At 37.2% G+C, this 72089-nt stretch overlaps 1 protein-coding gene and 1 long non-coding RNA gene across 3 annotated transcripts; both read left to right on the top strand.

Moving 5' to 3' along the window:
- Positions 1 to 27684: 27684 nt before the first annotated feature.
- Positions 27685 to 47564, top strand: LOC125236066. Its single transcript, XM_048142753.1, has 3 exons — positions 27685 to 27841; positions 44912 to 45038; positions 47262 to 47564. Exons 1-3 carry the CDS (start codon positions 27751 to 27753, stop codon positions 47416 to 47418), a joined length of 375 nt encoding a protein of 124 aa, XP_047998710.1. The 5' UTR covers positions 27685 to 27750; the 3' UTR covers positions 47419 to 47564.
- A 1477-nt stretch (positions 47565 to 49041) lies between these two features.
- LOC125236127 lies at positions 49042 to 59639 on the top strand. 2 transcript variants are annotated; one of them, XR_007178169.1, is made up of 4 exons: positions 49042 to 49094; positions 49224 to 49383; positions 50341 to 51030; positions 59353 to 59639. It is a non-coding gene; the product is annotated as an uncharacterized LOC125236127 (long non-coding RNA). The 2 variants fall into 2 exon arrangements; XR_007178168.1 differs by having other exon boundaries at positions 49073 to 49383.
- Positions 59640 to 72089: the final 12450 nt, after the last annotated feature.

Here is a 72089-nt window from a genome sequence, read left to right as displayed (position 1 = left end):
GGCTTTCGCTGCAAAACGGAATGACGAATTGACGTGATTTTTTAAAGTAGAAATAGTTGAAAGGATGGAGAGTGACATCATAATCAATCATTTAAGAGTTGGACTCTTGTCGGTGGAGCAACTTCCATGCGTGCCGGTCTTCTGCCTTCCTTTTGACTTCCTGATACGACACAACGTTGATTTTTTTCTTTATTTAGAGAGTGACATAGGCTACTTTTTTTCTCTTTCTAACCCCACTTTTCCCTAAAATAGGGGGTGGAAGTTTACATGGCGCATTTCGCAATTTTCGAATTCAACGCGAGCGAAGCCGCGGGCAAAAGCTAGTATATAGTTATTTAAACTACGCTGACACGCTTAGCAACTGAGCCGTTGTTAATAAAGAATATTTCGACAATATTCTGCCGACAGAGTGCAATACTATCACTATCATACATAAATAGTATAAACCATCATCATCCTCCTTGCGTTATCCCGGCATTTGCTACGGCTCATGGGAGCCTGGGGTCCGCGTTGACAACTAATCCCAAGATTTGGCGTAAGCACTAGTTTTTACGAAAGCGACAGACCTTCAAACCCTTAGGGTAAACTAGACCTTACTGGAATTAGTCCGGTTTCCTCACGATGTTTTCCTTCACCGAAAAGCGACTGGCATCAAATGACATTTCACACATAAATTCCGAAAAACTTATTGGTGCGAACCCGCGACCTACGGAACGAAAGTCGCACGTACTTACCGCTAGGCTACCAGCGCTTTGTAAACCATGTATACCATGGAGGAACTTATTCATTATGCTTTTTTGATAGTGTTCACTTATTTTTTTTGGGCCTACTGGGTCATTTTCATCATCATTTTAATTTTCATTAGCTTAAAAATTCAATGAATTATTTTTCATTGAAATATTATTTTTTGATTAATGTAGAAAAGTTATGAACTCGGTGTTGGAAACAAAGTATAATAACAGGCGTAAGATTATTGCAATTCTTTAACTTATATTCCTATTTTGAAGCCGGAATTGTAAACAAAGGTGTGGCCGGTGCTATAAAATATTTTCACCATTCGAGGTATTAAAATTGCCGATATTTTACAAGTTTATAAAAAATCTTTACATATTCCATTACACAAATAATGACTCACCCATTGACCAAGAACGGTATAAAGGACTTTAAAAATCTAGATGTGTGAATCCATATACAATATGTTTCTATTGCCAAATATAGCGCTAAGCGAAAACAATATTTTGTGCAATACAGTTAAAAAGAAACACTGTACAAAGAGCACACAATACAGTCCCACAGCGAAGCGAGTGCACATTGTTATTTTTTAACCACAATCACTTGAAGGAATTAAAGTTTGCACATTCGGCGGGTCAGCGCTTAATGAACAAACTTCGAGATCTTGTTCAAGAGCGATTCGGAACAACCGGCGTTGTCCGGATTACGTGTCGACATAGCAATTAAATCCAAGTGGCGCAAAGACTGGCTACAGTCACCGTCAATAATATCGTACAAAAGGGAGACTGCATAAATATCTGACACGCTTTTCATCAGCATCATCCTCCTTGCGTTATCCCGGCATTCGCCGCGACTCATAGGAGCCTGGGGTCCGTTTTGACAACTAATCCCAAGAATTGTACGTAGACAGTAATTTTACGAAAGCGACTGCCATTTGACCTTCCAAGCCGAAGGGTAACTAGGACTTATTGGAATTACTCCGGTTTACTGACGATGTTTTCAATATCTGGCCCCGTAGCCGAATGGCATTTCTCCGACGCCAAACGAAAGCGATACGCCGCTGGCTCTGTCGCGCCAATACGCAAGCGCGATAGAGATAGATATCTACTAGCGCTTCGTTTCGTGAGCGTTTCGTGAGCGATTGTGCCATTCGGCTAGCCACCCTGTTACGCTCATATTATTAAATTAAAACGGGACTTAGGGCCACTTGCACGGAACAAGGGGTTAACTAAATAAATAGTGGGTTAATAAACCCGGGGTTAACTCGTTAAAATTTTAACCCCGATCTTTTGTTGCACCATTGAAAACTAACTTAGGGTTAGCTAACCCGACAGTTTTTTTATTTTAAGCAGGCAACATTATTACTTTTTCAATCCGTTCTATAAACCAGCCAAATATTAAAGAACGAATGATGAATGGAAATGTATGTCTATCTCTTTTACGCCACAACATGGGGCGTAATACTATCTTTCTTTAAAGCAACACGGCATGATATTTCGTCTAGGCGTATTATATTTGTGTCATGAGATGCCGCTGTGTACTGTTTACTGTTTTTATCAGCTCTGATGACGAACGGTTGCACTCCTGCCTGTTTTCACAGTTTTGCCCTTCATTTTGATTGAAATTACCTTTCAACTGAACGTCTTTACTATAGCAGGAAAGTACGTGAAGCGATTGAAATCAGGAAACATCGTAATTTCAATCAAAATGAAGGGCAAGGGATTTCATCTTCGTGGAATCCAGTGATTAGCAAGTGTAAACGTGAGAAAACTTCCCGTCTCATATCATCGGATGTCGTGAGTGTTGTATGTAGGCAGAGTGGCAACCCTAGCGTAAAAGTGACTGATGACAATCAAGTGCGGGTAGTTCGAAAAACTCGTACAGCTAGAAGATGTTGATACAACTCCCAGCCAGTCTACCCGTGACCACGGACGTAATGTCATGTCCGAAACGTCGGGTTAAATATAAAACGTAAGTTTTACGCGATTAAGTCCCGTTTTAATTTAATAATATGAGTGAAAATCGTGTTAGTTTAAATCAATATATCTGTTACGCTCTTACGGCTCAGCCACGACATTGGTCTAAGCGCGACAGCGGTGAGCGGCGGCCATACATTGGAGCGAGACACAGCGATGGGACTTTTCATTCGCACGTATGGCTGCCGCTCACCGCTGTCGCGCTTAGACCAATGTCGTGGCTGGGCCGTTATGGCTGTAGAAATAAAAGTGTATAGAACAGTTTTGCGGCCTTATTTTGTGCGTTGTCATTGCCGGTGACCATACTAGGCTTCGTAACGTATTGTAGATAGCTCATATCGTTCTTTTGTAGTGGCGCGACAGAGCCAGACTGCGGTTAGATCGCCACCTAGCGTCTAGGATTGTCACTTCGTCAAGAGTACAATCGCTAACGCTCCGGGGCATTAATATTGTTGTCTCTTTCTATCGCTCTTCCGTATCAGCGTTACAGAGTCAGTTGCAAATAGTTCACTATAGTGTGTCAACGATTTTACTCTCATCTACAGGCTATAATTTATTTATAGTGTTTTCGCTACAATGTGCTACGCAATGTAGTGAGCGCCTTTTTTCATCAATTTAAACATTCGCTCGTGGTACTGTATCAAATAATATGTGTAATATTTAATGGCAATACGTACTTCATTATGTAAATAAATAAATAATTATTATAGAACATTCTTACACAGATTGTCTGAGTCCCACGTTGCTCAAGAACGTGGGACTCAGACAATCTGTGTAAGAATGTTCTATAATATTTATGTGTGTGGGTAGCCAAGTTGTGCTTGTATTGTGGGTACTCAGACAACGATATATATAATATACAAATACTTATATACATACTATTATGATTACATAGAAAACACCCATGACTCAGGAACAAATCCCTTATCGTATGGAGAGGTGGTTTATCTGCATTCAATCACTACTACGTTGTCTACGTGATCAACGTGTAGGAATGTCTACTAGCCTATCACACCTCCCCTGAAAAGGTAAGGGGTTCGGTCGGTGTCACAAAGTCCACGGTCGCCATGAAATAGGCTGAGAGTCTGGGAGTTGGTTGATGGAAACACTAGTTAGTTCTGGTGTATAGATGTAATGTCTTTAACCTATCTCCTAACTCTCTCCAGCCTAACTCTCCTCCAATACTAAAGTACATTATCTTATATATACTTAATCTACGTGACAGAGGCAATCCCTTATCGTATGGAGAGGTGGTTTATCTGCATTCAATCACTACTACGTTGTCTACGTGATCAACGTGTAGGAATGTCTACTAGCCTATCACAATCTGTGCTCAGCACACAAATAAATACCCTTACCGGGATTTGAACCCGGGACCTCGGCTTAGCAGGCTGGGTCACTACCCGCTAGGCCAGACCGGTCGTCATGTGGTCATGTTCATTTTTTTCCTTTATGATAATCCTACCGACTGTGCCAGTTAAATAAATAAATTATTAAATATTATAGAAACATTCTTACCTTAATTGACTAAATCCAACGGTAAGCTCATGAAGGCTTGTGTTGTGAGTGACCTGGATACCAATTTATAATATACACACACTGCGTTTATGATTGGATTGGTGTAAATTAAGCTAAGTTATTGAAAAGTTCCGCTTGAGACGCTGTTCAAATTTCCATACAAAACAAGTAGAATAATATGTACAAGAGCCAAAAGAGCCTGAATTTGATCTTCATATCATAAAACTATTTTTTGGACGCCTGTGGACGGACGCCATATTAGCTGTTGGACACGTATTTTTTTTAGTTTTCGATGGTAACTTAAAATGTTCACAAAGAATTGTAAATATTTGGTTAAGTACATAATAAATTCTGCACGCGCGTTATTTATTCATAACAATATTACGAGTATTATCAATTGACAAGCAAAATATGTCAACATTGTCAACAACCGTAACTAAGTAGGTAATAAGTATGAGGAGGTTTGATAGTTAGTGTAAGACAGCTGTCTTTTTGAAAAGAGAAGAGTCTTAAGCCCGAAACACACTATTAACAGTATTAACACGCAACGCAACCCGTCGAATCAATTTGTAGTATTTTCTATGACCAGAATCACATTACGAACATCCGACGTGACGCCATGCTCTATACAAACTGACGTTATAACACGTGGCGTCGCGTCGCGTTTTATAGTGTGTCGGCGCCTTTATAATGTTTGCGGCTGTGTACATACATTACGTGACTTCTCTCTCCACACAGTTTTTATAAAAACAGGAAAACTTTGTGTCCAACGGCTAGTATGGTGTCCGTTCACAATGGGCATTTTTCGAATTACGACTTTAATTAACGCTATCGCTATGGCCATGACACGAATTAAGTCAGTTGTAAGTTCCATAAACTCATTTGGGCATAGGCATCGCAATGTGAAATTACTGGACGCCTTGAACAAAACAACTGACCGATTTTAGCCTTTATCGCTTAGCAATAAGGGTTACGATTAGTTAAGATGAAAAACGATGGTCGCTTCTTCATACAAACGTAGTTCATTCTATTTATTTACGAGAAAAAAAATGTTTAAAAATAATTTTAGGTTTATTTTTTAGTAACGAAAGGGCCATACATTATTTTGTTATATAAGAATTATAGCCAGTGAGGTGACGGGATAAGAATTCACCACCCACGCTGTCCTCCCGTGGGTGTCCTAGAAGTCGACTGTAGGACATGGGTTCAATGGCGGCGCACGAGTAGGCGAGAGGCTGGCATCCTGTCATTGCAATATCACAAATTCGTTTTCTTTCAATACTGTAATTGCTAGAGAGTGGCACTGAAGCTTAGGATTGTCAAAAATCAAATAATTATTCTATGTGACAGCACACGCAAAGGGACGTCAAGTACTACGAACCCTTATAATTGCTACGTAGCAATGCTAGCCGAACAGAGCTGGAATTGCCCAAACTAGGCAATATTAGACCATCAGTCTAATTGGTGAACAAGATTCATTTTCGATAGGGTATTTATATATATGATAGCTTTTGGGTAAACATGTATATAAGGTCCTAATTTATTAGTTGCAGATATTTTAACACGTGATACTTTACATTAAAATAATTAACTTTAAATATAAATTAAGAAATCTTTTCATGTAACTTTTTTGATTTCATTTTCCTAACAAAAAAATTAATTATAATTTCGTCTAAAAAAATCATCATGTGCATTATCACATGTCACAATAACACTGTCTGTCATTATGTCAACAATTGTTTGTTGTAAATGTCGTAAAGGTTCGGCGGGAAAACTGCACATGTCATTGAAGTGGCCAGTTACAGTTAAGTGGTACGTAAAAGAGGTACTAGAATCTGTTCAATGAGTTTTCATCAGGGTGTTTTTACGTAGCAAATTTATTTTTCCGTTTTCTCCAAAAAAACATCGTAAAAGCTATAATGTTTCACGGTTTAATATACTCCAGAGACCGAGTACTATCAGCTGTAAAAATATCTGCATCTAATAAATTAGGACCTTATATATACATATATAGGATGGAGACTGCATCGGCACTTTCCAATCTCACCTGGCTACGTAGCCAAATGGCACAAACGCTCACGAAACGAAACGCTCGTAGATATCTATTTCTATCGCTCTTGCGTATTGACGCGACAGAACCAGACTACCTTTCGCGGCGTTTCGTTTTCGTTTTGCGTCGGAGAAATGACATTCGGCTACGGGGCCAGATAAGGGAGTGTGATTCAATACTTTCATCATCATCATCATCATTTCACTCTCATCCTCCTTGCGTTATCTCGGCATTTGCCACGGCTCATGGGAGCCTGGGGTCCGCTTTGACAACTAATCCCAAGATTTGGCGTAGGCACTAGTTTTACGAAAGCGACTGCCATCTGACCTTCCAACCCGAAGGGTAAACTAGACCTTATTGGAATTAGTCCGGTTTCCTCACGATGTTTTCCTTCACCGAAAAGCGTCTGGCAAATATCAAATGAAATTTCGCACATAAGTTCCGAAAAACTCATTGGTGCGAGCCGGGGTTCGAACCCGCGACCTCCGGAACGAAAGTCGCACGCACTTACCGCACTCATCATTTCACTCTAAGACCAAATTAAATTATTTCATAGGAAATAAGGGGGCGCCTTAGCCTTCGATAATTGTGTCATATACTTGAAAATTTCGACCCTTGCCGCCGTGACTGGTTGGCCGAGTGGTTTGAGGCATCCGTGGCTATAACGGAGTACGCTGGTTCGAAACCAGCATCGGACACTTGGAGGCCTTGGTCATTTTTTTCTTTGTATATGACATTTATTTCAGATCATCATTTCAGCCATTAATCGCTCACTGCTGAGCATAGGCCTCCCTTCCTGTACGCCACTTATCCCGGTCCTGGGCTAATCTCGTCCAGAAGTGCCCCGCAGTTTTTCGAATGTCGTCCACCCAACGAGCCAACGGATGCCAGGCGCTTCTGCACTTTACCGGTCTGTTTCTATTTTTTTTTAAATCATGCAAAATAAGTAGGTAAGTACCTAAAGCCTAACCAGAAATATTTGATTATTGTCAGGAGGGCGCTGTTATTCTGATGTATGGGATGACAGTTCAGATTAATATTCATGAAGAAAATAGTTGCAATGAAATTCCGCAACGTGGCGCGATTGGCGCGTATTCATATATTTCTGGTCAGGTATAATAGGAGTAAACGCAGTTTCTGAGCACTTTCAGTCGTGACGATCAACTCGGATTAGCGTTGTTTATTTAATAACGAACTTAAATCAGGGTAATGTTTCCTTTTAGTAGGATTAGAAGGGGTATTAAACGTTTTAATAACGCTGCATTCCGCGAAGTGCATACGCCACAAGATATTATACCTTCACTCAGAAAGTAATCGTTAAAATGTTTTTTTTTCAGAATATTTTATCTAATGTTCAGCGGAGCAAATCTCGCCTGGGGGGCAATTGTAACTGATCCATTTTTTCCATTATTATTGGCGTACGATTACACTATGATCTTGAGTTCTACATGTATCCACTGAATACGCCTACCATATGTAACCATATATAACATGGAAAAAAAATGGACCAGTTACATTTGTCCCCCAGTCGAGATTTGCCCTGCTGTACTTTAGATACAATATTCTGAAACATCAAAAATAATATTACTTAATTACTCCTCTGACGCAAAAACCCAAGTGTACAAAAAATCCGTAACTTCAAAAATTTAATGAGATGAGCGTTTCTTTTTTCTAGCAATTTTTTTAAATATTAAATAATATTTTTAGTAATATTTAATATATTTTTAGTATATTTTTTTATTTTTAATAATATTTTTAGGCTGGCAACCTGTCACTGCAATGTCACAGTTTCGTTTTCTTTCAACCCCTTATTTGCCAAGAGTGGCACTGAAGCTTTAGTAGTTTCATGTGTTCTGCCTACCCCTTTATGGGATACAGGCGTGATTGTATGTATGTATGTATGTATGTATTTTTAGGGAATTTTAGGTCAATTGTGCTCATAATCTCGAGCACTTTCTATATCAATAGTAGACAAAAAGTGTCCCAGATTTTCCACACACTTTTGTTATTTTCCTCTTTTCTTACCTCATACAAACTTGATGGAAAATGGTAACAAAATAAGTAAAATTCGTATGGGACATTTTTTTACCTATTGGGATTGAAATACTGATTCTGAATAGCAAATAACATAAAATATCACATTAAAAATGGTGGCAAAAAAGAAACGCTCAGTTCTTTGTCTTCTTATTTTAGCACTTAACCCTTTTTTAAATCCCAAGCTAATTTAAAGCCCCACCCATCTGATAAGCCCTAAACCATGTTTTAAACCTTTTTAAGCATTACACAAGCACATATTAGTATGTTGGCAGCACTGACGCCCCCAAAACGGAAACGGAAGACATAAAGAGCGTACTCGGGAGCGATAGCGTGGTAATGCGATGAAATGATGGCTAGATGGCGGTACTGTGTGCAGCTTTACGTATGAAGTGAGCTGTTTGGTAGTATTTGACCTAGTTATACTTTGTGAACAAAAATAAACTTATTTTTAGTCAAATATTTTGATGTTTGTCAAATTTTTAAGCCTCAGTATATATTGCCATAGTTTAACGTTTAAAAGTTTTGGCATGGCACAAAAAATGCCTTGTTGCCATCGATTATTTGTAGATTGGCGTTAAGTGTCAATTTCGAGCCATAAATGCCACTTAACGCCATCTACAAGTAAAATCGAAAGCTACAAGCTACAAGCCGCCTGATGGGAAGCTGTCATCGCCGCCCATGGACATAAGCAACATCAGGGGAGCCACGTATGCGTTGCCGACCTTTGAGAACCCTAAATACCTACCTGCTTCTTGAACCCCATATCATAGCGCAAAGGAAACACCTCCCAAACAATCTATGCTGATACATAATTATTGTGCATTATATACCGGGTGACCCTAAAACCAACGCCAAAATGGAAAAGGGTTATAGGACATCTCATTAGCTACCGCATGAAGCGAATTTGACTCAATGAAAATGTCATGTTGAGATATTGAGAGACAAAGAGTACACAAATCGTCTTGATCAACGATTTCATAAGCCTTCAGCGCTGGTAGCCTAGCGGTAAGTACGTATACGTGCGACTTTCGTTCCGGAGGTCGCGGGTTCGAACCCCGGCTCGTACCAATGAGTCATTTGATATTTGCCAGTCGCTTTTCGGTGAAGGAAAACATCGTGAGGAAACCGGACTAATTCCAATAAGGTCTAAGAAATCGAAACTGTGATATTACCTAAACACACGGGGAGAAAGGTAAATTTTTTATCACGCCTTTAATTAGACTTATATTGACCGGGATGGGTCCATATTGGCTCATATAAATTAATTTCTCAAACTTTTGGTAATACCGATTTGTGATTCGAATGATCATTAGTCATAATTTTATTTCTCATAATGTTACATATTTTTAAATTAAAGGAAAAATAATCAGATAATCTCATAATGTTGTTCCGTTATTATTTTTACTACTACTGTCAGTGTTCATAATAATCTTTAGTCTGAATTTTATTATTAATAATGTTAAAGACATATGTAAATCCGTATAAACGGAAGAAAAAAATGTACCTCAAAGCCTTAGAGAAAAAGGTACGGTGGCCTAGAAGGCGTTACACCTTTGGGGGACGCTCGGCTATATCGCGTTAATATCAATATTTGATATTTTAACACATATCTAGCTAAGAATATGGGCCAAATTGTCAAAAATGAGGTTCAAAAGTTTGAAGCCTGTGTCGAAAGGTGGCAGTCTATGCACTGTGATTAAGTACATATTTTACTTTGACAGTAACTCTCTATAATACTCGATCCTCTTTGATAATGTCGATGCAAATTTTTGATCAATATTCATAATCTTGAATTAGGAAAATTATTCGACTAAAATTATTAAATTATTTCTGAGGATACGTAGTAATTATGCGTTCATTTATTGTTCATTTATTGATAATACTATTGCGTTGTGCTTTAATTTAATCGAACGTAACCCACTTTTCTGGTAGCAGTTGGATTAAGCAAAGATCACAGTTCAACACTAACCTAACCTTTTTTTTCTGGATGGGAAAATGCTACACTAACCTTTTTTTGTTTACCCAGGGGGAAGCCGTTATGGATCCCACTGGCACGGGAGAGCCAAGTGGGTATGTCCGACTCCCACGGACTAAACCCCCTGGGGTGTTCCGACGCTCGCCTTGGGCGGGGTTTCGGGAACACGGTTGTAGACCACCGTTGCCCCGCCAGCGTTGCCCTTGCGGGCCCGGCTCTTGTGGTTGGTCATGCAGCCTACTCCGCTGAAGGCACTATTGGAACACTTCAGGGCCTTCCAGCACAGAAACTCTTCAGGCGGGTGATGTAGCTCCCGATCCATCACCCGCAAGTTATGCTAAACTTTTTTTTTTGTTTAGGGGGAAAATGCGTTCCGCATACCACTAGGGTGCGAGGGGGGACCCTAGTGGTTATGTGGCACTCCCGTATTGGCTAATGAGGCCACGGTATACCCACTAAAAACCCCCCCACATGCCACCTCGCCGCTTTGTTGGCGGGGTTACCGGAACACTTGCGCTCACAACGGCGACCCCGCCGGCGGCAGCCGCCCACGTGCAGCTTCTCCGCGGATGCCCAAAGGCCCTCCACAGTGAGTGCGCCGGATGACAGGGCGCACCTTCCTCCTCAGCCGCTTATAGGTACAGTGACGGACCCCCTCGAGTCCGCCACAAAGAGGCCATGGGCGCCAGAATGTTCCGGCGCCCAGCGGTGGAAATGGTCTTTGGTTCCACCGCTAACCAAGTCGGCCGCAAAGGATAGGAAGAACGGCGCACCGTAATACCGGCACTCCTCTTCCCTTGCGGCCCCACCAATGCCGCTACAGCGGAGCAGCCCCGCCAAGGTCGCAGGGGGTAGGGAGAGTGGCGCACCGTTATACCATCACGCCTCTCCCCCTGCGATCCCACCTCGGCTACCGTGGGAGGGCACAGAGCGGCATCCCATACTGCCGGATCTTCCCTCCCACCGCAGTCCTCCCAGACGCGTCTTAAGTGGACTTTACAAGCCCACTTAGAGCGACCACCTCGGGCCAGCCAGCTCCCCAAACCGGCCGGCCCTGGGTACCTCTTAGCTTCACCGTGGGTGACCAGTCCACGGTTACTAAGCCCCCCCACCACGGCAAGGTGGGCACCCTAGGGGGGGAAGTTATGCTAAACCTAACCTAACCCACTTTTCTATTGGCAGTTGGATTATGTGAAGATCGCAGTTCTAACCTAACCAAACCAACTTTTCTAGTAGCAGTCAATTTAGGTATAAAAAGTGATATTCCTAAAAAAGCTATGATGATAAACTCGCAATCATTAGGTTTAGAAAGAATATTTATTTATTTATTATTTATTATTTATTTAGAAACAAACAGTCACTTATATAATACATTAGCACAGTTGAATAATTACATTACAGACTTACAGTTTCCTCAATTAGAATATCAAACCAACAAATTTTAACAAAATACAAAAGTCGAAAACTATTTTCTAACCTTACAAAAATAAAAAAAACTACTTTTATTTTCATTACACATAAACAAATATTCTTAAATATTCTAACAAATTTTAGTTAAGTTTTATAAATTTTAACTCTCTGAATGAAGTTCATTAATACACTTCAAGGTCTGCAGTTTGAAGCTACTACATGTTTCTTTAAAAATGTCTACACTTTGAAATTTATCATTATATACTCTGCAAGCTCTTCTGATGAAACCGTTTCTCGCGTACGAAGTTCGACTTCGAGGAATATGAAAGAGGTTCTTTTTTCTACAAGCCCTCTCACAACGACGTGACACTCTAAATGAAAGGGATTTTAATAACTCAGGGGTATCGAAGAAGTTATTAATGATTTTATACAGGATCATAACATCAATGCGTTCACGACGTAGGCTCAAAGGTGAGATATTATATTTTTTCATAGAATTTGTATAATCTTTATATTTATTCCCAGTACGATAATCAAGCGCTTTCACAAACTTTTTTTGGACTTTCTCTATTCTATCACTATGTATTTATATGAATATAAACATTAATTTAGAATAAAATAGAATTAGAATAAAATATATTTATGTTGAATGACATTATGATCATTAGTTATTCGGCGTTAAGATAGTTATCAACATAAAATTGTTATAAATAATGATCATTATGATGTAAAATTGTATGAGAAACATTTTCGGACTTCCAATAATCGAAGTTGCAATTTTATATGAACTTTGGCGCACCCGACCGGGATATAGACCGTGATTACGTTTTTATTTTTATTGAGGTCCCGATATTTTCAAAATAGTACATTACGATACAAGTGCGTAAAACAGGAAGTTCCTTTTCGCACGTGTATCGTACGACGTTTTTCAGTACAGATGAGCCTCCGAAGTTTCGACCTGGCATATAATGAACCACTTCTCGCACTAGTGCGTAAAAAAAACACCATCTGTACTGAAAAGGTAATTACGGTCTATATCCCGGTCACTAGGTATATTAAGTCTAATGAAACCGTGAACCATTTAAAACACTTTTTCACCACACCAACTGGTAAAGGCTTACTTTGCTATTCGAAAACAGATCAGATAGCAAAATTTTATCCACAAGAGTGCAAAGAAATTTCATACAATTTTTAACTTGATGTATTAAGCTGGCTGGTAGAATTGATCTATAATTGATGATTTTGAATCATAAATATTGAATAGATTGATGGATCTGATTTAGTTATAGAGTCAGTATTTTGTTCATGTTGATGTGGTGAAAAATTTTGTGTTTCACTCAAATAACTATTAATTGTAATAGGTAGGTACCAAATTGAGCAACCTTTGTTAACGTTCTCGACTCGACTAAATATAACTAAATTACATACAAATACATAATAGTACGTGTACAAGTGCCGGCCCTGAGGAATCGTATTACCAATGTCGTCCTGCGGTCTTACGTGGTCACCTTACTACTTACAAAGAGCCACAGGAGACAGTATGAAAACAGTATCGCACAGTTACGTTACCTATGTAATACTAGCTTTTGCCCGCGGCTTCGCTCGCGTTAGAAAGAAACAAAAAGTAGCCACTTAAAAAATCACGACAATTCGTCGCTCCGTTTTGCCGTGAAAGACGGACAAACAAACAGACACACACATTTTCCCAATTATAAGAAAATCCTAATTATAAGAAACAATGTACATAGTTTTAAGAATATTGCCATACCCTTCACAGAGTGCCATGTGCTCATATTAAAATAATATTATTGTAACATCCTGTACGTACCATGGTAAGCAAATAAATGATTTATGATTATGATTTAGACGTTTGACCACGATCACACCTGATGGTAAGTGATGATGCGGTCTACGGTGGAGCACGCTTACCTATGAGATACCTATATACCTAATATTAGTATGGAAGTATGGATAAGTTATGAAGCTTGTCATTCATTAGGTTACCTAGCAAACGTCACAATTGCTTATTGCGTAAGCGTATCTTAGAGCTCCCTATCGCTGTTTAGTGACGCGACAGTAAGAAGTTTAATACTCTTACGGTAGATGTCGCTACGGGTCCCATTAACCTAAGTGGTGGAAAATTTCGCTGGCTTGGTTGAAGTCTTGGTGGCTCAGTTGGCAGAGCGCTGGCGTATCGATCCAGAGGTCGTGAGTTCAAGTCTCACCCAAGGCAGACATTTTCCACTTTTAAAAATAATTCTAAAGGTGTATATCTTTGTTATTTATTAGTCAGATTTACCGTTGACCTTAAAACCAAGGTTCCAAGTCTGTGAACTACGACAGCACACAGCTCATTAGCGCGGGTCATTGTCGTCTAACGACCAGGGAAGCTCGCGTTACTGCTAATTATAAGAGCCCTGTGCCTTCCCTTTGATTTTACTCCGGAATATCTCATCATCATAATTTTAGCCTTTCACCTTTTAACCACTTTTTCACCGAGCCGTGGTGGTGTCGCAGCCGGTACCGGTAGTACAAAGTTACACGAAGATTTGTCTTAATTATCGTACGCCCTCGTGCTGGGTTTGTCTTATGAGTAGAGATGGGACGAATATTCGGTATTCGGTAAATTTTTCAATGTTCGTATTAGGTCGAATAGTTTGGTTATAATGCCGAATATACCGAATAAACAAAGTAAATAAATAACGTAAGTTGTTTCGTGATTCATCGGATAATTACATCCTATTTCAGCATTCTAAGGAACTACCAAAGGGAGTTAAAATGCATAAAAATATAAAATATCTACAATAGTTTAGCAAAAAGGTAAAGTAACGTATATTAAGAAACAAAAACCAAAATTTTCTTACGCATTAAATTATAGGAAAGGAACATTAAGAGCCTTAGTAAGATAAACCGAATATTCGTAATATTCGGCAAAGTCCATATTCGGCCCATCTCTACTTATGAGTGAATCACAAGATTTTTCACCACACCAGCACGAGGAAAATATTAACTACAAACATTAAACTAAATCAAATTTTGAACTCTTGTGGATAAAATGCAACTTCGTGATTCAGTTTTAACCCCCGACGCAAAAACGACGGGGTGTTATAAGTTTGACGTGTCTGTCTGTCGGTCTGCGTGTGTGTCTGTCTATGGCATTGTAGCTCCCGAACGGATGAACCGATTTAGATTCAGTTTTTTTTTTGTTTGATAGCTGAATTAATCAGGAGTGTTCTTAGCCATGTTTCATGAAAATCGGTCCACTATGTTACGGTAGGGAACTGTTCCAAAAATGTTTACAAACTTTTATTCAATTTTCCTTGTTAGTTTTAACCCAAACTAACATAAGTTTGGGTCAAAACGTAGCAGTTAAATTTGATCCACTTCCCGGTTTCCGATTGAGCCGAAATTCTGCACACATTGTAAATCACGTGACAATGCAATATTATGGTATCATGAAGCTGATCTGATGATGGAGCAGAAATGTGGTCATAGGAACTTTGTTATGAAACGTCGTATCCCCATACAGTAAGGAGTTTTTAGAAACATCTCGGAGATCAGTAGGCCTAGCACATGATGGCCGCGAGAGTATGTCGCCGCGAGATAGATGACACCTCTTCTTCTAACTGTATTAATGACATAAGGACGGGTAGTCTATCTCGCGGCGACATACTCTCGTGGCCATCATGTACTAGGCCTACAGATGACTGTTGATAGAAAGGTACAGTCGGCGATAAAAGCTTGTGCCAAAAATGTTTTTTTTTTATAAAACTTTTTGTTTTTAGGTTATTAAAGTATAAAGAGTGTCTTACTTTTTACCAAATGGTATGGTGAAAATAACTATTTGCAGGCCTATTAATATCGTCTTCTGTGAAATTGTGGCAAGCTTTTACGTCATACCAAAGAGGATCGAGTATTAAAGAGAGTTACTGTCAAAGTAAAATGTGTAATCACAGTGCATAGACTGCCATCTCTCGACACAGGCTTAAAACTTTTGAACCTCAGTTTTGACAATTTGGCCCATATTCTGAGCTTGATATGTTTTAAAATGTCAAATATTAATATTAGCGCCATCTAGCCGAGCGTACCCCAAAGGTGTATCGCCATCTAGCTCACCGTACCTTTTTCTGTATGGTTTTGGGGTACGTTTTTTTCTTAGACTTTATCTATCTATACGAAGTTATATAGGTCTTTGGTCATACTAAAGTTAATAGTGTAAAACATGAAAGACGTTTCGATTAGTTCAAAATTCCCGCAGTCTGGATTGCCGCTCTCAACCGCACTAGCATAAATATACCAAGGATTATTTGTATAGGATTTATAAAAATAAAAAAATAAAATAAATATTGGGGACACCTTACACAGATCAACCTAGCCCCAAACTAAGCATAGCTTGTATTATGGGTGCTAAGCGACGATATACATACTTAAATAGATAAATACATAGGAAACATCCATGACTCAGGAACAAATATCTGTGCTCATCACGCAAATAAATGCCCTTACTCGGATTCGAACCCAGGACCGCGGCGTAGCAGGCAGGGTCACTACCAACGAATAATAATTGACGACCGGTTTGGCTTACAAACCGGTCGTCAATTATTATTATATAAGAATCGTACGTCGATTTTTTAGCGCAACCTATTAATTTATTTTTTTCACAGTGTGTTCTTGTGTATTGACGTGATATCATGCTTTTAAAATAAAGAAATATGTCATTTGTTCTTATAAAAAATAAAAACACGCAAAAATATTTGGGAAAAATATGATTTTGACCACTTCCAGGCTGCGAACAGCGCCATCTAGTTTTAAGTTTAAAAGGCCCATACATTTCAGGGGTACGCTTTTTAGTATGGGCTTTGTCAGTCTAGTATTCAATCGTTCTTGCATATATTTAACTTTTTCCGTTAGAAAATCAGTAATAAATAAATCGCTAAAAAGCAAACTAATCAAACACCACCATCAATCGCCCATGTCTGCAAACCGCTTATCTATAAAAAAAAAATCTGTTAATGATTTCCGCATGATTTATCGTCTTGGGACCAAAAAATGGCGGGAAAATTAAAATGGCGGCATGGACGGCAAGTTGTCAACGCGGGGCAACTTTCGCTTGTGATTAATAACTCTTGAACTTATCGGCCATAGCACACTGCTTTGTGCAACGGGGTACCTACAGTAGGATAGGTATACGGCCCAGTTCGACCCTAATGCGTTTTCACATTATTCGATCCGATATCCCATACATTACAGGAACCATCTTGGATTTTTTCCATTGAAATCCTTCCGACATCGGATCGGATAATGTGAAAACGGACTAATTATACATACGTCAAAAATAAGCTACTTATATAGAAGTTATAAGCTTAGTTCATCTACTTGTATAGGGGAATTAGGAGAGCGTGTCACGTTTTGTACTGATAACCTGTGAATCCTGAGATAAGAAATGTCTCCGGCTTTGCATGAGTGTTCACAATTTTTGTGATAACTGACTTCTATTTATAAATCTACATATCTAGACGTTTTGACTGAGTTCGTATGGCACGCTAAGTAGATGCGTCACTTATCCCAGTTACTGGCAGCTGGCGCAGCATGTCTCTTTCTTTCATATCTGTCTATCAGACGTCATCTCATTTTCACATGCATTCGTAAGACATAAAATTGTTACGCAAACACGCATCCATCACGTTCCAACTGACATAAACTCTAACTAGTCATGGGTATACCAAATTTTACTTAAAAAGATTCAAGATAATTTTTATGAAAAAAAAAACCGCCTTCCTTTGGGGTTCTGGTGATAAATACTTTCAAATGTTGGATTATGTTATCAATTCGTCTGTAAATAATAAATAATAAAATATTTTTTTAATGTTTGTTATTCGATATTTTCGTCATTTCTGAACCAATTTTGAAATTTGGATGATTCTGAAGTACTTACAGATGAGAATGATTATCAGAACGGAACTCTAACCAGGGGCGGCTCACTCTTCATCAGCAGTTCCACTGCACCAAATGTCACTGTTCTGGACGTAAGTGCATGCTGTTCTTAAAGAAATACCAAAGTCACTATAAGTGTGCCGTTCAGATTTGAGGAGTTCCGTTCTGACCATCATCAGCAGTTCCACTGCACCAAATGTCACTGTTCTGAACGTAAGTGCATGCTGTTCTTATAAAAATACCAAAGTCACTATAAGTGCGCCGTTCAGATTTGAGGAGTTCCGTTCTGACCATCATCAGCAGTTCCACTGCACCAAATGTCACTGTTCTGGATGTAAGTGCATGCTGTTCTTATAAAAATACCAAAGTCACTATAAGTGTGCCGTTCATATTTGAGGAGTTCCATTCTGACCATCATCAGGAGTTCCACTGCACCAAATGTCACTGTTCCGTACGTAAATGCATGATGTTCCTTTAAAAACACAAAAATCACCATATGTATGCCTTTCAGATTTGAGGAGTTCCCTCGATTTCTCCAGGATCCCATCATCAGAACTGGGTTCTGAGAAAAATGGGACCAATCTGTATGCATATACATTCAATCAAAAAAAAAATATCAAAATCGGTCCAGTAACGACGGAGATATCGAGGAACAAACATTTAAAAAAAAATACAGACGAATTGAGAACCCCTTCCTTTGAGATTTGGAAGGCGGTTAAAAATAGACAATGACGCTTGTCCATGTGACGATATCACACAGAAAACCATAGAACACCTTATTAAAACTTGCCCAAGGTTTCTTTACGCAAGAACTATCCACGACAAGCATCCCATAACCATTTCTTTTCACAAGCCAAAGACCGACACACTAAACCTCTAAACCTCCGACATAATAACGACCTTGCATTGCCCACATCCAACCTCACACTATATATACCACGCAGGACCCCACACAATGTGTATAAAAATTTATAATAAAATACCACAAACAATAAAATCAATATCAAAACCCAAACTTATTGAAACCGCTTTGAATAGATATTTGTTAGATAAAAGCTATTATACAATGAAAGAATTTTTTGATGATGCCTCCTGGAAAAATAATTAAAATCACTCAATGTTACAAATGTGTATAGTTGTAGTACAGATGTCTATATGTAGGTATAGACATATCATTAGCTTATAAGAAATAATTGTAATTATAATTAGTACATAATTACAATATGTAAGTTGCTATGCCCTTATAATAATAATAATAAAGCCTTTAATATTCCCTTAAACTTAACCTAGTTACATATATACTTATTTTAAAATTAAATATAAATTACAGGGACCCCTTTTCTAGGGTATAGTCCTCCTCCAGCACCTTCCACCTCGTTCTATCTTTGGCAACTGTTAGCCAGTTTTTGCCGGTATGCTTGGTGATATCATCCGCCCATCTTTGTCGTGGATGTCCAGTTTTTCTTTTCCCAGATGGGTGAATCAACTTTTCTTTGCCATCAAAATTACATAATTAATGATGACTTAATTTTATTGATGAACGTGTAATATTTATAATATTATTAATAAAATGTCTATGTCTATGTCTATGTCTATGTCTACGCATACTTCGACTACATTTGGTCAGAAAATTTAATTTGTATTTAGTGTAATTAGTTTATACTTATTATATTAAAAACAGATATACAAGCTATGCAATATATCATGTTTTTATAGGATTTGCTATTTTATTACTTTATTTCGAGCAGTGACCCAGTGGACATAGCTGTCCCTCACTTTTGTATGAAAAAAGTGTCTCTTCCACTGGGTCACATATATATTTAATTGTAAATGTTTTTTTTTTAATTATTCCCTTAATGTAAAATAAAAATAAGGATCTTTATTCACGATGGCCAGGTTAAAACTTACAAAAGTAGAGCTAATAATAAGTATGGGCAATTCTTGCAAAAAGCAAGAAAAAGTTGATTCACCCAGATGGACCTTCCCATTTCGTGGCGGCGAGGGTCCAGCGTTGGTCGGTGCATCTTGCTACGTGACCGGCCCATCGCCATTTCAGTTTTAAGGCATGGTGTAAAGCATCTGTCAGTTTTGTTTTCTTTCTAATTGTTTCGCTTTTTACTTTCTATATTTTTCTCAAGTTTAAGATGCTTCGCTCCATAGCTCGTTGACAACTGACTATTTTGTTTTTAATGTTTTTTGTATAAGCCCCTGTCTGGCTATGCCCTTACAGGGTCTGTATTACCTGATACATTTATATGTAATGTGTAATATTACTGCAATAAAGATATTTGATATAATTAAAACACAGAGCCATTTAATTTACACGGACTTACTCAAAAAGAACAAACTCTTGAATCCTTTTTGAAGTTCACCAAAGACAATAGACAATTTAAAATCATTCAATAAATAGCCACAGTTAGTATACTACATATTAAACCAAACCTAAACAAAACGCACACTTCGTACCTATATAATGGCAATCGGCCGCCTGTACTCCTAGTGAGGACCGATTGACCCTCACCAAGCACTGAATTTCATATCATTTCTCACACAGTCAATCCACCTTTCCTTCACTTTTAGGACTGTCCCTACTGTTACTGCAACCACTACGTTCCACCCCGGAATCTGCCAGTCATTTTGTGTAGAGGTATTAAGGGAGGGATTAATTATAAAAGTAGCTACCAACCTGTGGAAGGCTAAACAAACAAGTAATTCAATTCAATTCAATTCAATCATTTATTCATAAATAATAATTTACACGTCACATCATCATATAATTTGCATTAGTAATTAGTAGCAAATAAATAATTATACATATAGGTTAAGAAGGTTAATTAAATTGAATTATGTATTCCATTAAGCGCTCGTAGCCTAGCGGTAAGTGCGTGCGACTTTCGTTCCGGAGGTCGCGGGTTCGAACCCCGGCTCGCACCAATGAGTTTTTCGGAACTTATGTGCGAAATGTCATTTGATATTTGCCAGTCGCTTTTCGGTGATGGAAAACATCGTGAGGAAACTGGACTAATTCCAATAAGGTCTAGTTACCCTTCGGGTTTGAAGGTCAGATGGCAGTCGCTTTCGTAAAACTAGTGCCTACGCCAAATCATGGGATTAGTTGTCAAAGCGGACCCCAGGCTCCAATGAGCTGTGGCAAATGCCGGGATACCGCAAGGAGGATGATGATTCCATTCAGGGTACGTACCTAAATGCACAAACGCTCACGATCATAGCTGGGCACCGTTAATCAAATAGTTAACTTCGATAATCGATAATCCGTTACTAAAAAAGTTAACTTCGTTAATCGTTAAAGCGATACATTTCGACAATTAAACGAAAGTTAAAGTTAATCGAAAGTATATGAAATAATTTTTAAGAAAAAAAAAACCGCCTTCCTTTGTGCTTCTGGTGATAAATACTTTCAAATGTTGGATTATGTTATCAATTCGTCTGTATATTTTTTAATGTTTGTTATTCGATATCTCCGTCATTTCTGAACCAATTTTGAAATTTGGATGATTCTGAAGTACTTACAGATGAGAATGATTATCAGAACGGAACTCTAACCAGGGGCGGCTCACTCTCCATCAGCAGATCCACTGCATCAAATGTCACTGTTCTGGACGTAAGTGCATGCTGTTCTTATAAAAATACCAAAGTCACTATAAGTGTGCCGTTCAGATTTGAGGAGTCCCGTTCTGACCATCATCAGCAGTTCCACTGCACCAAATGTCACTGTTCTGGACGTAAGTGCATGCTGTTCTTATAAAAATACCAAAGTCCCTATAAGTGTGCCGTTCAGATTTGAGGAGTTCCATTCTGACCATCATCAGGAGTTCCACTGCACCAAATGTTACTGTTCCGTACATAAATGCATGCTGTTCCTTTAAAAACATAAAAATCACCATATGTATGCCTTTCAGATTTGAGGAGTTCCCTCGATTTCTCCAGGATCCCATCATCAGAACTGGGTTCTGAGAAAAATGGGACCAATCTGTATGCATATACATTCAATCAAAAAAAAAATTTCAAAATCGGTTCAGTAACGACGGAGATATCGAGGAACAAACATTTAAAAAAAAAAAAAAAAAAAAATACAGACGAATTGAGAACCCCTTCCCTTGAGATTTGGATTGGAAGGCGGTTAAAAAGAGTGGAAGGGTCAGTTGGAAGTGGAAGACCTAGGCGAACTTTTCTTGTTCAAATCGGGGAAATATTGCAAAAAGGCCAGGTCAGAAGTACTCGAAACCGACGAGCGTGTATGAGAAACGTTATGAAAGTGTGTGGTTTGTCAGGATCGTAGTAAATGGAAATCCGTGATCTCTGCCTACCCCTCTGGGAAACAGGCGTGATTGTATGTATGTAAAGTTAATCGATAATCCGTTGTCGAGATAAAAAAAATTTTTAGGTTAACGTGCGTAGGTTCGTACGTAGGGGGGGAGCGTGCGTACCTACACCCTATACAGCGTCGACTTCTTCGTCGTCGAGAGGGCACCTGTATGAGCTTCAATTGTTTGACATGCACGACGCACTCTTATCTCGCTGCACGCCCAATACAGGGTGTAACAAAAATGGTGGTGATCCGTTTAAGGTATTCAGTATCTTATTCTCATCAGGAAAAAGTAGGATAAAAATTTTTTTCGCAAAAAATTTTTTATCTTTGTATGGAGATTCGACCGATTCGCGCGGCCCGGCTCATACAAAAGTGAAAATTTTTTTAGCGAAAAAAAAATTTTCTTCTACTTTTTCCTGATAAGAATACGATACTGAGTACGCCCTTAAACGGATCACCACCATTTTTGTTACACTCTGTATACCTAAGCGTAAGTATATTTAATATTTACAATTTTACACTAAAAAATGTCATTTGGATCATCATTTTGACGTCCGGTCTGGCCTAGCGCGTAGTGACCATTCCTGCTACGCCGCCGTCCCGTCCCGGGTTAATGAGCACAGATATAATTTGTTCCTGAGTCATGGATGTTTTCTATGTATAGTCATAAATTAAATATAACAAGATCATACCATCCCATACATTAAAATGCGACCGCCTACGAACGCGCTTACACTCCACCACACATAGATGGCGCCACAAAAAAAATGTCTTGTAGCTTTCGATTATACTTGTAGATGGCGTTAAGTGTCACTTTTGACATAGATTTACGGCTCGGAATTGACACTTAATGCCAATCTACAAATAATCGGTGGCAACAAGGCATTTTTTTGTGGCGCCATCTATGTGTGGTGGAGTGTAAGCGCGTTCGTAGGCGGTCGCATTTTAATGTATTATGGTATGATTTTGTTATATTTAATTTATGGTATAGTATAAGTATTTATATATTATATATATATTGTTGTTTGTGTACCCACAACACAAGCCTTCTTGAGCTTACCGTGGGACTCAGTCAATCTATGTAAGAATGTCCTATAATATTTATATTTAATATTTATAGTCCAGTAAAAGAATATGTCAGTGGCAAAGGCAAACTTGTGGTAAGGCAACACCAATCAATTTTGAGAGTTTATCATCTGTTATACCACAACTGATATTGGTACGTAACAGCATTCTAAAATAGTCCTTAAAATAATGGGAATAAACACATCAATGCGTTGTATTACGACCACATTAGCTTATCAAGCGCTTGAAGCGCCTCAAAATGCTTTATGGTTTCCGCTTCCTGAGAAATGGTGCCGCTGGACCAGGTACCTAGCCAACGTCACAATCACGTATGTTTCGTAAGCGTACAGTAGTTAGCTCTCCCTCTCTCTTCTGTAGTGGTGCGACAGAGCCAGACTGCGTTCCGGTCGCCACGTAGCGTCAGCGATTGTCCCTTTGGCTAGGCCGGCAGCAATGGACGAGTTGGATAGCGTAACGACTCCATATCATTTTGCGGTTTGAGATATTGAACCCATTAAGGGTGGTAAGCTCTGTTTTTATACTAAAATGACAGAATAAGTTAAATGTTTTATTCTAACATTTGAATATTGACGACCGGCCAACTGGCCTCGAGGGTTTACCCTTGAATCGCCGACAGACACTTGTTCGAATATTATTTCAAAGACAACGTTTCACATAATTTCATTTCATCGACAGTTCATATTGTAAAACAATCGATACGTAAGTTATTTCGTAGATAAGTTATTCCGAGTATAATTTATATCGTGGTATTTCGTTTCATGTTTTTTCATTTAATTTTGTTTTACATTAAATACAATTCATTACGCATAATATTATTTAAATTATGATTTTTTTCTAAAATTTTACAATTTGTAAACTGTTTGGTCGCAGTTCTAACTTAACCTAAACCTATTCTGTAATCCATTTATTTCTGTGTGATCACAGTTCTAACCTAACCTAAACCTACTCTGTAAACTGTTTGTTTTTGTGGGTGGGGTTCTGTGTGTGGTCACAATTCTAACCTAACCTAAACCTACTAAGTATATGTATAGACCGTTCGTTGATGTGTAGGGTAGCAGTTCTAACCTAACCTAAACCTACTCTGCAATACGTTTGCATCTGTGTAAATCACACCTAACCTAACTAACTAACCTAACCTAACCTAACCTAGCTAAACCTACTCTGTAAACTATTTGTTTTTGTTTGTGGGCACAGTTCTAACCTAACCTAAACCTACTCGGTAAGCCGTTTGTTTTTGTGTGATCACAGTTCTAACCTAACCTAAACCTATTTTGTAAGCTGGTCGTTTTGACAATTTGAAGTTTCCTGGAATAGAAACATCTAAAATGTGTAGTACGACAAATGAGAACGTTTTGTAATAATACGTCGAATAAATGATTTGCGATGTTTTGTACTTCTGCTATTTGAAGTATTTTGAAACGAATCAGCGATGAAGAAATATTAGTTGAATAGTATTTATTATAACTAAGAAAATTTCAAATAAATATTAGTTGAAACAAAATTACTCCAAACAATTTTACTCGAACTAAACTTTCGATGATTTGTTGTCGATGAAATGATATTCGATGAAAAGTTTGTCGGCGAAACAAGGGTACACCGGCCTCGACGAGAGTAACCCTGCCTATTAAGCTAGGAACATACTACGCGAACGTCCGTCGTAAATCGACCACGACCGCGACCGAACAGTGTGCACGGGCACCAAAACATCCAGCGAGCCAGATTTCGATCGGACGTCCATGCGCTCAAGGCCACGTCCACGTCCGTCGACCGATAGTTTGCACGGTTAAGTGTATATTCATTGTCGAGATCCCCGTCCGCGGTCGATTGACGACGGTGTGATACTATACAGCACGACCACGGATGATTTTACTAATTCTGTTGCGGTACAAATTCACGAAAAAAAACCGGCCAAGAGCGTGTCGGGCCACGCTCAGTGTAGGGTTCCGTAGTTTTCCGTATTTTTCTCAAAAACTACTGAACCTATCAAGTTCAAAACAATTTTCCTAGAAAGTCTTTATAAAGTTCTACTTTTGTGATTTTTTTCATATTTTTTAAACATATGGTTCAAAAGTTAGAGGGGGGGGGACGCACTTTTTTTTCCTTTAGGAGCGATTATTTCCGAAAATATTAATACTATCAAAAAACGATCTTAGTAAACCCTTATTCATTTTCAAATACCTATCCAACAATATATCACACGTTGGGGTTAGAATGAAAAAAAATATCAGCCCCCACTTTACATGTAGGGGGGGTACCCTAATAAAACATTTTTTTCCATTTTTTATTTTTGCACTTTGTTGGCGCGATTGATATACATATTGGTACCAAATTTCAGCTTTCTAGTGCTTACGGTTACTGAGATTATCCGCGGACGGACGGACGGACGGACGGACGGACGGACGGACGGACGGACGGACGGACGGACGGACGGACAGACAGACATGGCGAAACTATAAGGGTTCCTAGTTGACTACGGAACCCTAAAAATGTATTTTTTTGTACTTACGTTTAAAAAAAAATGTACCTTTATGGTTTCGGAGTTTCGACATAGGGGCCGTGGTCGTGCTAGGTAGGTACTCCCTGGCACGACCATGCGCGGATCCAGGGGGGGGGTCATGGGGGTCATGACCCCCCCCTGGAACCTAGGCTGGCCATACAAATAGACCACGTGACCCCCCCCCGGGGGGCCTGGGCCTTTACCACGTGACCCCCGCCTGGGCACGAAGCTGGATCCGCGCTTGGGCACGACCACGCTATATTTAATGATTTTTTAAATTTCTGTTGTGGTACAAATTCACGAAAAAAAATGTACTTTTCTGTACTTACCTTTTTTTAAAAAAACCCGCATGGTTTCGGAGTTTCGACATGGGTTGTGGTCGTGCTAGGATAGGTACTACCTGGCACGACCACACTAAGTTTTTGAAGTAATTTACAAAGTACAATTTCTAAACATTTGTTTAACATTCATTAGACCATCAAATTAAACATAAATATAGTGTGGTCGTGCCAGGAAGTACTTATCTAGCACGACCACAACCCATGTCAAAACTCCGAAATCATGAGGGTATTTTTTTAAAAAGTTAAGTACAAAAAAGTACATTTTTTTTCGTGAATTTGTACTGCAACAGAAATTTAAAAACTCATTAAATATTGTGTGGTCGTGCCAGGGAGAACCTACCTAGCACGACCACGGCCCCTATGTCGAAACTCCAAAACCATAACGGTACATTTTTTTTAAACGTAGGTACAAAAAAGTACATATTTTTTCGTGGATTTGTACCGCAACAGAATTAATAAGATCATCCGTGGTCGTGCTGTATAGTATCACACTGACGACGGACGTCCGCGTAGTATGTTCCTATCTCTTTAAGCCGATTGTCCTACGAAAGTTAATTATATTGATTCTGCCCTAAAAATTCAGTTTTTTTTTTCTTCGTAAGTATTAATCTACTGACCAACTGTTTAAATAATGATGGCAGCAAAAAACAAACCACTTTATAAAAGTCAGTTACAATAACAAAACTGAACGAGACAATTGAACATACTGGAACTAATTAATAAGGACTTAATTGTTACCATGATAACAAGAGTAACACGTAGGATGGAAAAGCCACAAAAATAGTAGATTTTGTCACAAGAGAACAAACAACCTGGATAAAGCGAACAGGAAAAAATAATTGAATGCTGATTCCGAAATAGAATCCAGAGCTTAGTGACGGATTCAAGTGTTATCTATCGTCACATACCAGTAATCTAGGGGTTTCTACATTTATGGGTGCCAGAACTTTAATTTGTATATATAGTCTCATATCTCACGCTGTTCCTCAAAGTTAAAACGCAGTAAGTCTATATGGATTCCATACATACTTACTACAATTTTCTTTTCATTAACAGACGAAGATACAAGTTTTTTTAAAAGTAGTGACGATATGTATAGAAAAAACTTTTTTCCATAAGTAAGTGGTACCACAGATAAAAACCGGCCAAGAGCGTGTCGGGCCACGCTCAGTGTAGGGTTCCGTAGTTTTCCGTATTTTTCTCAAAAACTACTGAACCTATCAAGTTCAAAATAATTTTCCTAGAAAGTCTTTATAAGGTTCTACTTTTGTGATTTTTTTCATAATTTTTAAACATATGGTTCAAAAGTTAGAGGGGGGGGGACGCACTTTTTTTCCTTTAGGAGCGATTATTTCCAAAAATATTAATATTATCAAAAAACAATCTTAGTAAACCCTTATTCATTTTTAAATACCTATCCAACAATATATCACACGTTGAGGTTGGTTGGAATGTAGAAAAGGGTTGACTTTTTTTAAAAAGTCTTCAACCTAGAAAATGCCCAGCTAGCACTTTACATGTCTTAGGTTGGAAAATGATTTCGTGGCGATGTTTTAGTCGTCGCGCACGGTCCCAATTTACATTATTCTTTTGCCGCAGGTGGATCGGTGACGCGATCGAATAACCATTTTTTGTCCAAACAGGTAATAAGAATCAAGATTATAATAACAAGATTTTGAACAAACAGTATAAGTCAATAAAAACTACGGGAAGGAAATTTAAACTTTACAGTTTGGCGTTAAGACCTATTTAAAATTTTTGTAGCTGAATTAATAAACCCGTGCAAATTCGGGGTATAAAAGAAGAGGATTTCTTTTGAAATTTTCTGTGTGATTTTGGCTTTGGTACTTACAACTTATCCAAAATGTTGAAGTTCGTAGCTTTCCTGGCTTTTGTGTCTGTCTCTTACGCAGCCATTGCAAGATTCCCTGCTGAAGAAAAACCAATAGACTTAGGTAAGAAATTAAAAATAATTATCTATACGACGATGATGGTGCACAATCGTGTAATGACATAATCCGTCGGTACCTTGCAACTATCAATGTGCCTGCTCTTTTTGAGCCGACTGGTACAATCAAGTATGATGGCAAGAGGCCTGACAGTTTGCCTTTGGTCTCTAGTAGTAGGGTACCCCCGTTACCAGCCCGGGTCTGGGGCCTGCTCCCAGGACCCCACCACCGCCCATCCATGGTCTTGCTAAACCTAAAAAAAAAAAAAAAAAAAAAAAAAAAAAAAAAAAAAAAGTAATAGCCCCCCATTTAGATTCATTGCGCTGGGTCCCGACGCTCTCAGAAGCCTCCTTCTAGTATTTACAGAATACGTTCTTTACACAATAAACCTTGTGCACGACGGTCACAAAAGGATTACCGACCCTTTCTATTGTTCGATCTGGACTCGGCGCTAGACCATTGTTACCCTACCCAGCTACCTAGCAGTGTCATGCACACCTTTTCCTTGTGTCTCATACTGATAGGTATTTTATAATTAATTTTTAGTATAACTTTGTAATCATATGGATTGCGATTCTAACCTAACCTAACCTAATTAAAATACCTAACTTTTCCATTCGTAACCTAATCAAATTTAATTAAAACCTACTCTTAGTTAACCTAAGTAGTCTAGACTTACCTTTATGAAACCTAACTGAGTTTCACCTACTTTTACTTTTATTTCTATAAATGTAGGTATTTATGAAATGTATTATAATTACGTTTTAACTTAAGAACTTCTGAGTTACATTTAAGTTTATCCAAATACCTAAACTTAACGATCCTATCTAGCGTATCTTTCTTTTTCTCGAATATTTATGATATCTTATACCTATTTCTATCATACATCTCTTTGTTGTATTACCAAATTTGTACATATGATTAATAAGTCAATTTTTTGATTACGTCGTAATAAAAGTTAATTTCCCATCTTATCAAACTTTCTTTTTTTACATATATTTCAATGTTTTGTATCTGAATAAACCTCGGTAATTTTGTGAAGTTGCGTTTTTGCTTAATTGCTTTATTTATTGTACCTTCTTTGAATAATTTACTTACCTATGTCTATTATTATTTTTTATGACTTGTGTATTGTTTAAGAGAATGCATACTTTCAATAAACTTGTTAAGACGTGAGAAACTGAGAACCGGTTAAAACATGTTTAAGGCTAATTCTATGTGAAAAAAATGTCTTTTGTGTATTTTTATAGATAATATATATTTATTGTTTCCGTTTATTTGAATAATTCGGGTTTTGGGTAAAGAGATCCTTCGACGAACATGTCAAGGCATGATACTTTGTATTCATATTTAACAAAGAGCATTAACTGGTGTAAACATGTTTTAGACTAACGCACCGGTAATTCTTGTGACTTGAATTTATTATTGTAACAACTTAGGTGCTTTATTATAGATGTTTATTGTATTGTAAAATGACAAAAAGTTTATTGTTTGCGTTCAGGTATAAGATGAACTGGTTGAAACAAGATTTATGGTACGTTCCCCTGCTCTCTACCATATTACGAGTATAAAAGCCAAAGAGAGTCGAGGCTGAATAAGTATTCCTGTAGAGGCAGCCTTCTGTACCAGAGCTCCTTGTATCTAGTGTGGTATATAGAGAAGAGGAGTGTGCGTTCAAAAGTGAAGTGTTTATAGACAGATCTAACAATGGACGTGAGTATGTTTTTCTTTTTAAATTACTGTAACCCATATTGCCTTTTTATAATATTGTTTCGTCTAGTGTTCTTTGTATTTAATTAATAGAATTGTTAATAGTGTTTAAAATATTGTCTTTCATTGTTTCAGTTCTCTGAAAATACTTTCAAGAACTATTACTACCCGGAAAATCAGGGTGATTCAACCGATGAGGAAGGTACAGCTGGTTTCAAAGTTAAGCAAGCCCTCGCAAAGAAACGTCCTGGAAATAATATTGACAGCTTCTTTGAACGACCTAAAAAGCAGTGTAAAACCTTGAAACGGTCTTCGAATGTAAGCAAAGGTTCGCCAGAAGGCGTGGCTAATGTATCATCTGGACAAGATGATGGGGCGTATTCATCTCACTTAATTAAAATAGAGATATATGATATGCAAACAATCAAAAACATCCCAGCCACGGAACACTGGAAGCACGCGGACGTCAGACTGAAGTATTTTGCGTTGGAAGACGACTTGGAATTACAAAATACGCGAAATATTGTATATAATATTACAAAACAATTAGCTTCTAAGGACACATGTGTAAAATATTTTATAGATAATAAGAAACAGTGATAAATATAATTTTTAACGATAGCAGTAGGATAGTGTTAAAGTGTTTCACATTTCTTATCTTTCCTTTTTATGATTTAAGTAAATTTCCTTGTAAGATATTCTTTTGCATTGTTTCACATTCCAAACAAAATAAATAAGAAATAAAATGGTGTCAAATGTCTGTAGTTTTATAAAGGTTACTATGTGAGAATTCAAAATAAAAATCATTATTACCAGTACACGTATTTTTATTTATTTCACAAAAAAGATCTTAAACATATTTCGTAATACTAGATCATTACATAAAGAATTATCAGAAAACAAGTTAAGCATATGTTTCATAGATTTTCCATGAAACTTAAAATACAAATAAACTAAACAATATTCACCACAAACAGAAGTGAAATGGTTTTGAAGTGATTTATTATTGTAAAACCACCGTCTCGTATTTCTATCTAGAAATGACTTATGATAACCGGAAGGTTTCCTGCCAAAGGAGTCAAAATATTCACCTACACCATTTACATCAATGTGTATAGCAACCCAATGGGAACCCGGTTTTGAATCAGGGTCCAAATTACTGACAATAAAGGTAGGTAGATTAACCCGAATAGGTATTTTGTTGGCAGCAAAAACATTTGAATTAAACAATGGGTTTAGTTTCCTCATACAAAATTGAATTTCTTTAGTATCCATAGTTAAGTAACATATACAAATTATTGATGATCATGCAAACAATGGTGAATTCCAAATAAAATAAATTAAAGAGAACGGGGTATTTATATGTTTCTTAACTATTGTAATCTACAGATACATCACGATTTTTATTTATTTCAATTATATTATCAAATTCTGCATACACAATACAATTAATGGTACTAGTTAGAGCGGAATCAAAACGTACTTCTATCCGAACGCTACCATGTCTAACAAGATTCCAGTGTGAAGTTGAATTAGCAGATAAATCAGGAGTTAAATCAAAACACAATAAACAATAACCTTGACCAAAATCTGTTCTGCTTATTCCATTACCCTCGTTATGGAAATGAATACCAGTTCCAGAAAATAGAGTGTGATATGCTGCTGCTATTGTACCAGAACTAAATGAAGGTTGTAATGTTTTAGAAGGAACTTCATGACCATCTACGAACAAACTAAATGAATTCATATTATAATGTTGAAAATTAAACGGATTTAATGCTAAATTACCATTAAAACCTGAATTTGATACAAATCCAATAATACATCTTTTAGGAATTTGTCCGAGAAATATATTATCTAATGTTTTACCCTGAACCCCCGTTGGTATTGTGAGAACCTTAACTTCTGCCCTCGTAATGGGGTACTTCGCAGTTGTTGTGGCTAATACTTTTTGATGGGCTAACAAAACACTAGGATTGATTCTCGTTCTCCTTACAATGAGGCTGGCATCCATTATTTGTACTTTGAATTTTTTATCTTGGTGGCAAATAAGATTGAATGATTCTTTTGAGCGAACTAACTTAATACGTAGTTCTACACCATTTATTAAGAATTTCTCTTGATTAAATATATCACCATGTAAATGACCAATCATTTCTACTTCCTTACTCTCCTTGATAAATTCCAGCCTTTTGTTAAACCCTTTGTTGTTAACGTCAACAGTATCCATATAGCCCGGCGTATCTTCATACCACAATCCACAAGTAAGATGAGTTGTTTTGGCTGCTGGTCCGTAGTTGAGAAGATTTTCCATATAAGCACGGTAGGCATATGTATTGTTTGGTGGTGATATGAGTTTTTGATTTAAATATACATCAAGTTGATTAAAAAGAGAATGTAACCAGTTATTGGTGGGTCCAACTGCAGCATCTGCTTTTAATTTAGTACCATCTTGGTTCAACACTTTAGCAGTAATGTGTATCATTGTGTGTGATAGATCTATGTAGTCATCACCTGATCCAGGTACTTGAAATTCGATTGGACCGTCATCGCTTAAAGATGAAATTGGTTTATAATGAATCCACTGTCCGCTTTCAATGCTTGTTTGAGTTGATGGAAGGGCAAATATATCTAATTCAGATTTCGCACACTCACATGAATGATTATGTAAAAATGACATTATTTAGTTTGAAAATATATCGTTATTTATATCTTTTTTATTTTTTTTACTTCCTCTTCGTCGCGATGCTTTTAGAGCAATGAGCGGTTCCCTTCTTTTATTGGACATTTTATACCCAGATCCTGACATAAGGGAGTCAATTTTTTCATCGGCCTTTCTTTTCAGGTTTGCACTTGCTTCCTTGAATCGTGATCGTATGGAACTGTCTATAGGGCGAGCATTTACCATATCAGATAAGAGTCCAACTCCTGCTCCTAAAGTTTCTTTTCCAATGGTTCTTAAACCACTAGATAATAAAGGGAGTACGGATCTAAATAGTCCTCCCAAAAAACTGCCTATACCATGTCCTCTTTGATATGGAACTCCCTTATAGACAATTCCTACACCAGAGCCGGCTTGGTGTGAATAATAATGTTCGTAAGGACAAGAGGTTGATGATCTGTTATACATCATTTTACACGTTGAAAGTGTAGTTTCACGCAAGAAGACCCAAATTGAAATGGTACTCTGACACCGGTTGTTGTTCTTATATCTATTTCAATTGTATCAAACTCTCTTCGTAAAACTGGTACATAGTGAGCAGGTGAGAAAATATGTGTTTTATAAGCTCCATAAATGAACTTAGTTGGATCTAAAGGTATTATTCTAAGTAACGATGTTATAACATCTCCAACTACTTGTGGATGAATGATATCTGTATAAACAAATATTTGAGATGGTAAACCTAAATATAAATTTGCTGGGTTTTTTCCCAATGTGATTTGTTTCAAATTTGTTCTTGGTTTAAAACCCATTTGAAGACTTAGTATTGGAGTTGTTATGATAGAAGTGATATCTTTATTTGATGTTGTTACTCCTATCATTTTTGTTAGTTCATCATAACGAAATTTAACATTATTTTTTAACTGAGGGTTTTCATTAAACGCTTGAAGAAAGTGATCTATATTATCGTAAGTAGTGGCTGGTATATGAGCTTTTATATCCACAATTTTTGAAGTCTTGTCAGCAGGTGAAAATACTTTTTTCTTTATATAAATTATGTTTTCATGCTCTTGTACATTATACATAGAACAAGGGTATTGAAATTCCACCAAACCAACTACCCATTCTCCATCCAATTTAATGGTCTTTGGTAATTTTGTTAAAAAATGTGCAGTCGTATTATCTGTGTAATAATCGGATGAACTATTACTTAACAAAGTTAAATAAAAGCTATTATCACTCATATTTTCTTTAAGCTTGATTCAGGTATCCAAGAATTAAATTTATTAGGATAACCTTGCCACTTCACTAGTATTTCCTTTCTGCCAGCAACTCGACGTGAACGTAATATTTTATCAATTTTATACTCGTTGGAGGGGAGGTAAGTTACTTTTTGTATTTCTTTTGAATAAAACGTCCCAATTATGCGTTCGCCTTCCAAATCCCTTAGTGTATAAACAATCCGAGGAGATCTTTTAATAATTGAATTAATTATAAATATTTCATCACTCCAATTACTTTCGTAACCTTTTTGAAATATATGTTTGTATTTAGTGATTCTAACATGATCTCCTACGTTTAGTTTTGCAGTTTCTGGTGAGATTTGTCTATCTGTATTGCGATCATATAAATTACACCAAACAGTCATAATATTATTAGAGTTAACATCAACTGGACACATTTTTATGCTGGAATGATAGCTGTGGTTGTAAGAATAAAGAAGATCTTGTAGAACATTTATGTAATTATATGTATTCTTATGAGTGAAGTAACGCCACATTTTCGTTTTAAGAGTTCTCTGGAACCTTTCTACTATACTTGCTTTAATATCAGGGTTATTAGTGGTATAATAATTAATATTTTTACTTTTGAAATAATCTCTTACCACCTTTGAAACGAATTCCGTACCTTTATCAGATTGGATATGACGAGGAACTGAGTTGGCTTCAGTAAATATGCTTTCAAAACATTCTTTAACTGTTGCTGAATCCTTCTTCTTCATGGCTCTTGCAAAAGCATATTTACTGAATACATCGATAACACAAAGAATATATTTGTAACCATCATTAAATTGACTATATGTACTCATGTCACTCAAATCAGCTTGCCAAAGTTCATTAAAGTTAGATAGAATGTATCTATTTCTAGTAAACCGCCTATGAACAGGTTTATGTAGTGTATACGTGTCTTGAGATTGTAACCATTTTTTTACATCTTCTTTATTCATTTGACCTTTCATTTCCTTTGTTAAATTATTTAAACTGCTATAACCAGCGGGGTGAGAGATATCATAGTAGATTCTGTTAATATCTAATAAGGAGTCCATCTTTCCCAATTTATAGTTTTTGCAGATGATTTTTGTACTCGTGTAGTAAGAGGAGTAGATGTGTTGTTTTCTTTATCTAACGAGGCTCGTGTTCTTATAGAAGTAGAGGGGGTAAAGGGCTCAATCAAAGGAGTGTCATTAATAAATGCTAAATTTGTAGGATTACCTATGCATGACTTAGGAACTTTGATATCTTTTAAAAGTAAAGCAAACACTTCCCAGCCAATTGGTTTAGGACGTTTAAGACATCTAACCGTGTCACTCACCAAATCAGTAATATTGCTATTTTGAATAGTCTGGTTGTTTATAACAACTTCACCAGTCTGCTTCCACCAAATTTTAGGTTTACTTAAAACAATGTAATCTAATAGCGTTCTAGCTTTTTTTCATAAGATTTAGGTAATATCTCTATTATTTTTGATGGACTGATCGGCATTGATTCTTGATTTATTTCACCAGGTGTCGTGTTAAACAAAGATGGTGCAGCTATCTCAGTTACATCACCTTTCGCTGATTCCTTATATTCTGTCTCCTCCTTTTTGGGTATCTTTGAATTTATGATATCATTACTTTCTTTGTTGAATTGATCGAAACCCTCCATTACTATAGGTATCTTAAACGGTTTTCGATCTGTTTCAATAAAATGTAGAAACCGCTGCAATGCTTGAGAATAAAGCATCCATTTTTCACGATCGTTCATTTTACTTTTGAGAATTTTTTGCATCTCTTCATCTAGCCGAGATGAGGAATTTTCAGGAGGGTTCTCATTGCGTTTTAACTTTTCAATAAAGTCCGATTCAACTAATAACATTTTTTTCGTGTTTTCCATTTTGTTTATTTATGATAAAGAGTTAACTAAGGCACTTAGAACTGCTCCTAAAATAATAGGTAAAAAGGCACCTCCTTTTTGAATTATAACCGTTTTTCTTAATTTATGTTTACCTTTTGAAACTAATTTCCTTAATATGTCTTTGTACTTTTTTAACTTTGTTTTTTCCTTTTTTTCTAAAGGAATTTTCCCATTGAGAACGTTATAAATGCACTCGCATATAATGTTGATCTCTTCATCATCACAAGATTTAAGTAATGCAGTACGATATTTGGGTTTAAGCAAGTGCAATGCTTCTAATAAATGTTTATATGTGTTTACTCTTGCATGCATCATGTAGAACTGACTAAAATTTGTTGATTTTTATCATATTTAAATCCTTTTTTAGGTACATACACTGTGCAATGTCCATCAAATGGAAATATTTTTGTTTTAAAACGACATATGTCATTTGTATTTTGTTTCAGATCAATCATAAGGTAACCATGAGCATCCTTTGTAGCATCTTTGTAGGCTTCATCCACGAATTTTGAATTTTCAGGACAAACTTGTCGTGACAGGTATCGTATTTGAGTTTTATCTCTAGGGTTCTTAAAAAATACAATGTAGCTTGTGTTCAGTGAAATATCACGTTGACCTCTTCCTTGATGAAATATGTTTTGTGTTATATAAAAAACACTTAAATTTCTATGATGACTTCCTTTAGTAAAAATATCAACAACTCGTCCATCTGATTCTCTCATTAAATCATCTATTATTAGAAGTTTAGGTTTTTTCCCATCGAAAATTGAAAAATCTGGTATTCCTTGACTATAATTTACATTTTCTAGATTATAAAGAGGTTGCATTTCATCATAACACCAAATAATTTCATCAAATTCTATGTTACATATCTCTTTAGTATTATTCAAAAAATTTGTAACAAATTGAGTTTTGCCACACCCACTGGGACCTGCGACAATGGTAGTGAAAGGATGATAAAAATGAATCATCTTTGAATGCTGTAATATGTTTAACAGTGTTGATATGAATGCGGATAGACATTAAATGGTGCTATTCAATAAACATATTACTATTTAAACTAAAGTAGAGTAAAAAAAAAAAAACTGATAAAAAATATGTATATTTATTCTGATATTAACACTTTTCTTTATAATCTATTGTTACATTTTATATACCCAACCACCAATTTAAATTTAAACATAAAAAACAATAAATCTATGTTTACAATATTCTTATTGCCAAAACACGAATAAATGTTAAATTAAACAATTAATTAAAATATAATTTACAATTTAATTTAAGTTAACTATTCAAATTTACATACAAAATATATATTACAAACAATAATTCGAATTTGAATGTTCTGTCATTTACATGACAAAATTTAAATTATTTTTTTATTTTACAATGTCCCCACGCAAGGGTGTCACAAGTGTTTTCTAATAAGTAACGTTTTGTATCATCATGAGATAATGATATTTTATTAATTTTTTGAGTGAATATTACATGTTTTATAGATTTAAATCTTAGCATTTGAGCACGTTGCACATTTTTGTTAAATAAACATGTTTTGAAATTATTTAGAGTAAATTTCTTTGTAACACATACATTGACTCCTTTAGCTTTTGATAAAACACCATATTTACCTTTTTTGTCATCATTCTCATCATATTTTTCAACATCTAAGGCATACATTTTAGATTTTAGACCAACGAACTCTTTTAAAATTCTACCATTATTTTCATCTTTGAAAAATCCTAATCGCTTTTTATTTATAAGTGGGAAATTATATTTATTGATAGGAGGATAGTCAGATGTATCAAAATAGAAATTAAGATCTTTTTTTATATCTGCATAAAAATTTTCAGTGAAAATTTGATAAATTAAACTATCCGTATCTGTATAAAGAAGTTTGAGTTTGTTAGGATATTTGATTTTCATGTAGTTGTAGTGAAAGTCATACATTAAAGTTTTTGATATATCTAATACACAAAACCCCAAATAAATCGGTTTATTATAAAAGACTTTAGTTTTATTCAATTGAACAGCTACTAAATTCTCTGAGAATATGGATAGACTGTGGAACTCAGGTCTAGCTATCAAAGACTGAACCCCCTGCGATTTCCCTCGATTTTCCCAGTGATTTAATAATTTGACGTTTACACGTTTTGCAACATTTTCCATTGTCTTACCGAACACTGAATTGTTCATTAGTTTAAAAAATCTTTTTCAAAATCAGATGATGCCAGCGATCTCATGTGGGTATTTAAATCTATGTAACTTTTTAACCACATAGACTGCTGAAATTTAAGAATGCGATGTATTTTACTTAATACCAAACCATTCTTCAAACACTGTTTTAGATTTCGATAATGAATTACATAATTAGTTTTTCTATTTAAATTAGGAATCAGTTTTTTTTCTTTACAATTACCCAAACAAACGTTTTCAGGACAGAATGGTAAATCTGAATGTGAGTCATGAATTTCGTTAGGGTATTCGAGGTCAACTTCTAATATGAAACCATGATCAGCGTCATCGGCTATATTGAAGTCTGTATCTACATGAACCCATTCAAATTTACCTGTAGGGAGACATTGAGACATAGCCCATCCGTAAAGGTTGTTTGCATCAAAATACATAAGATAGGACGATGGTATGTTTGAATCAAAATCATCCATAAATTTATTATTAGCTTTCGCATATCTGTTACTACACTGCGATATGCCACCTCGAATATTTTTTGCAATGAATGATATTTTATCTATATCAGTTAGGAGTTCTAATTTTATTTTTGTCGTAAATAACATTGCATCCCAACTTAATCCTGGAGCAGTATAATAATGCGCGGGATCTAAACCATACGTCTTAAGACAAAGGTTTCTAAAATTTTCAAATACGTCAGCCAGTAACAAAACATCTGTTTTTAGATATAAATCGGAATAATCGCCCATATTTTTGCAACGAAAATGGGACCAAACATCTTTTGCATGATTATAATCATCTTCTGAGATGTGACTATCAGTCAAAGAACTAAAAAAATTGTCTTTAGAGGGAAGATCAGTTAACTTTAAAGAATCGTATGATGTCATGTATTCATACGGATACACACCCTTTCGTAATAAGCGTTTAAAATCGTCCTCACAAGTGAAATTCAATTTTAATTCATGAAATTGTTTAGGGAACAAGTTTTTTGCTAGTTTATCAAGACTGCTGGGCATAAATTTAAGTGAATCTACAAACCTCAATTTGATTGTGCGATTATTTATTTGTAACTTCTTAGAAAATGAAATGTATTTTTCTTTGTTCTGTGGAATCAATTCAATGTCCCCTTCCACCAAACCAAGTCCATGTACTATGAAATGACTATCATAGTTACTCAAATTATGAAAAAATACAGGTATAAATTGAGGTGCTTTGTATTTTTCAGTACAAAATGTATGTGCTACGCCTTCGTAAAGACCAGTATGGAAATTATAGGAAATGATAGAATCACTATTTAAATTTCTATCACAAATGTAACATGTCCTACTCTGAGCAATATGTTTATTATTTTCAATGGATAAAGGCAATGGAGTTTTTCCGAAAGTATTCCTCTTACAAATGCTTTTTAAATCTTTTTCTATGTACTTCATAAATACCTGGGTGCAATCTTTACCTTTGTATGTTCTATACACAGACAATTTATCATTATAAGAACACTTAATATAATATCCAAAACTATATACCTCATGTTTTTGAATATTTGTAGTAGAAGATGTTGTAGGGTTATTTGACTGTGTTGCTATTGGGTTTAAAAAGGCTTCAAAATCAGCATAAACAACAAAAGGCACCCTTAATTTACGTTCGTAATTATCGAAGGTAACTTCATTGGTGGGAACGTTTTCATTGAACCAGTTTTTCTTTTTATCTTGTTCTGAAGGTAAATGTGTGCAAACATGGAAACAATCGTTTCTTTGATGTTTCATTAAATTTTCGTGAGTTGTGAAGTTGGATAAGCATCCATCGCAAATATGAACAGCATGCTGTGTATTTGATAATTGCTTAGATACTAATCTAGATAAGTTTTTGATAAAGCAATAATGTCCGTTACTATTTTTGGATATATACAATAAGTTCAAATGGATATCTTTTCTACACTTTGTTAAATGCAATGGTCCTACTATATCATGTTTTTTATTTTGAGAATTGTATTCAATTCCAAAAACGTTTATACTCATATTATTATTATTTTCAAATTTTGGAATATCCCCCAATTTTATTGGAAAAGTTAAATCTCTAAAATTCAATTTATTTATATGAGCAATATACGATTTAGTACAGTTTGAACGATGGTTTGTTGGGGGGTATAATCCTGACAATACTGCCCATCTAAAACATTCTTGATCACTATTTTTTACATTAATAACTGCTTTTTTATTTTGAATATCTCGTGGTAACTCAATATAAGAAGAACCGCGCAACGGATTAAATTTGTTAACATTAACATCTAGATAGTTAAATTTTACTAAACCCCACCCACTGTCTTTTCTTTCAAAGTTAGATAATTTTGTTAATATATCCTTAACCACGGACTCGAAAATTTCATCCTTGTCGCTACTAGTATCAATAATATTGTTACATAATTGGAAATCAAAAGTATTATTGATTTGTTTGCTCTCTTGTGTAAAATCGGCATTTAGAATAAAGTTAACTTTCAATGCAAAATGATTACTAAGGGAACGATCCAATAATGCAAAGATTTTATCTCTATTCTTTTGTAAAATAGTTTCAGGTGTAAAAGGTTGGTAAACTTTTTCATTAAGTAGTATTCTATAAGTGGCCACCCTATTCTTAAACGCATTCTCAATTAATTGAACATCAATCCATTCTAAGTCAGATCTTATAACATTATTTTTATGGAGATTACTGTTTAAATGATTTTTAAAATATCTTTTAGACACTAACTTTTTACATACAGAACATTCAATTTCAGCATTATTATTTGTACTTACAATGACAGAAGGGGTTGGTTTAGATGACGTTGATGATGTAGGCTCAACAGCTAGGCGACTTTTCTTAACAGATACTTCTTCTTCTGTCTCTAAAACTGTAGCCGACCTTTTCAATCCACCTCCTATTTGAGAAGATCTAAAACAACGAAAACATATACATTTATAAATACTCTGATGCGAGATATAATTAAAAATATTTAAATGTTACTTCATTTATACTAACTCAAATCTTTTCGACACTGCTGACAATAGGCTTGCATCATTAAAACACCATCAATTACATCTTCAGATACAGTTTTCTTCTTGGAATCGTTGATATAATGACCACTACATGGTGTAAAGTATGGTTTAATATCAAAATCATCCACTAATGTGGAAGGTAACTTATTTTCTGTGTACCAGAGCCTTATACTGTTATGGAAACATTTTAAAATAAATTCTTTACTTAATTGTGCAATCTTGTCACGAGGTAAAGTGGGACCAATATGATAGTAAGTAAAAACCATTTTGGAAATGAACGTCACAAATAAGTATTACAATTATTGAAGCACGGTGGTAAAACACTGAATGATAACAATCTCAGATACCCCGTTTATATATGTGGGCTCTCCCACCTCACCATCAACGTAACAATAAGATCAAGTATCGTCTCGTTAAAAAACTATCCTATTGTTCAGCAGGTAATGGAAATAATCGTTACAAGTAGAAACAAGATCCGGTCATAACAAGTTGGAACTCAACATGAAGCAGGTATTCGTTAAATGGTTTGAACATGCAGGAACATGAATATTATAAGTGAAAATAACTTACGTCTCTCCGTGACATTGGCTCACAAGTCGGGCGGCTTCATATAACTCTTCATCTAGTTCGATTACTTCACAGAGTCTTATAAGTTCCGCATCAAAAACATCACAGTTCAGAGAATCCATTGTCAAACGAGGCCGCCTCCCCACATTGAGTTTCTGCGTTCAGTAATTCAATAAAGAGTATACATTTTATAAAACAAAGAGGGTTATTACATATTAACAAATGTAATGGATCGACTTAACACTTTTCGTCATTTTTAATGTGAAACAATGCAAAAGAATATCTTACAAGGAAATTTACTTAAATCATAAAAAGGAAAGATTAGAAATGTGAAACACTTTAACACTATCCTACTGCTATCGTTAAAAATTATATTTATCACTGTTTCTTATTATCTATAAAATATTTTACACATGTGTCCTTAGAAGCTAATTGTTTTGTAATATTATATACAATATTTCGCGTATTTTGTAATTCCAAGTCGTCTTCCAACGCAAAATACTTCAGTCTGACGTCCGCGTGCTTCCAGTGTTCCGTGGCTGGGATGTTTTTGATTGTTTGCATATCATATATCTCTATTTTAATTAAGTGAGATGAATACGCCCCATCATCTTGTCCAGATGATACATTAGCCACGCCTTCTGGCGAACCTTTGCTTACATTCGAAGACCGTTTCAAGGTTTTACACTGCTTTTTAGGTCGTTCAAAGAAGCTGTCAATATTATTTCCAGGACGTTTCTTTGCGAGGGCTTGCTTAACTTTGAAACCAGCTGTACCTTCCTCATCGGTTGAATCACCCTGATTTTCCGGGTAGTAATAGTTCTTGAAAGTATTTTCAGAGAACTGAAACAATGAAAGACAATATTTTAAACACTATTAACAATTCTATTAATTAAATACAAAGAACACTAGACGAAACAATATTATAAAAAGGCAATATGGGTTACAGTAATTTAAAAAGAAAAACATACTCACGTCCATTGTTAGATCTGTCTATAAACACTTCACTTTTGAACGCACACTCCTCTTCTCTATATACCACACTAGATACAAGGAGCTCTGGTACAGAAGGCTGCCTCTACAGGAATACTTATTCAGCCTCGACTCTCTTTGGCTTTTATACTCGTAATATGGTAGAGAGCAGGGGAACGTACCATAAATCTTGTTTCAACCAGTTCATCTTATACCTGAACGCAAACAATAAACTTTTTGTCATTTTACAATACAATAAACATCTATAATAAAGCACCTAAGTTGTTACAATAATAAATTCAAGTCACAAGAATTACCGGTGCGTTAGTCTAAAACATGTTTACACCAGTTAATGCTCTTTGTTAAATATGAATACAAAGTATCATGCCTTGACATGTTCGTCGAAGGATCTCTTTACCCAAAACCCGAATTATTCAAATAAACGGAAACAATAAATATATATTATCTATAAAAATACACAAAAGACATTTTTTTTTCACATAGAATTAGCCTTAAACATGTTTTAACCGGTTCTCAGTTTCTCACGTCTTAACAAGTTTATTGAAAGTATGCATTCTCTTAAACAATACACAAGTCATAAAAAATAATAATAGACATAGGTAAGTAAATTATTCAAAGAAGGTACAATAAATAAAGCAATTAAGCAAAAACGCAACTTCACAAAATTACCGAGGTTTATTCAGATACAAAACATTGAAATATATGTAAAAAAAGAAAGTTTGATAAGATGGGAAATTAACTTTTATTACGACGTAATCAAAAAATTGACTTATTAATCATATGTACAAATTTGGTAATACAACAAAGAGATGTATGATAGAAATAGGTATAAGATATCATAAATATTCGAGAAAAAGAAAGATACGCTAGATAGGATCGTTAAGTTTAGGTATTTGGATAAACTTAAATGTAACTCAGAAGTTCTTAAGTTAAAACGTAATTATAATACATTTCATAAATACCTACATTTATAGAAATAAAAGTAAAAGTAGGTGAAACTCAGTTAGGTTTCATAAAGGTAAGTCTAGACTACTTAGGTTAACTAAGAGTAGGTTTTAATTAAATTTGATTAGGTTACGAATGGAAAAGTTAGGTATTTTAATTAGGTTAGGTTAGGTTAGAATCGCAATCCATATGATTACAAAGTTATACTAAAAATTAATTATAAAATACCTATCAGTATGAGACACAAGGAAAAGGTGTGCATGACACTGCTAGGTAGCTGGGTAGGGTAACAATGGTCTAGCGCCGAGTCCAGATCGAACAATAGAAAGGGTCGGTAATCCTTTTGTGACCGTCGTGCACAAGGTTTATTGTGTAAAGAACGTATTCTGTAAATACTAGAAGGAGGCTTCTGAGAGCGTCGGGACCCAGCGCAATGAATCTAAATGGGGGCTATTACTTTTTTTTTTTTTTTTTTTTTTTTTTTTTTTTTTTTTTTAGGTTTAGCAAGACCATGGATGGGCGGTGGTGGGGTCCTGGGAGCAGGCCCCAGACCCGGGCTGGTAACGGGGGTACCCTACTACTGTCTCTTGGATTATGGGACGAATATTAGACACTGGTCCCACCGCGAGCTCGTAAACTATGAGCTAACGGCTATAAAAACGAAAAACAGATTATCACTTCTGTGTAAATAAAAGAGACACGGCGATTTTATAGTTACTCGCCCAGCGGTGAACTATCAATATCGCCGTGTCCGTTTTATTTGTACGGCAGTGTTATCTATCGCTATATATAGTTCAACAATGACCTGGCAGACAAGTAGGGTCGCGTGATAAGTGATAAAACATCAAACACTTACAAATAGTGCGATAGGGACGGCCAGATGTTTTTATGATTTATCGCGCGACCATACTTGCCTGCCAGTTATGCTATGAAACAATCTAGCCGATCTTTCCTGTTTTGTGGATTTGGAAGTGCCATTTATTTCACTGTTTAGCATCATCAACAAAGCAAATCCAAGAAGAAGAGATAGAGCTATAGTTTTACTAAAAGAACAAACGACGAAGCGGTAGCGTATAAGTACCTACATTTAAAAAACCCCGAGTAGTTTCGAACGCGCGACATCCAGCCAGTATTTTTGGCCTATACATTCATCTTTGCTCGTTTATAAATCCGATAGCCATAGCTTACTAAATCGCGGTGGGGCCAGTGCCTTAGCACAGTATAATAAAGAGTACAGTATGGCCACTCCCGCTCCCCGTTGAAAGTGCCGCCCACCCCCTCTCGGTTACCTCACAGTTACCGCCTGTCAAAAACGCGAACAGTCGACCTGTCATATTTCACTCATATAAGCATAATACACGAGCTCTTTCATATATTTGATCACCATGCAGTTTCCGAGGTGTGGCCTTAGTGTGGGATGCTATCTGCCTCGACTCACTGGCACCGTCCCATCTCCATCGAACGATGATAAAAGCGGGTGCAGCAGCGGAAAGTGCAGAAATTTTTAAACGTAATAAATAAACGCAAGGATCTCGGCAAAAAGTACAATTTTGTACCTTTTGGCGTTAGCTAAGTCCATGGGATCCAAACGAGAAAAATATTTTTGCTGAAATCGCGAAGCGTCTGGTTGACGTATTTGACTGGTGACCGAAGAGCACTGTGATACAGCGAGGACATGTCGACAACATCAAGAATTTAGATATAAGCTAGCTATTAAGTTTTATGTTCAGTCGTAGTTTCTTATATAATAATGTAAATAATATGTATTATATGTTCATATCAATCACTATTTATGTTTTTTTTTCAGCTGGCCAAGACGGATGTTACATTTCCAAGTTAAAAAGAGTGTTGCCGTACGATGTGAAGTTTTATCCAAATATTGACTGCGCTGTGTACATTTGCAACAAATCAACCAACGAAACCCTTTATGAAACGTAAGTATGAGGAAAAGCCTGGAAAAAATAGAAATTAGCAACATCGCCACGTCTTTTTCTCACACGTACCTATTGACAAGAAAGGGATGACACGACGATGTTGCCACTTTGAAATCCTTCCTACATCCGATATCGGATCGGATAATGTGAAAACGCAGTAACGCATTCTAAAACGTCAACAACTCGTGGCAGAGGTTCGGAAGAGTAGAAAGCCAAAAATCAAAGATGGCGGCTTAAATATTTTATTTATTTTATTTTATTTCAATAACAAGTTTCCACAGATAGAAACTGGGCAAAGTACTTGCGTGCAATATATGGGATATCGGTTCTACATCCGATATCGGCTCGGATAATGTGAAAACGCACTTAAAAGCGTACAGCCTGACCACGTTTTAGTTTCTACTCTTTTTGCCAGACTGTCGGTAACAGTTTGCCTACACTGTTTACATTCTAATATCTGGGCAACCGAGCTTCGCTCGGTTCTGTTTTGTATCCTTGACATGTGTCGCCATCTAGTTCAAAAATGAATAGTACCTACATCGAGCGAAAGAATTCTCAGCCTTAACAACACAACTACTCCACACGAGATGGCGCGCATTTCGCCACAAAAACTCAAATAGTGTATTTTCTATTCGTTTTAGCCTTGACCTGTGTCGCCATCTAGTGTTTGCAATAAATAGTACTTACATCGACCGAAAGAATTCTGTCTTAACAGTACAACTACTGCACACGAGATGGCGCGCGAAGAAAAACGCATGAAAACTCGAAAATTCGCGTTTTCCGGGACCTAAGGATAAGTTAGACCGATTTTTCACCCCCAAAAACCCCCACATAACAAATTTCTGCGAAATCGTTAGAGCGGTTTCCGAGATCGTCAGTGTAAATAAATATATATATAAATAAATAAATAAATATACAAGAATTGCTCGTTTAAAAGTATTAAGATACTATGAAATTGATTTTCCATTACAGTTACGCTATCGAGTAACTCACGATAGATATCACATAAAAAATGTACTCTGCTAGAACATGTCAAGCTGAAACGGACAAAATGCATGAAACAACCATTGAACTACTATGTACTACGTACTAGAAATGACAACTCGAACATATTCTGTGCGCCGACCGGCAGCGGCGGCAGCGCGAGGCGCATGCGCGTGAAGCGAACCGTGTCATAGAGTAAGACTTGACCACCTAGACGCGACACTTTTAGTGTAGACCTTTGTTTTATACTTTGTGTGTGAAATACTAAGTAGTTTATTATTATACATTGTGTTATATTTAATTTCTACTCAGTGAAATAAAAATAAGTAATTGTTTTTTTCATAAATTTTAATTTCCTTTGAATAAAATTAGTTTTGTAAGTTTCTGTCGCTCAGAATAATAATCGCGCCATTCAACTTGTTTTACCTCCCTTAAACACCGGTTGCATTAAATACTATAATACTATTTCAGTTTTGGTGTCACTATTTTTCGTCAATAATGAGAATTATAATTCAGAAATAATTCAAAATCATGCTTATTGTATAATATTATCGACTAAAATTCGTATTAGAACCGTGTAATATTCAAAAATATAAATTGAAATAAATATTTTTATATTATATATTGAAAACAGAATATGATCACAATTATTATACCTTATTACCTACATGTCATGTCTGCGCGATTCATCTATGATTCCAGTTGTCAAAATGGCGGCCATAGCATCGCGTTTAAGGAGCCCGTCCCTTCATTATAATAATTACTTAAATTAAGTTAGATCAAAATAGCTTGTCTACTAACCGATGAAATGTGACACCGTCACTTTTATTCGATTTTCTCGTATGGCCTCAACAGTATCTTATAGCACAGGAAGGCATTTTTTCATTTTATTTGTGTGCAGTCAGAGACAACCTCCTCCCACCGCGCACAGAGACTGACTGAGGCAACATAAGTCCACTGGACTTACGTTCGTGGCGCAAACTTTTTGTTCGCCGTGTCCTCTCTAGTACATTATACCTCAATGGAAACAACCAATTTTTTGATTTCAGTGTTGGTCGCATATTAATGTTACCCAGTATTTTTTGTACTACTCGGTACTACACTACATAAACACCCTGTATGATAATTACTTGTGTAACTTAACCCAAAATTATCATTATCAATCACTATGTGCGTAGGTATACTATTTTTGTATAACAACGTTACATGGTTTTTCACCTACCGTATGTTTCTCAACAGTTGTGGAGCTAGAGCTATCCGCGATGGCTGCCGACGGACCGCCATAGACAACAGCAAGCAATACCCCGCTTGCTGCGACCAAGAAGTATGCGACGGATCCACCACAACTCCAACTCCAACCACAACTACCGAAGCAAGTCAAGAATCCTCCGCGTAATCCGCGTATGCATCAGCCCAGTCTGCTAATGACCAATTGGCTAGCCACCAAAAACTGGAGAAGACTTCTGGACCTAACGCTGAAGCTTACGCTACCGCTTCTTAAACAGTTTACACGATAGTATCAATAAAATCAATCATCCTGAAGTTTCAGTTTCATTTTTATTGTGTAAATTGCCCATGATTAGCACAAAGAACCTAAACTATTCTTTGCAATCAACCTAAATAGAACGCTCCTATTTTTTAGAGGGTGCGCCCACGGGCGACTTTTCGAAGCGACTTTTTTATCGCGACCATGGGCTAGTATGAAAGTGCGCTCACGAAGCGACGCAACTTTTCAAATACGTAAGGGCCCCCACAGACGGGAGACGCAACTGTTTTGTCTCTGTCGCTCGGTCTATGGGCTAGTATGAAGGTGCGCACACGTTGCGACGCAACTTTTTTGTCGCAGGGTTCGACGACAGGTCTGCGACGCAACTGTCTCCTTCCCTATTGGTTTCAATGCAAGTGCGCACACGGCGACAAAATAGTCGCCGGTCGGTTGTCATTTTGACAGTTATCACTGGCCTGGCTTGGGCGAACGTATGTTATTAGTCGAAATAAATATAATTCTAAATGCAGATTGTTGAAGACGACATTGATATCTGTCGTTTAATTGAAGAAGTAGAGGAAAGACCGATTTTATATGACAAGAATTTAAAAGAATATTCCGACAATATTGAGAAAAAACGATGCCGGGTTGTAAAATTCTAACCAGTTCATCAAAATTTTTAAACACTCATTCTGAAGTACCAAAAAACTATTTTCGATAGGCTCTCAATTTCATGAAAAAAGAAAGTTGAAAAGTTGCGTCCGTAGTATCCAAAGATTAGAACCCTTATTCATAAACGTACTCTAAAGTTATCAAGCCGATAAAGTTCGTTTGTCCCTTTCTGGCGTATAGGTGTGGTAGAAAAGGACAAACGAACTTTATCGGCTTGATAACTTTAGAGTACGTTTATGAATAAGGGGGTAGAACTATTAGTCTGTGGTAATATCTTCTTTTAGGCTTGCCACAGACAGTCTTAAAAATTCATAATCTTAAAAAAAAATTGTATGCAAATTGACACTGACAGATCTGTCAGTGTCAGTTTGAACTGTCAGTTTGCATACAATTTTTTTTTAAGATTATGAATTTTTAAGACTGTCTGTGGCAAGCCTTAGGCGACAAAGTTGCTCGGCGACTTTCGTATTTGTATGAAAAGTTTCGTCGCCTCGTGTGCGCACCTTCATACTAGCCCATAGACCGAGCGACGGAGACAAAACAGTTTTGTCTCCCGTCTGTGGGGGGCCTTAGTCTGTGGTTGCGTCGCTGTCGTTCCCGTGTGCGCACCTTGGAAACTGTCGCAAGGGGTGACGACAGAGACAAAAAAAGTCGCCGAGCAACTGTTGTCTCCGTGTGCGCTGGCCCAAGTCGCCGAGTAACTTTGTCGCCCGTGGGCGCGCACCCTTACTGGCAATTGACTGAGGCAGCATGGCCTATGGTCTTAGCCTGTCAGGAAGGACGAATAAAAAAATAAAAAAAAACTGACAGCTGACAGTTGCAGTTGCCTTTCTGTCAAGTTGATTGGTTAGTTTTGTTTGGATAAATTATGTTTTAACGGGTGTTCTGTGGTTTTAACTAAATGGTTTTCACAAGTAAGTTTGCTACTAAATACAAGTAAACAGTAAACTCAATGTGAAGGCCAGTCACGCTTACATTATGCAACACTTATTTGTACCGTGACATACGACGAATCTGATTTCTATTTCATAATCTCATTTCAGCTAAATGTTTCCCGAAATGCACAGTGCAGGTATACTCAACTATAAGGATGTTCACATCAACTGCTCTAGAAAGGCTAATGCACTTGTATTTGCCTATACATTCCGCTTGGACAGTTGATTGGTCTTCTTCGACAGGCACCAAGTGCCTGGAATTTAAAATGTAAGTAAAAAATGCATGCCCATTTATGGTACATATACCCGATGGTTTTCTCATAAAAGTGTTTTGTGATTCTTCTGTAATTGTAATTAAATTTGTAAGTGCCTTTAGCCAGGTCTCCTGTTGTAAGTCACGGTCCTTCCTTGCAATATCACTATGTAAATTATCAGTGGATATAGCTATTCTATCTTTATTCCTTAAACAAGGCACATATGCAACATGATCTTGAATTCTTGTGTTTTTCAAAAAATTGTAGCACCTTTGCTAGTGTAAATACCATAATCTTGCAATAAGGAGATTTTTGATTTTGACTTTCATTTCATTTCATTTATTTTGCAATGTGTGTTACAAAGGTCTTATAAGTAACTGACTAACTGTGTGACTTTTTGGCTACATCACTGTGCTGTGTAATTAAAATAATTATATTTGGCTCTGCAATGAGAAATACAGCTAACATAAGGTACTTGACAACTGCTCTGGCAGTAGTGACTGCCTCCTTAGCCCATGGTCCTGGGCTTGAATCCCGGTAAGGGCATTTATTTGTATGATGAACACATTTGTTCCTAAATCATGGATGTTTTCTATGTATATATATAAGTATTTATGTATATATATTATCACCTTTTTTTTTTAATCAATCAATATAATTTTTTTGCAAACCATGGTATTACATTAAAGATATTACAATACGAAGGAGGTTGCATGGCACCCCGGTAGGGTATGGCAATATTGGCAATTATATCTAAATTATTCCTAAATTTGTTATAGCTACACACATTATTACATTGTAACATTCTAAGTTACTACACACATTATAACATTCTAAGTTTATAAATTTAATGTATGTATTGTCACCTTGCACCCACAGTACAAGCTTTGCTTTGTTTGGGGCTAGGTAGATGTGTGTAAGGTGTCCTCAATATTTATTTATTTTCTAAACATGTTGGCTTTACTTTCCAGGGTTGCTGATGACTTCAGTGCAGATCAAGCCATGTTCAACCAAAGTAGCTGACTAAGTCAATATAGGGCAAAGTGATATACAAGAAAAGGCGTAAAACTCTGGAATGTAGGTTTAAAGAAATTAGAAGCAGACAAAAGCCTAGAAATATCAGACAGTCCGAAATGGGTATGTCATGGACAGTAATGCAAACCAATCGACAATCAGTCTATATTTGAGGAACTACACATAAAACGCCAGTTGTCAACAATGTGTCATGTGAAGTAATTAAAAGACTGGCAGACTGTAAGAAGCGTATACCAGCATGACTCTTTCCAACTGGAAACTATTTTGTAATAGGCATTCATATCTGCTATTTTCGGTTGAATTACCATTATACTAAAAAACAGGATTTAACAAAATAAGCAACAAGAAAGCCTGCCATATCTCAGCCAAGTTAAAAAATAATCTTTTAATGAAAAAAAACCTTGCCCGTAAAAGGCATAGCATAGAGTGATAATCGAAAAAGGCTAAAAAAGGAGAATGAGTCAAAACAAGAAAAAAGCTAACAACTTATGTGATCAAGATTGATACAGACAAAAGTGACAAATGAAGAATGGGATGAATTAAACAAATTGATAATGCACAATGTAGATGTCCTGGTTTGAACATTGGAGATACTGGTCGCAAGTTGATCATAATTTGGATTTTAGGTAGGTATTAAAAAAATATCTTTAAGGCCCACTTGCACCAACTACTTAACTCAGGGTTAGTTGGTGTCACTGTCAACTGTCAAATCCCATATAAAATGGTGAGTTAACCCTCCATTTTTGTTGGTGCAAGTGGCCCTAATTGTGATACCCAAAAGAGCTGTGGGCCCTACAGCAAACTCATTTTTTTTTCCAATTGAAACGGAGTTAATGGGCTACTTTCCTTTTACTTTTTTTTTAATACCACGTCAGTGTAGGTACTTTTATAATTGTACATATGTGGGTAAGATTACATTCACGTGGAATAAATCAGTCTCAGCTCGAAGCCCGTGTTTGATTCACGACTCCTAAACTAGATACCTTAACATGGCGCAGCCGGAATTTAAATAAAATGATTATCGCAGTGATTTAGTTAGTTTTGTGCGTGTAGTACATGTCAGGCAGTGATAGTGAACAGTCTTTTGATTCTGTGGACGAAATTGTGGTTTCTTTAAAAATGGAGTCGGTTTTACAACCGCCACCGCCATTCTTGTTCGAGAACAATTTAGTTAATGTCACATCCGGAAATTTAAGTGCTGAGTGGGACAATTGGAAGAAATCGTTCAGAATATATTACGAAGCATGTGAGCTTTCATCGAAAGCTAAAAAAGTGCAAGTAAATATATTATTGCACGTCATCGGAACCAAATGTCGAGAGGTGTACGAGCAATTTACAGCCGACGGCACGGATACAGTGGACGGCTTGCTAGCCAAGTTTGATGAATTTTTTGTTCCGGTAAAAAATTTGGCAGTGGAAAGGCACAAATTTTTTAAAAGAGATCAGAATGAGTTAGAGTCGACCGAGCAGTATATCTTCGAATTAAATAAAATAGCCGCCAAATGCGAGTTTGGAGACTTACGTGATGGTTTAATATGTAGCAGGTTCATCTGTGGTGTAAAAGAAGTGACCTTATCGGAACGGATGTTAAGAGAACCGGACATTTCCCTAAAGAAAGCAATCGACATATGCAAGTTAGCGGAGATGTCTAAATTGCAGGCATTAAATATAAAAACAAATAGTGGTGAACAGCATGTACATGAAGTTTCACAGGGCACTAATCAATCAAGAACAACAGCCTGTGACGTGCATATAGTAAATAAACGTGGTAATACCTCAACCGCTACAAACCGCCCGCGCCGGCCGCCTCACACACCGTCGCGGTCGAACATGCCCAGTGGTGCGCGAGAGCATCAGACATATTATCCCAGATCTTCATTTTCTACTCCTAACTCCAGAGATAGGACATTCAATCGTTATGGCAATACATCGCAGCGAGTGACGTCAAATGAACCTCAAAGAACCTTTAACGGCTGTAGCAATTGTGGTCATGCACATAGAAGGATGGAGTGTCCCGCGTTCGGAGTACGGTGTAACAACTGCAATCGGATGAATCACTATGCGCGGATGTGTCGATCGTCGCGTCAAGTGTTTCAAATAGAGGAGGACTCCACCGATCAGGTAATCGCTCAAGTTAATAATAAGTATGATAACAATGACTGGTTTGTAAATTTAGAGATAAACAATGGGTGCATAGCTTTCAAGTTAGATTCTGGAGCGGATGTCAATGTATTGCCCAAAAGATTTTTAAGTAAAATTAATTTATCAACTGATGTGTTAACTAAAACGTCGACAAGGTTATATGGTTATTCCAAGGAACCGATTGCCGTACTGGGAAAATGTTATTTAAAAGTAACTTACAAAGGAAATACATATTTTGTGAAATTCATAATTGCCGACGTTGACTCGTGTCCTGTACTTGGCAGGAATTCATGCGTAGAATTAAATCTAGTTAAACGAGTCATGACTATTAGCCAAGGTTCATCAAGTGAAAAAATATTAGACGAATTTTTAGATATCTTTGAAGGGATGGGTTGTTTGCCGGGGGAATACAAAATACAATTAAATAATGACATTTCCCCAGTAGTCCATGCTCCGAGAAAGCTACCGTTAGCATTAAAAGATCAGATTAAAAATAAATTGGATGAAATGGAACAGGAAGGTATTATTTCTAAAGTGGAGGGCCCAACAGATTGGGTCAATAGTATGACTGTGGTTAAAAAGCCCAATGGTGATTTACGTTTATGCACAGTATAAGGATATATCAGTAGTTAATCTCCGGCAGCGGCGGCGCGGTCGTTACTACTGCGCAAGGTCACGCAGGGTTGTACAACGTTACTATAATCGACTTCGTACAATGTAAGTTGTTGTAAATCTAATAGGTACTATTAACTGTAAGTAGGTTTTAGTATAACAATACCACGTCATGACACCACATTAGTCAGTATTGAAGATACAAAAAATCATTATAAATATATTACTCTCATACGCGCAATAGTAGATTGTGTAACAATAATTGCAAAAGCGTTAATTTAAGTGTTCATTTTATATGTTTTCTCTAGAATACACCCAATCCATCACAATAAAAAAAAGATTCGTTTGAACTAGAAACGTAGGTACCTACTGTCCTACTCGTATTAGTAACTGTGTATGGCGCTATGCTAGTACCAACGCTCTTTCTACCTTTTTATCTAATAAAGATTCAAGTACGTATTTGTTTCTTAAATACTGACGAAATCATATTTACATAAAATGTTTGAATAGATGTTTGCACAATATTTAAGTAGGTACCAAACTTTCGAGCTAGATAGATCGCAGCATCTACCTAAATGTCGTTACAGATAAATCCTTATTGATTTTAATGTGTCATTCTAGCTTTAAATCTCACTTTTACGCCATTTACGTAAGCAATAATGTACCTAACACTGCAAATATATAACAACCACTTACTTTTCTGGGTGTCTAGGAATTCTAAAGAATGACATTTCCGCATTTTGAGAACTTTCCATACACCCATAAACACTACAGTAACGAAAATATGTCTTCGGTGCTGACGTCATTTTCTCCCGAACTCAACACGTCAACACAGCGCGCAAACGCGGCCCCGACTGTCCAGCCCAATAATCACCAGTTTCGCATGTTTTCGCCGCATGCGAGGGGAGGGAGGGGGACACACCGCGCGGCGTGAAGTTTGTAAGAAGAGTTATTACTGGTTTTATACTGTGGTTTATGCCTGGACCCCCGCGATCTGAATAGAGCGATTAGGCGCGAACATTTTAAACTTCCAACGTTTGAGGAGATTACTGCGCAGTTGCTAGGTGCGCAATATTTCAGTACTTTGGACGCGAAGCAAGGTTTCTGGCAAGTAAAACTACATCCAAGTAGCACAGATCTTTGTACTTTCAATACGGTATTCGGCAGGTATAAGTTTTTAAGGATGCCCTATGGAATTTCCTCAGCATCAGAAATATTTCACAAACGGTTGTATAGTCATTTCGACGATATAGAAGGTGTAGTGTTATTTGTGGACGACTTGTTAGTATATGGTCCAACTAAGGAAATTCACGATCAGAGGCTGAGAGCAGTGTTGAACAGATGTAAAGATATTAACATAAAACTAAATAGGCAAAAATGCAAAATCGGTTTAACTGAAATTAAATATCTTGGCCACAAAATTGGCAGCGACGGCATTCGTCCTGATGATTCACACATATCGGCGATAAGGGACATGCCTACGCCGCAAAATGTAAAAGATGTTGAGAGATTTTTAGGTCTTGTCACTTACGTCAGTAATTTTATACCTAACTTCTCTGAGAGGTCTGCGAAGCTCAGAGAACTATTAAGAAAAGACATCGAATGGCATTGGGACCAAAATCATGATAAATCTTTCAAAGAGCTGAAGTCATGTTTAACCTCTTCACCAGTATTACAATACTATGATATAAATACGCCGGTGGTAATTTCGGTTGACGCGAGCAAACATGGTTTAGGTGCGTGTTTGTTACAAAGAAATCTACCAGTTTGTTACGCTTCTAAGTCTTTAACAAAGACAGAGCAGGCATACGCTCAAATAGAAAAAGAGCTGTTTGCTTGCGTCTTTGCTTGCGAGAAATTTTATTCATACATATATGGCCGTACAAATGTAATAATCGAAACCGACCATAAACCACTCGTAAACATAATTAATAAACCCCTTGTTAATGCCCCCGCACGTTTGCAGAGAATGTTGATGCGATTGTACCCATATACCTTTTCATTAGTGTACAAGCCGGGAAAATATCTATATATCGCCGACGCACTATCGCGTGCACCTGCACCGAACGCGGGCACGCCCCTCCCCCGCGCGACCACCTCGAGGCGCAGGCGCAAGTGTGCGCGCTCGCGGCTACAAATGAGTTAACCGACACACATTTATTGGAGGTACAAAAGTGCACAAAGGAGGATAATGAGCTTCAAAATTTAATAAAAGTAATTAAACATGGATGGCCTAATCAAAAGAATAACGTTAGCGATTCTTTAAAATGTTACTGGAATATTAGAGACGAACTTACTACGGATTTTGGGATGGTATGGAAAGGCAATAGAATAGTCATACCTAAGTGCATGCGACATGATATGTTGAAGAAAATTCATTCCAGTCACTTGGGACTGGAAAAATGCAAACTTAGGGCTCGGGAGACTGTTTATTGGCCAAACATTAATTCACAATTACAGGATTATCTGTCTAACTGTCAAGCGTGTCTCACTTATAAAAAACAGAATTCGAAGGAGCCTCTCATTTCTCATGAAATACCGAAAAAACCATGGCGTAAAGTAGGAGTCGATATTTTTCATTTAGCGAATAAATCATATATACTGGTTATAGATTATTTTAGTAAATTTATAGAAATAGCGGAACTGCAAAGTTTAAAATCAGAAGCGGTAATTTCTGAACTAAAATGCATATTTAGAAGACACGGTATCCCGAAAATCGTAATGAGTGACAACGGTCCAGAATTTTCTTCTAATTTGTTTAAACAATTTTCTATAAATTGGAAATTCCACCACGTGACCTCGTCCCCTGGACACTCGCAATCGAACGGTCAAGTGGAACGATCCATACAAACAATGAAAAATATTATGAAAAAAAACGAATTTCGATAGCACAGATTTAGACATTGCATTACTAGAGTACGTGTGTACACCGATAAGTGATAATTTACCGTCACCTGCAGAGTTATTATATAACAGGAAACTTCGCGGCATAGTTCCGTCTAAAAATAACCCAATGGTACCTAAGATAAGAACGCAGCAACAATATCATGACAGATTAACACACAGACAGGAGACTCAAAAACATTACTTTGATTTACGTACAAAAAACTTAACGCCCCTAAGCGTCGGACAAAAAATAAAATTAAGGCTACTTAATAATTGGGCTCCAGGTACAGTTCACAGCATCTTAGGACCTAGGACGTATCTGATCTCAATGCCTAACGGTAACGTTCTACGGCGGAATAGAAGTCATTTAATTATAGACTCACAAGACAGACCAGAACCCACATGTTTTAACCTTGATGACGATGCAATCTCCACCCCATTAATTACTCACACTCAAACAACATCCAGCTCCAGCCACCCTATTGTCCAGTCAGCAGATCAGAATGTGCAAAATAATAACATGTTTTATCGTACTCGCTCCGGCAGGACAGTGCGACCTCCTGATCGGTGGGGATACCCCTACACGTCCAACGCGGTCAATCGGGTCACGTGAGCCATTTTTTTTTTCTTCTGATAATTTTCATTAGCCTACCTATATCTTACACAAACTGTGTACGTAATCAATAAGATTTGAATAAAACAATAGTTTTATTAGTATAAGTAATCTGTATTCGGAGATGATAATACCTAAACTTTTTGTTTACGTCATAAGAAATTGCTAAAGTAAATACTTAAAACTTAACAATTACATGTATTTACCTTCAGTAAACAATAATAATAACAAATGTATTCATAGGTACTTAGCCAAAATTGCATGTGTATTCTTTTTATTTTTTTTTCTCAAGTTTTAGGTACTTATGTTTATATTGTAAATGTCAATAATTAGCTGAAATAAAATGATAAAAATGTAAAAAAAAAAATAATAATAATAATAATATAATACAATTTAATGTTATCCTAATACCTACTGTATGATAGGTTAATAGGCAAGTTATTTTATATACCTAAATTACTGAAACTAAATTTATATTATCTTACTTAAATGTAAGAGATACACAAGTTTAGAGTAAAGTAGGTAGAAGTAATTAGCATGTACCTAATCAATATCGTTTTTAATTACCTTCTTCTTGCATATGTGTAAGAAAAATGGGATAATAAATGTTTGCTAACTGATAGTATTGTTGCAAAATTAATATTGTAATTTACATAGATATGATGCTGTTGCAAATGTTTACAAACTAGATTAGTACGAACCTACCTAAGTGTCTATATCTCCTTAGATATATGTTAGATTGATGACCTTTTTTATCCGCCATGAACAGTTGCAGACAACACGTAGGTACTCAGGAATTTAGAGCTCCTATTTATTTTGGCACCTAGATAATTTCTGCAACTGTCATTACCGTTTTCTATGGGGGATGGAAGGGCGATTAAAACATCACTCATAATCATAATTCAACTTCAACTTTAATTTCTCAAAAAGGAGGTTGTAGGTACTTTTATAATTGTACATATGTGGGTAAGATTACATTCACGTGGAATAAATCAGTCTCAGCTCGAAGCCCGTGTTTGATTCACGACTCCTAAACTAGATACCTTAACAGTCAGTGGCAAACAAGTATACGGCCCGCCTGATGGAAAGCGGTCACCGTAACCTATGGACGCCCGCAACTCAAGGGGTGTCACGTGCGCGTTGCCGACCCATTAGAAACTTGTACACTCCTTTTTAGGGTTCTGTAGTCAACTAGGAACCCTTATAGTTTCGCCATGTCTGTCTGTCCGTCCGTCCGTCCGTCCGTCCGCGGATAATCTCAGTAACCGTTAGCACTAGAAAGCTGAAATTTGGTACCAATATGTATATCAATCACGCCAACAAAGTGCAAAAATAAAAAATGGAAAAAAATGTTTTATTAGGGTACCCCCCTTACATGTAAAGTGGGGGCTGATATTTTTTTTCATTCTAACCCCAATGTGTGATATATTGTTGGATAGGTATTTAAAAATGAATAAGGGTTTCCTAAGATTGTTATTTGATATTATTAATATTTTTGGAAATAATCGCTCCTAAAGGAAAAAAAAGTGCGTCCCCCCCCTCTAACTTTTGAACCATATGTTTAAAAAATATGAAAAAAATCACAAATGTACAGCTTTATAAAGACTTTCTAGGAAAATTGTTTTGTACTTGATAGGTTCAGTAGTTTTTGAGAAAAATACGGAAAACTACGGAACCCTACACTGAGCGTGGCCCGACACGCTCTTGGCCGGTTTTTTTGAAGAACCCGATACTGTTGGTTATCGGGAATACCTCGACAGGGAGCTCATTCCACAGCCGGAGTGTTCGTGGGAGGAAATTCCTCTGAAACCGCACGGTGCGCGACCATTTAGGTTGCAAGGTGTGTGGATGAGCGCCCTGTCGATGGCGAGCGGTGCGATGATAAGTGGCCGTTGGCATTATGTCAAACAGTTCTTCAGAACACAACCCATACTTTTAATCAAATCAACTTCTTTTTAATAACTGTCAAAACGAATTTGAATGGTTCTCTAATACGGAATTCAAAGACAGCTGAAGTGTGCGAAAGAGATATATGAATATCCCATGAGTTCAATAGAACATAAAAACATAAACATAAACATAATTTTTATTGAAAACAAGTATTGCATATTTACATTACATCCAACAAATACTTAAAATTATCGATGATTTACATTTGCCCGAACTAGGGAAACCCTGTGTTTCGGCAAATAGAAACAGATAACAGAAAAAAAGTGACCAGTTTTTGCATCGACAAGAGGCGCTAAAGGCCTGCTTTTATTTTAATTATCGTAATTTCAGTATTTAGGGTTCTTAAAGGTCGGCAACGCATAGGTGACTCCCCTGATGTTGCTTATGTCCATGGGCGGCGATGACTGCTTCCCATCAGGCGGCTCGTCTGCTCGTTTGCTGCCTATTTCATAAAAAAAAAAACTTTTTTATTTAGAGGATACAGTGGGTCATTTCTATGTTAATTACTTCACGTAATCATAATATATAGGTAGGTAATTTCATAATTTTAGTACTCCTAATAAAGTTCTTCTTTGGCATCATACTTATATCATCCACCAGAGACCAATTCTTGAAATTCCATTGTCCTTTTTATTCCTGTTCGAATTTCAAATGGAAAGGACCTTACCTATCTGTGGAAAAATGGAATGGAATTGTAGGTTTCCATTCCATTCCATCTGTAATTGTTTTTTCTATATTTTTACAGCGCGGCAGTATATTGAGCGCTACAAGAGGAGCTGTCTTATCTGCGCAACGAGTCAATTCCAGATTGTCTGCTCAAGGAGACGACTAAATAGGGATGACGATGACGATTGCCATTCTGTTTAGTCCGTCAGTTGGATCGTCCAATAATACTGAACACGTATTGTTCGCTTTTTCTAATTAATGAATAAATACAAAGATATAGAGCATCAAAGTTCCGGAGTGGGGGCTTGTGAGTTGTGACGTCAATTCTAAGTAAAAATTGTACCTAGGCGTGACGTCACGCGAAACATCAACGCACTGTACCGTCGTCATTTATCGTTTACGAGAAAGAATAAAAAATAAATAATATAAATATTGGGGACACCTTACACAGATCAACTTAGCCCCAAACTAAGCAAAGCTTGTACTATGGGTGCTAAGCGACGATAGACATACTTAAATAGATAAATACATACTTGTATACATAGAAAACATCCATGACTCAGGGTCAGGAATAAATATCTGTGCTCATCACACAAATAAATGCTCTTACCGGGATTCGAACCCAGGACCGCGGCTCAGCAGGCAGGGTCACTACCGACTGAGCCAGCCCGGATATAATACGTGTTTAATAATATTCTTTGATAATCTAATTGACGGACTAATGAGTTTTTGGGGTTCCGTAGTCAACTAGGAACCCTTATAGTTTCGCCATGTCTGTCTGTCCGTCCGCGGATAATCTCAGTAACCGTTAGCACTAGAAAGTTGAAATTTGGTACCAATATGTATATCAATCACGCCAACAAAGTGCAAAAATAAAAAATGAAAAAAAATGTTTTATTAGGGTACCCCCCCCTACATGTAAAGTGGGGGCTGATATTTTTTTTCATTCTAACCCCAACGTGTGATATATTGTTGGATAGGTATTTAAAAATGAATAAGGGTTTACTAAGATCGTTTTTTGATAATATTAATATTTTCGGAAATAATCGCTCCTAAAGGAAAAAAAAGTGCGTCCCCCCCCCTCTAACTTTTGAACCATAAGTTTAAAAAATATGAAAAAATCACAAAAGTAGAACTTTATAAATACTTTCTAGGAAAATTGTTTTGAACTTGATAGGTTCAGTAGTTTTTGAGAAAAATACGGAAAACTACGGAACCCTACACTGAGCATGGCCCGACACGCTCTTGGCCGGTTTTTTTTTTAGTCGTCTCGCCTATTGCTACACATTAGGGAATTTAAGTGTAAGGATACTCATATCATTATTAATCGTGCAGCGGGATGGGGCGTGCAGCGTGCACGTCAAACAATTGAAACTCATGCAAGTGTCCTGGGGGGTTACTACTGACTGTGACTGAATGTGTGTGTGTGGGTGACTACTGGGGCGTACTAAAGACTTTCAGTTTAGGTTGAGAGAAAGGGACACAGCTAATAGCAGTTACATAGCTCCGTCCCTCTCTGTCAACCTAAAGTGAACGGCTTTAGCACGGCATGGTAACTCCCCTGAGTCGACGCTGCATAGCGTGCACAAGGGTAAGCCCGCCCCGCTGGACGACCAAGCGTCCACTCAGCGCGCACACCCTAATAATTATGTATTTGTTTTACTAGGGGGCAAAATCGTCGTTTAACCGCACGTGCTAACATTGATGTCCAAGGAGTTTCAACCGTTTGAAGTCACGAAGGTTAAATAAATTTTGCCACCAAGTGAAACACTTTTTTTCACCATACCAACACTAGGAAAATACTAACTGTAACTTGATACTAAATAAAATATACTAATTTATGAAACATTTATTATTCAAAATCCATCTAGACATTTTATCTTGACAGAAACAAAATAAAAAATAATTGTATGATTATTTTACGCTCTCGTGGATAAAATTCAAATTTATCCGTTTTTGAAGAATCAAGAGAACCTTTACCAGTTGGTGTGATGGAAATTATACATTGTGGTACGGCGGAAGAATCCGAAATTCAAAATTTTTATGGCTGAAATCCCTTTGCCCTGCATTTTTCAAACTTGGCGCCATCATCAAGTGACAACGGCTTGCCAGGGTAAAAATTAATGCTTGCACACGGAAAAAAGTAAAGGCCTGTCTAGACGACATCGCAAATCTTCTGCATTCAATTCGCACGTCGTTGATAAGAATATTGTTAACCACTTTCTTTATTCTTCTTTAATTATCGGGGTTTTCACCGCGCACTTGTAAATTGAATAAATGAATGTGCTTTGCTGTCGCCAAGAACAGAAAACTGGTCATTTCATTTTCCCTTGACTTGAAGGAGTTCCTGGAGAATAGTTACCTACAAGTATTTTTTTTTATTGCAGATAATGAGGCATTGTTAAGAAACCTGAAATAGCCCGCTAAATACGAGTAGAAATTTAAAAAGTAGCAACATCATAGTGTCGTCCTTTCCTAAGGCCCCGCGCACACGGAGGCAACAGTTCTGTTGCTCGGCGACTTTCGTATTTGTATGAAAAGTTGCGTCGCAACGTGTGCGCACCTTCATACTAGCCCATAGACCGAGCGACGGAGACAAAACAGTTTCGTCTCCCGTCTGTGGGGACCCTAACAGTGCTAACACACGATCGGTCCAAGCTAACGTTCTTACTTAAGTAGCTAACACACGGTCGCACTTCACCTAAGTGGGGGCGTGAAAGGAATAACTCTGACTCTTTCTCGCTCCCATTTACAAGATTTGATGACCTTAGTACGATACGGTGCTTGTACTTTCATGGTTAGCACTATTAGGGTGCGCGGCGCGCACTGCGCGCCCACGGGGGCAACAGTTGCTCGGCGACTTTCGTACTAGGCCACGGTCGCGATAAGAAAGTCGCGGGCAACAGTTGATCGTATGCGCGCTCTCTTTTTAAGTGAGAGCGAGAATTAAGCTACGAGTAGGAACATACTACGCGGACGTCCGTCGTAAATCGACCGCGGACGGGGATCTGGACAATGAATATACACTTAACCGTGTAAACTATCGGTCGACGGACGTGGCCTTGAGCGCATGGACGTCCGATCGAAATCTGGCTCGCTGGATGTTTTCGAATCGCAAAACTCGCGCGCGTTCCGATGTGCGTGAAGCCGCGACCGCGAGTGTGAATTCTTTCTGCGTTGAATCCACACTCGTTCGCGGCTTCGCGCCGCTTTACGCACACGAGTGTGGAGGGCGCTATAGTAAATGTGGAAGGCGAATTATTGAGATTCGATTCGGTGAGTCTGCTTGACGCCAGCCTTAGGTGCTTGACCCGCGCAGATGGGCGACAAAGTCGCACGACGACTTTTTTGCCTCTGTCGTCACTCGTTGCAACAATTTCCAAGGTGCGAACACGGGAACGACAGCGACGCAACCACAGACCACTAAGAAGATACTACGGACGCAACTTTTAATTTTTTCATGAAATTGAGAGCCTATCAAAAAACATTTTTTTGGTACTTCAGAATGAGTGTTTAAAAGTTTTGATGAACTGGTTAGAATTTTACAACCCGGCATCGTATTTTTCAATATTGTCAGAATATTCTTTTAAATTCTTGTCATATAAAGTCGGTCGTTCCTCTATTTCTTCAATTAAACGACAGATATCAATGTCAACTTCAACAATCGGCATTTAAAATTATATTTTTTTTGAATAACAACATACGTCCGTCCCGTCGGTTGAGTGATAACTATCAAAATGACAACCGACCGGCGACTATTTTGTCGCCGTGTGCGCACTTGCATTAAAACCAATAGGGAAGGAGACATTTGCGTCGCAGGCTTGTCGCCGAACCCGCAGACAAAAAGTTGCGTCGCAACGTGTGCGCAATTTCATAGACCGATCGTCGCAGACAAAAAAGTTGCGTCGCCCGTCTGCGCGGGCCCTTAATGGTTTGGGTCGATCCACGTTTCAATAGTCTAGCAACATTATCATCCGTCAAATTCAACCCAGGGTAGGGGCCAAGGATCCTAGGGTCGCTTGCATTTCATTTCATTAGCAAAATGCAAGTTTTCAATTTTGTTCGATCCAATCCCAGTTCAATTAATTTTATTTTAATCTCGTCTTGAATTTTTGATAGCGTAGCGTTGCAAATGAGCAGTGCGCTATTTAAAGTCTCTGAGAGATTCTGATCTCTTGAAAATTTTGTATCGCCAGTTTGACGTTAGTGCCGTTCTCTCCTTTTTTGTTTTCAGTACATAATACGTCGTTTTGAGAGTGGAATATTAATAAAAGGCATGAAAGGTTACGTCGGCTTTCATAACGGCAATTAGCAATGAGTTCGCCATAATAACCTGTGTATTATGAGTCGTGCACGTGCACACCAATCAAGATAGGTTTGTGTCTTAATGATCCTGCGTTGAATTTCCTGCTAGCTCTTCTCAACGAATATTTTTACCCATTATTGGGTAGTCTAGCGTCTGAAATTTACTTGGAGTCCATCGGCCTTTAAAAACCCTGCACTAAAATATGCCTTTAAAAACCCTACACTATACTTCATGTACTTTGATTACATCAATCAATTATCCAATATGTAATGATTTAGTTGTGAGAAAACAGTGAAATTTCAAGTGCTTTGTTCAAAAAGTGTTTAATAGAATCATGCTGTTTCAGTTTTTTTGTTGAACAATGTACTATTAGTTTTTTTCTTTGGCTTTCAGATGCTAGTAGAAAATTGTTGAGCACAGCAGCATAGCTGTAGAAAGTCAGATCAGATGGTAGAGTCCTTTATCTCATTATGAAAAAGTTTAAACGGTTTGGTTCCATATCTGGTTTACAAGTGAGATGTTTTGCTTAATGCTTGTTTTGTAGTTTAATGATAAATTTGTAATATTGTGCGTACCTATTGTCATAGGAGTTTGTAAATGGTGTCTGAAGCAAATATACAATAAAACCTATCAAATTAATATAATAGAATATAATATGGGCCAAACAGAAAACATTCAGGTGACATTTTATACGTTGTACGAAAAAGATCAGGATATTCATGTAAGTTTGTCATGGTTTTAAATCTGTGATGTTTGGATAACTTCCACACAGGGTGGACCCAATATATTCTAAATGTTTATTGCGCACCACAGTCCAAAGTTCATTCAGTGAAAACATGGCACCTGATCCAAATCCACAAACCTGTAATATCAACAAGAGTTTGTCATGTTTGTTCTTCAAGACATTATCTTATGTTTTTGTCAGCAAGCATCCTCAATTTTTTTCAAAGCGAACTGTAGTTGCATCAGATCACTGGAGAAACTGATCCCAGTTTTCCCTGTTAGATAATTCAAGAAATCATTCTTCCTATTCACTCTTTCTACATCCAGGGAATGAGGGAGACTGGATATACATTATCTAAGCTTCTTGTCTGCAATGCCTGTGCCATTTTTGAGAACAGTTTTAATAATTAATTTGAATGTCTTCTATTCACCAGAATATCTTGAAGAACAGTGTTGACACCTCTTTTGGAATGTCATTTTAAAATAAAATAAAAACAGGCCTTATTTTTGTACTTTTTATAAAATTTATGAAATTAGAATATTCTATTCTACTTTCCAAGAACATTTTAATGTCATCAAGATATACAGGGTGGTGTGGTAGATATACAAGATATACAATTTCATTATTCCCTTGGGAGAACGATTTTCTATAACTCCGCTGCGTGCAATAGCACATTTAAAGTGCGGGTGTGATGAAAACATGAGCATAATTATGTCAAAATTAAAAGAACTAATAACTGTCAGTAAATAATCCAAAATGTCGCCATATTATATCAACAAGCGCTGAAATATTTAATTTTATTTTAACTGATGTAATTTCTTCACTCAATCTATTCACTTTACTTGACAGTGTTCCGATAGAACATTTTACTATAGACATTAAAGCTCCTAAATGTACGTTCTTCTTAATCTTCCGTACCACTGTTTGTCTTCGTTTCCCAGAAGGCATTGCAGGACCTCTTACAATTTTCCTAGACAGAGGTTAAACATTAGCAGACCTCTTTTTCACTGTTTAAATGATATGTACTCTGTCAGTAAATAAGAACAAAGAAAACTATAATGTATCCTTTTCTTTAGGGTGCTAGAGAAAAGGATACCTATAGTTTTCTTTGTTCTTATTTACTGACAGACTTGTTTGACAGAGATTAAAAGTCACTTTTATTTTTCACTATTTGAGTCAGTTTATTTTTTTATTTTTTTTCTGATATAAAATTATTAATTGTTTCAAACACTACTACTATTTTTATAACTACCACTGCATTTATAATCGTTTTCTGATTTCAATATTGTGCAATACTACTACATTAAAAATAGTAACTCCGTTCTTAAAATACTAGCAAAATCGAGGCTAGGTCATAATATATAGGTAATCTAGATTTACCCAAAAGAAACCTAATTAGACTGGTTCCAACGGATGTGCAAAAAAAGGCCATCAGAATCCCCGTGCATCCCATTTTAAACATCCCTTCCAAGATTCTGAAATCTCCCACTAGCTCCCACTTCCTCACTCCTGATACCAATTAGGAAATACCAATTTCTTATCCCTTAAAGAAAATTATAATTTCATACAATTCTTAAATAAACTACGTTTTATTTATGATTAGAATAAGGTCCAATTTGATCTACTTATTGGGCGTGGCCCACTATTTTTTTTTCTATTTGCACATGTTTTACAAACTGTCTTTTATATGGTTCAATATGGCTTAAATTTGTTTTTATTGACAAGTAACATCTATTTGGAAGGTTTGTATTTGACACAACTGTTTGTGGAATTGAATTTGACCAGGCAACATTTCTTAAAACCCATACACTGCAAAACCTTTATGACTTTGAAACAAGGTTCAAATTGAGTTATAAATAAGTATCTTAATATTTTGATTCACTATGAATCACCAGGCTCTCCATCTAGTATTTCTAAAATATGACCCACTTAAGATAAACAAAATTTTAAGTATCGTGAGACTGAAACAGGAATTTAATCAACTAAAAAAAAATGTATAATTATTATGCTTGCATATGATGAAATATGGAAGTAAGTTTCTGACATGTTACTATTCACAGCAAAAAAAAAAACAATGTATACTTACGATGTAAGTTCACTGAGGGGATTGCTAACCGATTTAGACGTCTTCCAGATATCTTGTGTTTGGGTTCAAAATGGTGGTCACATACTCTTTTATTTTTGTATGTTCTAATATGATCAGATTCTTCCAGTTCATTTCCGATTACTGACACTCAAGCAGTAAAGACATCAGGATGTTTTTCCGGGTGAGGAAAACGATATGAGAGCACACCAAGAGTGCAAAATTGAGAAGTATAAACATTTTTTACAAACATTGCAAGTTAAAAAAAACTTCAACTCAATAAAATAAAAAAAGAACAAGCTTAGGTAAGATTTTCTTGTCAACATTTTTAGTATCATTTTGCTGGCGATGCAATGCATCCAAAGGCTTGTATCAGCTAGGCAAAGAAAGGAAAGAACGCGTACAATTTGGGTCCGTGATTGGATATCCAGAAGGCCGGACTTTGGAGCATTTTTTTTTAATTCGCTGTGGTAAACAGATCTCAAGTTTTAATTTTTGTAACAAACAACGAGAAAAAAGAAGAAAAAAAAAATCTGGGATAGATGCTCTTCCTATCAAAATCTCGACAATCATTGTCCCCCTCTTGGGTTTTGTTTTTTGCGGCGTATTGCGGCTAGCATGTCGTGTATATAAGCCGAGTACTCGACGTGGTGTTCTTCGAGGTTTACTATTGGTGGAGTGTCCTCCTGCATGTGTCTGGGTGGTTGAGGCTGGTCCTGTCCGTCTTCAACGTGTGGGTCTATATGGGGACTCGGGTGTGCTTGTCGAACGGTTTCCTCTTCCAGGTCTTGTCGAGTCGGGTTCTCCTGGGTCTGTGGTAAGTCGGGTTAGTGGGTTTCCAGATCTAGCTCGGGTAGCCCCTCCGTGCGGTGTAATAGCTCTCCCCCTCTTCCGATCAGTATGTCTCCCGGGGTTCCTTCGATCACCTGGTGGCCCTGGTATTCCCGTCGTAAGGGGACGGGAGGCCTTCGAGTCTCTGTTCCTGGGAGTCGAGGTCTGGTTTTCCTCCTGACGCAGGGTTCCATTCTCCTCTCCAGGTAATCTCAGTCGCGTGTGAAGTCGCTGTGTGGCATTCTTTTTTTTTATGTGGCCTTATGAGCCGAGCTATTCTTTTTTTAAGCTCTTTTGCTCATGATCGGGGAGCACTCTGCGCCGCCAGAGGGCGAGGCAGGAGCAAAAAACTAACCTAACCTAAACTAAAACTAACAGTTAAGTTAGGTCCCCCAGCAGCCCGCGCAGGGGAGGTGGGTTGACCGGAGTCAGCAACAGTCGCCTCAGGAGGAGAGGAGAGCAGGGCTGAGGTAAAATTCTTACGATGATTCTTTTTTCTTGGCACTGGGAATTTTGTTTTAATTCTGAATCTGCCTGCCTGACACTGACACCTCTTCCTATTGGGTTGATAAGAAAGTAATGAGCGAATCATAACCAATATTGTAATTTTTATTTAATTTATTATTTTAATCATTTATAAAAAATATAACGGCCTTCGTTATCTACTACTTGTCTCCATCGTTCTGGTAAAGAATGAATAGCATCGGCGAAGAAGTTCTTAGGTTTAGATGCAAAAAACTCAGCTATGTACTGTCGTAGATGGGCTTGATCATCGAACTTTTTTTCATTCAAGGCATTGCTTAGCGATCTGAACAATGCGTAATCCGTAGGTGCCAAGTCTGGAGAGTACGGTGGATGAGGTATCACTTTCCAACCTAGCTCCAATAGCTTTAGCCGAGTCACTTTTGCAATGTGTGGGCGAGCATTGTCGTGTAAGAAAAAAACTTTAGCATGTTGTGGACGATTCTGACAGATTTTTTGGTTTAAATTTTCAAGCTGATTACAGTATACTGATGCGGTAACAGTCATTCCACTTGGTAGAAGTTTCCAGTGAATAATACCAATGAATATCCCACCAAACGGACAGCATAACTTTTTTCGGGTGAGGCTCTGTTTTTGGTGCCTCTATTCCTTTTTCGTTTGGAGCTAGCCACTGACGTTTGCGTGTGTGATTTATATATAAGACCCATTTTTCATCTCCAGTGATAAGATGGTCCAACCAGTTGAATGTGCGGCGAAAAGACAGAAGTTGTATGCAGATATCGGCATGGCGGTTTAGTTGATCTCTATCAAGTTCGTGCGGTATCCAAACACTGTATTTGTAGTTTTTTCCCAACTCGTGTAAATGTGTTTCTATGGTTACATGAGAGCAGCCTAACTCGGTAGCAAGAGTACGACTCGTTAGCCTCGGATCTCCTTCAATTAAGGTTTTTAATTTGGCTACATCAATCTTCACCGGTCGACCAGACTTAGGTTGATCTGATAATGAAAAGTCGCCACTACGAAACCGCTGGAACCATCGTTTCGCCGTGGCCTCAGACACAACTTCAGGAGCAACACGCTGACATATATTACGCACTGCTTCGGCGGCTGAATGGCCAGACTGAAATTCATATAGTAAGCAATGCCTTACATGCACTTTTAATTCGTCCATTTTCTTCCTTATATTAGCTCGGCGACAGCTAGTGAATGACTGACGAGAAACTGTGCGACTCGCCCTTTATATACTTTCGACCATAGAAGATTCTAGAACTCTCTCGAAAATTTTATGTGGAATTCAATCGATCGCTCATTACTTTCTTACCAACCCAATATTTTAATCTCATCACCCCTGGCCCCGTAGCCGAATGGCATTTCTCCGACGCCAAACGAAAGCGATACGCCGCTGGCTCTGTCGCGCCAATACGCAAGCGCGATAGAGATAGATATCTACTAGCGCTTCGTTTCGTGAGCGTTTGTGCCGTTTGTGCCATTCGGCTAGCCACCCTGGTTTCTAGTTTTACTCACTGCTACTTCCTGCTTTTCGGGCAGGGAGCCCTTAAATGCCCACATATGACTGGCCCACTCTGACTGAACATTTAATTCTTAAATTATCTCTTAACTTCACGTGGTTCTTAATCTTCATTGACAAAGTATTTTTGCTTCGTCAGATCATATTTTATTGAACTGTGACTGAGCCACGCTAGGTTTTCTCACCAACTTACATTTGTTGAAAAGCGAAAACAACGACACGCTCAACAACGTTCGCGACCTCCAGAAACTGAATTTTGTCATCGATAAAATGGCCACGTTTTTGTATAACTAGTGACGTTGTGTAATGCAGCCAACTGGTCGATTGCAATTTGTTCATTGTTTTTACCATACATACATGAAACATTATCTAGATTAGCCTTGTACTTACAAAATTGGACTATGTTCTGGTAAACTATTTCTATTTTGACAACTTTTACCAAAATTGGAGACCGTCAATAAATTTGCACAGAAATTCATCCATTCACCATTTTGAGCTTAAAATCTAGTTCTTTTTCTTATGTCTTGTCTTTGTCTGTTGCTCTGATAGTTGTTTTGACTGTTACTTACGTGAGCCCTTGCCCACATATGACCGGTCCACTGTGACTGAACATTCAATTCCTGAATTATGGAAAATATTTAATTGATGAGCCGTGCGTGCACCAACGCCAACGGTCCTATTTGCTATGTTTTTATTAAGTTGAAAACGTTCATTCCTATGCTTACTTATGGCAGCTACTTCGACGCCGATAGGCAAAACACCCTAAATGTTACCGTCTCTTATGTCCTTTGTAATCTCTTAATTTCGGCTGTAGATGAGGTTTTTTAATATGATATGCATTGATGAAGAATATTGTTGAAGTGCCTTTGTAGTGGTTTTCCACTACACTTTCTTCTCTGCTTGTCGTCACAGTATGTGATTGGGTTTCTTGTTTTTAAGAAAATATCGTGTGCATTTCTTAGATTAGTTTCCTCACCATTGAAGATAGGTAAGACGGTTTTCTCCGCACGGGGCGTGTATCATGTGTTTTAGGATGGCTTATCGGAATTTCAACCTCCAGTCTCCGGTACTTGGTTATGTCGGCTTGCGTAAAAGTGTCAATCTGCCCAAGCTAATTGAGGACCTCCAGGGGTGGTGTTTTTGCTTGATGATGACGAAGAAATGTTTATGATGAGATTTTACGATCAGATTATCTGCTTTTTTGTACGAGACCTTCCGCGTAGGTACCGCACGCAACACGCATGCATGATTGTAGAGCTGGCATTTGAAACAGCGGGTAGCCAAAGAGAAATTCAGAGTCTGGCGAGTTCCGCGTTGTAATTGAAATTGTTATGATTTTTTAATAGATATAACATGAACAGTGAGAGGACTGAAGGGTGTAAGATAATTAGTTTTTGAAAATAGAATGGCGTTATAAACGGAATGAAGGATGCCGCGAGTAATGAGAATGACATTTACTAAGCAGCTGTTCCTTTATCTTTGTAACCTGAGTGAAGGCTCGATTCATGTGCTCTAGTAGAATTTTTATTTTTAATTCTTATGCGTTTAGTCTGCAGATAGTTGAATTGAAGGTATTTTTTTCTCGTTCATTTTTTAGACAAGTTTCTATTGCGTCATCAATGACAACTAGTAATAAATAACATTTTCTTAATAACTAAGTTCGTAAATAAAACTGAAGTGTGCGAGCGCTGCCCGCGACGAGGTCAGGGGAATCGGGATTAGCATGTCTATCACAGACTAATAAGAGATACTACGTATCAGATAGACATGCGCGAAACAGTGCTTCAAAATGTAATGCCATATCACATCACTTTTCCGAGAAAGTAACATCTCACTGAGATGTCACATCATACATCACTCGAAACGTTACCCGACCTTGGACAGCTCTCGGCCGCGCGCGAGATGGCACCATCACAGTCATCACAGATATCGATACGCATCTCATATCAGCGCGTAGTTCCATTACATGTTGTTTTTTGTCACCGCTACGTGAATTATGTATATTTTTATAATTCTTATTAATCATAAAATTTGCAAATGGTTACTTATACTGGATCATACGATACCACTACCACTCTGATACAAACATGTACGTAATGTACATCTAGTTCTAGATAAATTATTAGCCGCGAAAGTCAACTAAACATTTCACAACAATAATAATAATTATGTTTTGTTTTTGGCGCGCCCAATTTCACAGACAAAATTACTCTGGTTTACCCGCATCCACAAAATGATTATAAGAAATGATAATAATAAAATAAGCTCTATGGGGACGCATTACAGTTTTAAATCTTTTAGACTGTTATAAAATCATATTCGCAAGCGAAATTTGCAACTACGTAAACGCGACTGCGTTCGGCTGAGTGGCGCGTTCCGAACTCTTCCGGAAATAGCCGAAAGCATCGTATGATATTTTGATGGTTAGAACGAGAGCGACCGAGCGCTTAGTGCGGCGCGTGTGAGCGCGAGAGCGAGATAAGAAATAAGAAAGTAATAACTGTAATAAGGGATGCTTTCAAACATCTCAGTTGTTACACCATTACAGTTATCACATGGGGCAGTAAACATTACGCGCACTGTTTTAGTAGTTCGCGACATTTGCGTTCGGGTGATACGTAATGCTAGAGGTGATGGTGGATTTCTCGGAGTGATACGTAATGCCATATTACGTGTTCAAGTGATATCACATTTGTGATATTACTCGCATTACTTACACATGTCTAGTATCAGACGCACAACTGTCATAGAGCTATTTTAGCCAATAAGAATCCTCGAGATTAGTTTAGAATTGATTGGACTGTTCTTTTTTTTTAATACTTACAAGTGAATATTTGGGCAAAGGAGCTAAATGGTTGAGC

This window comes from Leguminivora glycinivorella, chromosome 18 (assembly GCF_023078275.1).
Source record: "Leguminivora glycinivorella isolate SPB_JAAS2020 chromosome 18, LegGlyc_1.1, whole genome shotgun sequence".
Lineage (NCBI taxonomy): Eukaryota > Metazoa > Arthropoda > Insecta > Lepidoptera > Tortricidae > Leguminivora > Leguminivora glycinivorella.
Note: the sequence above shows the minus strand (reverse complement) of the source record. Positions and strands in the feature narration are given on the sequence as shown.

Excerpts from the sequence above, each read along its gene's own strand:
- LOC125236066 (XM_048142753.1), top strand. The coding sequence starts at position 27,751 with ATGTTGAAGTTCGTAGCTTTCCTGGCTTTTGTGTCTGTCTCTTACGCA. Across the intron at positions 27,842-44,911 it reads AGAAAAACCAATAGACTTAG|CTGGCCAAGACGGATGTTAC; the intron begins GTAAGAAATTAA and ends TTTTTTTTTCAG. Across the intron at positions 45,039-47,261 it reads AACGAAACCCTTTATGAAAC|TTGTGGAGCTAGAGCTATCC; the intron begins GTAAGTATGAGG and ends GTTTCTCAACAG.